Source organism: Coptis chinensis, chromosome 4 (genome assembly GCF_015680905.1).
Source record: "Coptis chinensis isolate HL-2020 chromosome 4, ASM1568090v1, whole genome shotgun sequence".
Classification (NCBI taxonomy): Eukaryota; Viridiplantae; Streptophyta; class Magnoliopsida; order Ranunculales; family Ranunculaceae; genus Coptis; species Coptis chinensis.
This window is the reverse complement of record NC_141459.1, coordinates 94,042,530-94,113,650: the sequence shown is the minus strand read 5'-3', so window position 1 is coordinate 94,113,650 and position 71,121 is coordinate 94,042,530. Positions and strand designations below refer to the sequence as shown.

Sequence of the window (71,121 nt, the reverse complement as noted above, 5' to 3'; positions counted from 1 at the left end):
TCCAAGATAACTAGCACGTTTAGCTAACCATCAGCAGTCAGCCTCAAAAAGTTTTAATTTGGTTTTGCTTACCAGATAACACTAACATGCTCGGGTATCAGATCTGTCCCCCATGATATACCCAGGCCACCAACTTCAAGTGGGTTCAAGGCATTCATTACTGAACTATTGGAATTCACTCGTGTGTTTAAGTTGGATTCTCAAATTGGCCTATGGCCCCACGATTGAGTAAATTTTAACCGTAATGATGCTCAACAAAGGAAAGGAAGTGTGGACTGTGGACTGCTTTGCTAAAACAGCTTGGACTAGCACAAGTTTAAGAAAGAAGGTTAGTTTGGTACTTTCGTTTGTGAGATTTTCATACGGCTATTTGTAACAACAATTATAAATTATACTCTTTGGTAGAGCAATTTTGTATGCAATGGTAATCATCAATCTCCACGAATTTTCACCAAAGTTAGAATCATGTAAATAATCCATAGACTAATATTTGCAGTCGAATACAAGTGACTGAACTAATCTCTCCAAATAAAACAAGATTTCAACATTGGGCACAACAGAGATGGAGGAAAAAGGAAATGCATTCACAAAGTGTTTGGTTACAATTATTGTATAAACCTCAAACTACAACAACATTATCAGGAAACTCATCTTTAGTTTATGTCGAGTAACTTTATTAAGTATAATATGGCCCGGTATAAACCTCAAAGCGAAACTAGAAAGCAGATCATCTACTTCATAATTTGAAATGTTCGAGCGTAGGCTTCCCATAAGTAAAACGTTCAACAAAGTCCTTTACAAGAATTTCTCTGTATATAGGAGGATTTTCGTCTGATAACAACTCCTTAATGGGACCATAGCGCTTCTCTGTTGCTTCAGATACTGTACTGAAAAAGAATGCTACAGATATTCTTGGTCCTCCAGTCTTATTTGCCAAGACCCTATGCTCAACGCTTCTGTACTTATCGTTCGAGATGAGCTGCCCAAGTAACAATAAAAATGAATTACTGTACACTAAATAGTTCAAATTTTTTGTTGCTGACCACTAAAAGTATCATTATAAATTCTTATTTCTCATAAAGTTTGGAACTTAATCTAGGCTTATTAACATAGCTATCTGCATCCAAAGCAGAAGTGCCTCATAATATGAAATGAATGTACCTGCAGAAGATCCCCAATGTTTATTACCAAAGCTCCTGGTATTGGTTGAACATCAACCCACTGATTTTTGTGAAAAACTTGGAGTCCACCAATGTTGTCTTGAAGCAAAACGGTGAGAAAAGCAGGGTCGGTATGGGACTCACTCCCCATAGTTAACTCTGGCTCAGGACATGTAGGGGAGTAGTGAGTAACAAGAGTAAATGATTTAGAGCAATCCAATTCCTTTAAATAGTTGGCTTTGAGCCCAAGCGCCTCAGAGAGCAACTGCAAGAGAGTTTCTCCTAATGTGGTAGCACACTTTGTATACTCTATTGTTACATCCCTGCAAAGTTTATGCGCGCAAAGTTTGTGAAGTATAATAAAAGAGGGGATCCCATAAAAGAGTGCTAAAAATTAAGTGTTAAAGCTGCGGTATTAAATCTAACTTTTTTTTTTTATGTAATTCCGCATCAAATGGTTCATTTTAGAAACAACAATACACTTCAGAAACATTACTAATTTGTACATGACAGGAACCAAAAACTTCGCAACGACAATAATGTAGACGGCAACAAGTAGGTCATTTTAGTCATAAAATTCTACACAAAATCAAATGAAATTTATACCTGCAAACTTGAGGCAACTCATCAGGTTGTGGTTGAGTAGGAGCCATAGAGCAAGACAGTGTATCCCTCCAACAAGCAAACCGTGATGTAAATAAGTCCAAATTACTATTAAACCTCACCTTTTTACTAGAATCACGTGTATAAAATTTTTTCTTCACTTCAGTATCTTGTTCATTGAACCTAAGAACCCCTTCAATGATTTCATCCAACGTAGTAGTTGGGATCCCATGGTTCACAATTTGAAAGAACCCCCAAGTCTCCGATGCACGTCCAACTTCATCAACAACCTTTTGACGTCGCTTTTCATCTTTATCGATACCTTCAAGGTCTATCAAAGGAATTTTAAGGTCAGTTAGATTAGTAGTAACAGAATTCTTGGCGAGTTCGCCGTTTGGCCTGATGAAGATGCGTGGGAGTTTAACCACCCCAGCATCTACTAGACCTTTCACACCAGCTTTTGTATCATCAAAAGCCTTTACTTCCTTTAATCTATCATAGTCTAAGGTCATTTTTTCTTCTTCACAAGCAAGAGTTAATAACTTAGACGATGAATGTGTCACAAGATATATATATATATATACATATAAGGGAGAGTGTTCCTTCTTTCTGTGGATGATAGTAGTTTGTTGACAAAAGCTTTTAGTGTTAGACTTAGACATGTAAAATATGGAGGAAGAACTGATGGCGGGTCCGTATGGACCAAAACTTTGTCTTCTTGTTTTGTTGATAAGGGAATACAGTTTAAAAATTCAACGCACGCGACGCAAGTTTCTTTGCCATGTTAAAAAGATAGAAATACATATTGGAAATCTAGATACAGGCTACAGCATACAGATACATTTTGTCATTTTGACAAATTTCTAGGTACCAGAAGTCAAGGTTAATCGCTTTTAAAGATTTGTTCAAAACTTCAACTCAACTTCAAATAGGTTTTTTTTTTTTTTTTACCTTTTGAAAATCGCAGTTTGTGCAAATAGCTTCTTTGTCCATTTATATTGGCACTCATCAAATTGGCAAAAAAAAGAAATATTACAAATTTTCTATATTACAAGTTTGTCATCAAAGTCCAGGACCAACAACTAATCCAACCGGTCTCTCCATAACAAACCCTTCGGATCATTCTACACTCAAACGATCTCACCACGTAGTTTGAGTGTACACTCAAGTGGTCTGCGCTTGTCATTTGAGACAAATGAGACAGAACTTTTGGTTTTTTGCTAAAATACATGGCGGGTCGTTTGGGGACTCTCTTAGGTGACATGGCGAGGTCGTTTGGGCACTCCTTTGGACGACATGGCGGGGTTGTTTAGGGACTCTCTTGGGCGACATAGTTGGGTCATTTGGACTTAAAAAATTCGGTTTGTTTGTCACGATGTTCATTTTAAAAATAAACTTCCATTTAATCAACCCAAACTTAAACTCAAACTCGAAAATGATTTCATTAAGCTTGGGTAAACTCAAACTCAAGTTTAATCAACCCAATATTCCACCCAAACTCTAAAAAAACATTAAGTTTGAAATCATCAAGTTTAATCAAACCAATCTTCCACCCAAATCAAATTTAATAAACTCAATCTTCCACCCAATCAAATTTGAGTACATACTCAAACGGGACACAACTTGAATTGGGTGAAGTCACCAACTTCAATTCTCATTGTTGATTCACAACTCAATACTCAAGTATGAACACGATAGAAAACTCAAAGTTTTTTTTTGTTGGTTTGGGGTGCAATCTCGCGAGAGAGATGATACCGACTACAAAATGTTTGAAAAAAAGAGTAGCTAGTATGCATTAGGGTAGGGAAGGAGGGGTTGTATTGGGCTATTGTTGTTGGACTTAGTTGTCGGGCTTGGGCCGGAAACTGCCTAATACAATTTGATGAGTGCCCGATTAAATCATTTTTATATTTCTTCTTTAATCATCCATGTAGGCAGCCGAATCTTCATTTACCGGTATATAGTCTTAATAAAGATGAGGCCTGATTCTCTAAGTTATGTCCCTTCAATATGTTACAGTGTCAGAATATATGAATCAAGCTATCATTTCTGAAAACTCATTCTAGATATACTAAATCCATTCTGCCCACAACTGAAAAAACCCTAGATTGGGGTTAATTTAAAGAGCATGTCTTCAAATTCTAAACAGGGATGTTTTTTTTTTTTTTGAACTAGATTTGATAGCATACCATACGACCTGCACCATAGATTTAGCCTAATTTAAAAGGAGCACACGCACATTCATCCTGTTGTACTTAACAGAAGCACACTCAAATCACTTGATTATTTAGGCCATCAATTCTCTGTGTTTGGCTTTGGCATATTAGTGAATATGCATATAAGAACATATTAAAAAGAAACACTATTCTTTTTTTTTTCCCACAAACCGGTGGACGATCATATACTTCTGAGATAAGAGTGTATGACAAGTTTAAAGGAGTAAACACATACAGTCATATTCCATAGGCTAACAACTTTTCACCACAATTTACTAAATGAGGGGGTTCATGGAGTACCTATCAGTAACAAAATTACCCCCTCAAAGGATGTCGATTAATAGAATACAGAAGCACGGTTCCAAAACCACCATGTTGTGAAGATCCCGGCTGATCAACAACAAGTGAAATCTCAAACAATGTACTTGAAAGACTTGGAATCAAAGATGATCTCCAACACTTCCTTTTCTCCTAGATTGTTTTCGTCTTGGGAGTCTTCTTTTTTACTTGTCTCTTTGGGATAGAATTCTTCATCCCAATGAAGAAGAGCAATGCCCCAAAAAGTGCCATACCCTGCAACAATGTAAAATGAGTCAATTTAGACCAGCCCATAGAGATTGTACTCCAAAAGAGATGGATGGAAAAGAACCAAGAACTATAAACAAAACTTGCCCAACTCTAACCTGCACAAACTTGACGAAAACTTGAACAAACTCCTTCGTCTCTAAGTCATAATTATAGAAGTCGTAGACAATTGGAGTGATGATTGCTTGGTGCAGGAGCTGCAAAATAGTAATCCATATTAAGAATTCCTGGGGTTTAAGAGTGTTTGAATAAACAGAGGAACTAGGGGCAGCTTCCAATGCAAACTAAGCAAATATGTAAAAAGATCTAAGAGCACAAACCAGTAGATAAGCTCCAAGAGAGCTGCCAAAGATGAAGAGAAGCCCTCCAACCCCCTTAAGAGCTATAGCAGCAGCAACTAGTTGTTTAATCTGTAACAAACATGAGTCCAAGTTACAAAAAATGATAGACTGTACTACCTAATCACACACACACAAGTTGAGGTAAAAATTGGAAGCAAATTTCTTACTTCAATATCTGGTACTTGGAGCCCAAGCTGAGAAGTCACGTGACCAGTAAGAACATCAAATTTAGGTCTCAATGCCTTTGCTGCTGGTCCACCATCAACCCCATAATCATTGAACCTATACAAAGTAGAAAATGTAGAGTATTGAATTACAAAAGCTTACCAAGTACCAACTGAAAAGGATTGTTTCTATTCCAACTATTAAACATTGGGTGAATAATATAGGCAGAAAAAAAAATAACATAAAAACAAATACAGACAATAAACAAAGGCATTAAACTGCACTGTGAAAGGAATACTATTAGCAGGGTACTGCTGCTGGAGTTGTATTTCAGAAAGAGCACAAACAAATCAGAGTTTTGAATGCATGCAATGAAACCAAATATAAGATTGACCACCGAGGCACAAACCTTGACCAAGAATCTTTCAGCTGTTTGGTTGCTGTGCAGTTAAATCACTACTTGGTCACTACTCGTTTGAAGAGCGAGTAGCGAGTAGGTGTAATCGTCGGGGATTAATCGGACGATTTTTCATAACACTATATTTCTTTACAAATAATTATTAAATATATTTAACGTTGAAATACCAACATAATGAAGCCAATTAAGAACCCAATCAATCAAATAAACAATTAAAACACTCAATCAACTAAAATAAATATGATTAAAGTGTAGAACTTTACAGAATCGAGGGTTGGTTGAATCGGCGAAATGTCGAGTTCAATGTTTAACATTGAAATAGTGAACACAATTACTCGGCTAATCGGGCCTAATCGGCCGAGTACTCGGGAAGTTTTTGAGCCCCATTGTGATCGGAGATTAAATTGTTAATCGGGTCGGCTAAGCAGCAAGTAGCGAGTACTCACTGATTACTCGGGGAGTACTCAACGATTTAATAGCCCAGTTTGGTTGTGCTCTTTGAGGATAAAAATAGTTGCAAAAGTTCAAGCAAGATACATAATTACATTGTTTTGTTGACCCTACTCACTGCCATACCAGGCCACCAGCTAAACCATTTTGATATATTAAATAAATATTTCCTTCAAACTATAATCACTTAAAACTGTGAGTTTTGGAAAATCAATTTTCAGACAGGCAAGATGCAGTACTAAAACATAAATATCTCTTCGTCTATGTAAAGAAAGAGTTGGATAGGTTAAAAAAGTGTTAACTTACAATGTGGTAACAAAACATGGTTTGAAAAATTTGTCTTTGAACGCATCAGAGAGCTTTCATGGGAAAATCTTATTTTTTATAACAGAATTTTCTTGAGATAAGAATATCTCTTCTGGGGCTCAACTTGTCCTTTGAGAATTCTACCTTAAAATTTATTCAGCAATCAGCATATAAAAGTATTTAACAATTTTTTTTTTTAAATCGGTGAAAGTATTTTACAAGATGCCTCGAAAGTCCCATATCACGAAAACTCTCCAGAAGATTTTAGCCATTACCATAAAACAAGTTCCAGTTCTGTAAAAATCGCAGTTTGCCCTGTCTGATAAAGATACATTATGTAACAGCATTATTGCCTCACAACATACAAGGAAACAAAACAGGATGGTCTACCATTCTGATTCAAAACCAACACACACCAAAAAACCAAAATAGCACATATCATCAAACAATATCACAAAATAAAAAAGGTGGTAACAATAAATCACACAATCAAACAAAAATTCACACAACACGGACCCAGCAACCGCTTACGCCATTGTAATGAACACAAACCCAGCAGGCCACCAACCACTACAAGTTGTAAAAAGTATAAACCCACCAACCACTACAAGTCGTAAAAAGTATAAACCCACCTTCACTAAATGGGCCCATAAACCAAAAAGTAACAAGTTTTAGTAGCAGTTGTTTGATAATCAATCTGGTCAATGTTAATGTACATACTAATTATCAGTTTAAATAAAGTTTAAAACTAAAAATTATCATCATGTAATTAATTATCCTGTATACAAGAAAGAAGAGATTTTTAAACAGATCTATGAAGAAATAACAAAGTCTTGGTTGAAACTTACTCTTGCCAAGCTGATAGAATGAACACTGAAGCAAAAAGAACTCTCCCTGCAAAAGAAAAGAAGCCCATTGTTGTGTGGAGTTTCCCACTCAGTGGCTCGGCCAAGATTCAAGAACGAGGAATGAAGAGCAAAATAAAGACTCTGGTCTACTTAAAAACATGGGCGCGTAGAACAAATTTATTGTCCACGTCTCTTGCTTAATTTACACTACTGCCCTTTTATTGTTTACATGATTTTGTTGTCCCAAAACAATTACAACAGTTGATGTTGTGCTTCCAGATTATTCCCTTTTTTTTTTTTTTTTTTTTTTTTTTTAAGTTTTGAACGCAAAACTGTTGATATTAACAATGTGAGATGGTGACATATATCAATATATGGTATGATGGATAAGTTGGTTGTTGCTACCATGGAACCTGTTCTTGCCGACTTGGTACGCCTAGCACATATCCAAACTTAAACATTACAAATATATATAAAATGGAAAAGGGAAATAAAAGAAAATAAAGCAAAAGAAAGGAACATTTATTTATGAGTGAGATCTGAGATCCAATCTGATAGAATGGTAGAATTAGATAATTAGTTACAAAAAGCAAGTTGACAAAAATTGGATGCTTTGTCAGTACTGAGTACTGACATTGATCTGGTTCATTTTTAAATAATTAGTTGGAATGTAATTAAAGAATTAGATGGGATGGAGTGGTGATATGCCCCCACCAAGAATGGAGCTTTGATCTTTCTTGTTGAGCAGCCTGACTTTTTAATGCTGTTTAGGCCAGCCGACACACAAATATCCTTTATCGTTTTGCATATTTTATTACTTCTCCTTGTGTAGCCGAATTCTAAATCAGTTCAGAATAAAATGTTCCATTTTCTTGTTTCATATGGCTGCATTGTTGAAGTGTCAATGTGTGATACACATCATACACGCGTTACAGCCGACTTAGGTCATTACTCATTAGATCAGAGTTGTGGAATCAAAAACAGAATCTCAATCAAATAAGTTTTGAACTAAAGCATTTGTTAAGACATAATTCAATACTGAAGTCAAATCTGTTATAATTAACAAGCACGTATACAAAGCACATAGAAATGCATTTCATTCAAGAATCTCACTCCCAGTTTCTAACAAATGCTGCTTTAATTGTACACATATCCATGAGAACATCTGTTATGTCCATTCTCTCAACTATTTGCTCTGATGAACATGCAACTCCAATTTTCAGTATGGAAATCAAGCATTCATGCATTTGATCACGAATTGTACGAGTGTGATCTTCAATACAGTCGATAGTGTCATTAGGAATTTCTGAAAGTAAACGCGTATCTATGATATCCAATACACGTTTAGTTAGAGCCAATTTAGAAAAACTGTGAAGGCTTAGGCCATTCGTAAACATTTCATCACTTGGTCTTTTTCCTGTAACCATTTCCAAAACGAAAATTCCATAGCTGTAGATATCGCCTTGTGTTGATACCTCAGCACCCATGCCATACTCTACAATTCAATAGTGGTGAAATGTTAATCTTCAGAATTTATAGACACAAGAAATGAAGTACATGGATGGAAACCATAAAAGTTGTCCAAATTCATACCTGGAGGAATATATCCAATAGTTCCTCTGAAAGCAATCGAGTCTGTTTCGCTTCTATCAAACTTGTTAGTAGTCTTATTAGATAGAATTTTTGCTGATCCGAAATCACCCACGTGAGCGACCATGTCATCATCCAGAAGAAGATTGCTAGGCTTTAGATCACAATGAACAATTGGCGTCTGACAGTGATTGTGAAGATAGTCTAATGCTGAAGCTACATCGATTGCTATGTCTAACCTCTGTAGAAGATTCAGATTTCTAGATTTGTTTTGTATATTTGAACTTGGATGCAACCAACTTTCAACACTTCCATTAGGCATGAATTCAAATACTAGAGCTTTGAAATCATCTCCTTTAAAATCCACACTTGAGCATACTGTTATTATCTTGAGTAGATTCCGTTGCCGTACTAGTCTTGAGACTTCACATTCGGCCACAAAACTCTTAAAAGCACCTCGCTGCGTGAGGTTGAATACCTTTACTGCAATTAGACTTTGGTCTTGATGAAGCATTCCTTTGAAAACAGATCCATAACTTCCCATACCAATCAAATTTGTCGAAGAAAATCCATCTGTTGCTTTATGAATCTCATTATAAGAAACCCTTTGCAGTAGTAGTTTTCGATCAGCCAAAAACTGTGTGGTGGAAGGATTAATTATAGGCTGTTTCCTTGAATAGAGTGCGAAAAAGGATACAATAATGATTAGCAGAAGAAGAACTAAGCCAAATGTGACCTTTAGAACAAGTGACATCCCTCGCTTCTTGGTTTCTGGGTTCTTGCACTTAGGTAAGCCAAGTTCAGGAATGCCACCGCATAATTCATCATTTCCAACAATTGAAAATGCACTCACATTCTGAAAGATGCCTTTTGTTGGCACCTCACCTTTCAAGTTATTGAAAGATAAATTCAAACTTCTCAGATAGGGTAGGTCTTCTAGAATTCTAGGAACTTTTCCTGATAAGTTGTTTTGTGAAATATCTAAAACTTGGATAACTTTGGAGAAACCAAGATAATGAGGAAATTGTAAGAAGTTGGCTTGCATATAAACGTATTCCAAACTCAAACAGCTACCAAGTGCAGTAGGAATTTCACCAGATATTTTGTTGTGGGAAACATCTAGCGTTTGAAGATTCATCAAGTTGCCTACTTCAAAAGGCAGAATCCCAGTCAAGGAGTTATGAGATAGATTTAACTTAGTTAAATAGGATACTCCAAGTAATTCTTTTGGTATGGTGCCAACAAGATGATTATGAGATAATACCAATATTTTTAAAGATTGGCACTTATCAAATCTCGAAGAAATATTTCCTTCTAACAAGTTCGTAGATAAATCGATGCCATATAACTGAGAGATGTTTCCAATGGAATAAGGAAGTTGTCCTGAAAATTTGTTTGCCCTTAAAATCAAGATTTGTAACTTTTGAAGCATCCCAATGCTCTCAGGGATAACACCACTGAGAAAGTTAGAGTCAACTGCGAATATTATTAAGTCCATGAGTTTCCCAATATCAGAAGGAAGGCTTCCTGATATTTGGTTTCCTCCAAGATATAGTTCATTTAAGTTGGTTGAGAGATTGGCTAAAGAGATTGGTAGTGTACCTCCAAAGTGATTGTTGTCAATATCCAGTGCTTGCAATTTGCTACAATTGCTCAAAGAAGTAATAAAGTCCAAGTCATCGTAGTCTTCCCCGCGACTGCCAAGATAATTACTACCAACATTTAGCAACTCAAGGTTTTTTAGACTTCCCACCTCAGTAGGGACCTTCCCAACGAAATTGTTACCAGCTAAAGTCAACTTCTGCAGTGCTGAAGCTTCTACAATCAATGAAACTGGAATATATCCAGAAAAATAGTTGAGCCCAACCAAAAAAGTGCGAAGATTAGAAAAATTGAAGCCTATTTGAGAAAGACTCCCTTCGAGTTGATTTTCTACTAAAGAAAATCTTTGTAAAGACGAGATATTGAAAAGCGATGGAGGAACCGTTCCGGACAGTCTATTCACAGCAAGTGATAGAAAGGCCAGCCTTTTCATATGACCAAGGGAATCGGGAATCCTTTCTTCCAAATTATTCTGTGATAGATATAGTGTCTCAAGAGATGAAAGGTTACCAAAGGAAGTTGGAATTGCTCCTGTTAGATTGTTTACATTTAAATACAATGTAACCAGCTTTGGAAAGGCGCCAAACTCCACAGGAATCTCCCCTGTAAGCTCATTGTAACGTAGACTGAGATTCATGAGGTTTGTGCAGTTGGAAATATTTACAGGAATTTTTCCAGAGAAGGTGTTGTTGCTCATCAGTAGTTCTTGTAGCCTGAACAAAAGACCGACTTCACGAGGAATTTCACCTTGGAAGCTGTTGTTTTGGATGTTTAATCTCCTCAAGAAAGAGAAGTTTCCAATATAAGGAGTTAAGGACCCTATCAGTCCTTGAGATTCAAGATTCAATTCTATCACCCTTTGATGTTGATGGTTGCATGTAACTCCTTCCCACTGGCAAAAATGTAAAGAATCATTCCACGAGTTCATAACCATTAGAGGATCACTTACTCCATCTTTGAAAGCGAGCAAAGCAAGTCGATCAGTTTCATTTCCAAGGGTATTAGCAGTTGACAATCTCATTATCGTCGAGGCAATACAAAAGAAAAAAGTTGGTTGTAAGAGAAAAAGACCAACTGATCCCACCATCATTGAAGATGTTATTGATGAACTAAGGAGAACGGATTTAGGGGGGAAAAAAGAAAAAGAAGGAAGTCTTTATAAGCACCATATCTAAAGACAGAACTGTTTTTATAGGAAGTGATGCTTGAAAGATGACAAAACTCTATACTTCCGATGAATAAAAACCATATCAACTTCAGCAGAAGCATCTGTACTTTAAATAACTAAATAAATATGCGGATATGCATACTGCCTAGTGATATTATTTGGTTTAGAGTTGATAAACAATCAAAAGACGGCATTTAAAAGTTTGCAGATCCCTTAATTGAGATTAAGACACCATAGATCGATAGCTACAAGAAGACACTGTATTCAGTTCATTATAATAAGATCAAGATATAGGAAAAACAAATACCAAAATTCTATAGCAACCGAATCTTTTGAACCGAATTTGTGAACACACTGACGGCACTCATCAGGCAGGGGGTGCGTGTGTATTGGTCAAAGAAGTACTGAAAATCAAGGTCTCTCTGCTTGCCACGTCAGTGTGCTCACAAATTCGGTTCAAAAGTGTGAGTTGACGTAGAAACACACTCAAACAAATATAATGACAACTCGTGCTTGGACCAGTTGTGGAGTTTTCTCGGTTGGAAGTTACTATCCAATTTTTCAATCTGCCGATTGAAATTCCCAGTAACAATTTTACTGAGTAATCTCGATGAATACGATTGTTATCAATTAATTTTAACCAAGCACAAACAAACAATTAACTATGGCAATCAAACTGTCAATTTTAACCAGGTATGTTATGGCTTGAAACCTGACGATATTGCATCTTTGTGCGTCTCTTTTTAATGATCCAACTCTTAGTCTTAGGGATGCTGGTAAAGTTTTACCCATTCGCAATAAAAAATTAAAACCGGTACGGGTCTGTTTAACCCCGTAATCTAAAAAAAATAATAATAAAAAATAATTAAAAAATAATAAATAAAATGAGACGAGACAGGAGAATTTTTTTCTTGTAAACCTCAACCTAAATAGGGAACGTCCTAGTGATTACCTATCTCATCCATATCCATAGTAAAAAATATCGATTTCTAATTTATGGATATGTATCGGGAATATATCCCCCTATGTGGAGATATATTACATTGGGACATTTGCAAATATCGTGAATATATCGAGATATATCGACAAATATCGCACGACTCTGTGTGGGTATTGCTAACTGCAAATATCGTAGATATATCATGATATATCGTGATATATCAACAAATATCGACCACACACTTTGGTTCTTCCATATCAACTTCCAAGATAATCAACAAATACATTAAATAACATTACATATCCACTTCCATAACAAAATATATGAAATAAAATAAATGAAAGTTACACAAAATGAAATTACAGTACATGAGATACAACAAATTACTACTCTGGTAACATTCTAGACTCACATGTGGAAGAGCTTGAGTCTATGCCTTCATTATGGATTGCTAGCCTTTGTTGAATGTCTTTTACTTTATCTTCCACAATGTCATAGTTAACGCATATTTTCTCTATAGTATATTTAATCTAGAAATTGGGCTCTAGACACTTTCTTTAGTGTGTTTTTTGTCTACAGAAAGACTAATATTATCTTTTGATTCTACTCCAATTTTAGCAACACGTTACTTTTTGGGTGTATTAACTGTTTTTAAATTTCTTATTTCTCCTTTTTACCCTTTCATTTGTAACTGCCAATTTCTTCCACAAATAAATAATACTAAAATCTAATGTGCCCAGGCTGTAGGTGTGTGTGTCAATCGAGGCCACTCATCAGGCAAGAGTGCGTGTGTATTGTTCCAAGATGTACTGCAATCAAATAATACAATTGTCTTATAAAAAAAAAACCATTTGTCCTTTCACAATTTCACAATTTGAATTACATCAAACAAAGCTTAAACATGCTATTCAAAATTATCAGAGATGCATTTTAAATTGTTAAAGCTATATTGAAATTAGTTGTAATCAACATACATTTTTTCCGTTTTTGAAGTTGATGTTTTCTACATTGTTTTGGTCTCTCTAGAAATTCATCTCACTTTTAATTGGAATTTTGTAGATTTCGAATAAATTTTAGTTATTTTGATTAACCCACTACTCTTTTGGTAACTGATTTAGTTCGTAGTTTTTTTTTTTGTTGGTAGTTGGCTTCTTTAGTTGGGACTAATAAAAGAGGTCAAAATTTTAAAAGTCAGTCTGAAATTTGAGACAGATGTCAAATTTCAGTTTTTATGGAGGAAAAACCAAAAAAAAGTTTGCTATTTCCTCTAAACTTAAGAAATTTGTGTATGTGTACCTATACCCAATTTTATGTATCCTTAATACGTTGTAAGATATTGTTTCCTTCATTTCGTAAAACATTACCATCATTTGTTGTATTTATCTTCATAGTTGTGAATAACACCGCGATCTGTACCTTTAACACGTTCGTTTCAGAATGTAAACTATTCAAACTCCTATTGATTTCTATGAAATCATTATCAAGGCGAGTTAGGAATGATCCATTGCTGTTTGTTAACAAATTCAAAAATACAATAATTAGAAGTCAATTTATGTACGTATAAAAATGGCAATTGAATAAAGACAAATCTTTATTAATTAAACCATTAAAACAAAAACCCTGACATGATAAAATACCAAGAACCAATACAAAGACACTCAAACTTTATTTAAACCCAACAGAGAGGCTGACACTCCAAACCATTAAACATGATAAAAAACCGACATCCAATATAAAGACACTTAACTTTATTCTAAACCAACAGAGGCTGACACTCCAAACCATTACAAAGAAGACTACTGCCAGAATGATTTGCGACCTTCTTGAATGCCTCCGACACCTTGTAATGCAAATTCAAAAAGAAAATCATTACAATACTGGTTCCAAGTGAGGGTTTGGCCGAACCAATTCTTAACGTTTTCCACGTACAAGTCGTACGATGACTGATCCAAGTTCTTGCCACACAATTTAAGATAACCAATAATCAGATACCCAGTTTCCTCAACAATGGGTCGACTCTTAGGTTCCCATACAGTTCCCCATGCAGGTGGAGGCATGTCCACACTATGGTCCGAGAATGGCTGAACATCTTCCATACTTTGGTCCCTTTCATTCCATCCTCCATAAGAATGATTAGGAGGTGCATATTGTTCTGAAGGTAGCACAAATGTAGATTCAGTAGAATACTCGCGAGATGGAGCATTCCAATCTCCATAAGATTGAGGGGACGCATATTGTTCCGAAGGAGTAGCATAGGTGGAAGCAGTAGAGTATGCTTGAGGATCATTCCAATTTCCATAATATTGAGAACGTGAATATTCTTCTGGAGGATTCGCATATGAAGAGTCTGTAGAATATTCAACCATATTTGAACTAGTAGAAGAATATCCATAAGGTTGATCGTAAGAAAACAATCCTCCAAATTGGCCCGCCAACGAGTACACAGACATCTCGACCCCAGTAGACGACCCTTGCCCATAAAAACAATTGCTAGACTCCATGCTCTGTGTAGGATATGCTCTTCTTTGTTGACCTTTTTTGACGAGATCCTCATTGGGTGGAAGCACCATGGTCAGAGTCTTGAGTTGCATGGTCAAACCCATCCTCTTCAGTAAAGTATACTCCTCTATTATCACGGCATTGTGAGGAACCACTAGTTGCTTGTTGAGACCCAACAACAGTGCATCCACCCCTACCACTTGGTGGGCGCTGTGAGGACCCACCCCTTGATTGCTGTGAGGATCCACCCCTTGACTGCTACATTGAGGACCCACCCCTTGACTGCTGTGACCTTGGTGCTGTCACCCGTTGTCACCCAACACCACCACCAATGGAAACTCTACGTTGTTGTGACTGAACCCCATCATTACCATCAGAACCTGGAGGACCACCACCACCTACTCGACTCGGACCACTGCCATCTCCACGACTACCACCACCTCCTCGACTTGGACCACTGGCATGAACCTGAACATGATCATCATCAAAACCAGGAGGACCACCACCACCTACTCGACTCGGACCACTACTATCTCCACGACCACCACCATCTCCTCGAGTTGGACCACTGGCACGAACTTAAGCATGATGATCATCATCAATAACGTTATCGTCATCAACAACATTGTAAGCATGATCGTGCTCCCCATCACTAGGCATTTTCCATGCATCGGGATCATAATATGTTTCACCATTAAGTTGAGTGTCATTAGGAGATTGAGTTGCTTCAAAGTTATCCTCAGGATTGGGATTCGGAACAGGTTCCCAATTTCCATCTATTAGCACACCAGATTGCTCTGCAATGTATGAATTAAGACGGCCGCTTTCATCAAATAATGCATCAGGGGTTCTCTCTCTGTCATCGATCCAATAAAAAATAGGACAGTCTGAGTCATTATCGACTGGGTATAATGATGTGAGGTCCAAGATCTTCTTCTCTTCTTTGAATTGGTTCTTTAGTTGGACATGCTTGCTTTTCAGTCGAAGGTTGTAGTGGACAAAGACTCGATCCTCCAGTGACTCGGTTCTCGAGTTACAACGTTTCGCCAAGTGTATGAATCCAAACGTGCTCCAATTCCTCTCACATCCAGATGATGAGGTAGTTTGTGAGAGGATCCGTATAGCTAACATTTTCAAGTGGTCCACATAACCGTCTTCAACATTCATCCACCAATCAGCTGCGTCAATGACAAATAATGTAGACCATATTATATAATTTTGTATGGACTAAAACTAAAATAGGTCAGTTACAAGTTCGTAGTGGGTTAACAATGAAACTAACCTGGCATGACTTTGGTTCTTCCATATACAAGAATTGGCGCAGAGAATACCCCAGAAGCCTCTCGATAAGCTTTACATCTATTGCTGAGAGGAACTCCCCATTGTATGAACATTTTCACTATCAGGGCCGTAAATTACGGCAGGATTAAGGTAGTGTGTTACAAGCATATTTGTAGCATATTAGCTTACAACAGTTATGGTACAATTAAATAAACCTCGAGTTAACAAAAATATTATCAGCTTTGTGTAATGGGTGCCCCAATTGGCTATTCCACCTCCTCTTAATGATTCCAACAATCCATTCAGGCGAGCGAATCTTCCTCTGAACTTGCTCAATTGTTATTTCTACCCATCTGTGTAAAAATGGCATAGTCGGTTTATCATCCTTATCCACCTTCCTCAATAAAACCACAATGGGTTCTAATACAGCTACAATCCCCTTCACATTCTGCCAAAATTCTCAGTCGTTTATAATATCCTCGACCATCATCGTCTGGACAGTAGGATTATCATTCTTGATTTCAAGATATCCTTCGGAAGTAAACATTGACTGGAGCTTGTTCTTTTTCTTCAGCAAACTTTTCAATGCCATGTAATTACTAGCAAATCTAGTTGGACCAGCTCGAACTAAGTCTCCACCACACACTTCCCTCATAAGGGAAACAACTCGAGAGTGGTTATAAATGAAAGACGTGATATATTTCGCCTTATCAAGGATTGCTTTCGTCGACGGGGCTCGAGAAAATTCTTTCAAGATAAGGTCTATAGAATGAGCCGCACATGGGGTCCAAAAAAGGTTATACCCTGTTGTACATGAAGTAGTTTAGTAGACATCTCATATAAAAAACCTATTTGCAAAAGGAATCTAAACTGGGAGAATAAAACTTATTTGTAAGCATACCATTTTCTCTTGCAAGCACCTCTCCAGCTTTCTTAAAATTCGCCCCGTTGTCCATTACAATCTGAACAACATTCTCCTTGCCAACCTTGTCAACAACACATCTCATGTGTTTCAGTAAGTGGCGGTGATCTTTCTTGTGTTTCGATAGATCAACAGACGAATCAAAAGTCATGAGCCCATCACAATACACCATGAAGTTCATCAAGACATGCGTTGGACCAGACCGATCCGGAATCACACATAACAGTGACACCATATGTAGACCATTTTATTTTCATATGGTCAATATACAATTTGCACTTTGCCTTAAGCCTCTGCAACTCTGAATTTAGTAGTTGATAGGCTGAAAGAGGGGTCACTCCAAGACCGGTGCGACATGCCTCATCGAACATCGGCTTGTAATACGGGTTGTTGGCCACTGCATTTGCAGACAAGTTTCCCTAAAATACAAATCTAGCCACAGCTGTTCTAAACACCCCAGCTTTTGACTTACCGGCTGACGTCATCTGGTGGATAGATGGTTGATTAACTTCAGGCCTTCTCGGCGAATCGACATCAATAAGCTCGGGATGCCTAGTGCTCTTTGAACGGGAAAAGAAAGACATAACACCTTTGCCTTTGTGAGAGCTTGTACTTGCAACATTGGTGTTCTCTCTGGTTGGAGCCCTCTTATCCCACGAGCCCGTCTCGCAGAACCTCTGGTACTCATCTCTAGATTGTTGCCAAGCAATCTCGAACTCGTTGTCATCCTCGTCTGAGTCTTCTCCAGGAGGGTGTGCATGCATGGCAGCTCTATAATGTTCTTCAGCTATCTTTTTTCCATTTCTTTTCTCAATTCCGGACTCAATTATTTGTCGGAACATGTCTCGAATTTCCTTTCCACACTTCAAGCATTTCTCAACATTTTTGTCCCCTCCGCCAAGATGTACTTTAAGCCTTATAATGCCACCTCCAACTAAAGTCTTATCATAGTATTTGCACTGTGCCCCGTTTTCATTTCCAGGGAGACGGATAGCGTGGTCCCACCCGATATCAAATCCCTTTGGCATTTCTATCCTCATTTATCACAAACGAAAATAATTTAATATATACATCAAACCAAAACATAATTAAATTTGATGATTCCTATTTAAAAATACATGGATCAAGTACGTGGTCTTATAACTTAAATTCCAATGTTGCCTTAAGTGTGTTTGGCGCTTTTTCTACATTTAATTCTAATAGTCAAGCATCCAAATATTAACAATATCAAACAATTCTGATCAAGTTCAAACCAAGATCCGGGCTTGTGATCGAATTAACCAATCTTTAAACAAGTAGGAACTCTCAGATCACTCGTAGGTGCACCGTGTTCTGGAACCAAACTGTACTTTGAGTGATATCAAGAATATTCCAATGCTAACTATGTACTTTTATTGATATTCCAATGTTGCCTTAAACGTGTGGGTAAACTTTTCCTACATCTAATTCTAATATTCATGCCTCTACCAATGCTAATCATATCTTTCCTGTACTTAGAAATAACGGTATAAATCATTTAGACAATTTTACCATTACATTATATTTTTAACAGTAACTTGCTTGTTTATAAAACAAAAGAATTAAAAATATTTTGACAGAATTTCCCTTGTTTATTCAACTTTTTGACCACCTGTATTATGCCTAAAATACTCATATAGTAAAATAAAAAGAAAAAAAAACAACAAAAAGACAAACATAAATTCTATAACTATCAGTCCATCCATAGAATTTGAATACCAAGTTAAATTACATTAGTCATTCAAATTAATTTAAAGTCATGCACAAATAAAATATAAAAAATATATAACATGCACACTTAATAATTAAACCAATAATAAATTCTAACACTACCTAATATACAAACCAAATGACTTTACCATGGCACACAACCAAAACATATCCCTTATATGCATACAAACACCCACAATTTCAGTTGTTACAAAAAACAACAAGCAACAAATAAAACAAGTATATGAAATGGGTAGAAGTTTTACCTCAGGAGAATTAGAAGCCAACTCCACTACTACAAATCAAACTCCATTACTGCACTAACAATGAACAGGTTATTTAAATTATTCTTACTAATAAATGCTCGACTTTCTTACTCAAAATACTAGATAAATTGATATTTGCTGGAAAAAAAAACACGACGTACCTAGTGCGCAACAACCAAAAGTGGGAGAAGAACAAACCACTAAGACAACACGACGTACCTAGAGCGCAACAACTAAGTTTTCAGCTGTGTTTATGAAGCAAAATAGAAAAACAAGCAACCACTGAGAACATACTTGTACAAAAGACAAGGAAGAGTTCATGGAAGAGTTTGCTCTACCCTAAAAAACAAAGACCAAAGATGGGTACAATCCTCCTCTAGATGACTTCAAGAATACAAAATATTTTATGATATACATAACTCAAATATAAAACCACCACTTAACATCACATTCTAAAAAAAAATCGGCAGAGTTTCCTTTGTATTTTCAACATTTCATAAATTTAAAACCTATCATAACCTACACACTTGATAATTAAACCAAGAATAAATCCTAACACTACCTAAATATACAAACCAAATGACTTTACCATGGAAAACAACCAAAATATATCCATTATATGCATGTTACCTTATAAAAACATTTATTAAGTACCTATGTTATTGCTTCTCTGACTGAATAGTATTTGGGTGCGCCTAGGAGAATCTTTGACTAAATAAGTAAATATCATTGAATAAGTAAATACCATTTAATGTTGTAACAAACAACTAGGAGTAAATAAAACTAGTATACGAAATAGGTAGAAGTTTTACCTCAAGAGAATCAGAAGCCAACTCCACTACTACAAATCAATGTATGAAATGGTAACCTGAAATGGATAAATGTACAAAGTGTTACTCAATTTCTATTTTCATTATAAACAAAAACAAAGATAGGCTCATATATTAACTGTGAATTGATCTAGGACCAAAGGGATAACAGAATCTTGACAAGCTCCTCAAGAACCTGTGCTCTTGTTATTGAACTTATTATTAGAGAAATGAATATTAAACTGGCAGGTCTATCCACAAAGTTTGAAGACAATGCACGTAACATGATAGTAACAATTAAAATTGGTAGAATCCTGTACATAGTAGCTCCTTAAAACAAGATTGTGACATCATTGGGAGCACCGAATGAGGAGTAAATAACTCTTAAAAAGGAAGGATCTCTGACTTCAAGATCTATAGGCCATGAGGGTGTTATAAAAGTTATGTTGGTAATGTTTTGGCTGCGTAGCTGGGTCCTTCACTAGCTTGTTTTTGACAGAGTTGAGATGTTAGCCATTCTTAAAGGCTCAAAACAGTAACCATGATGCAAACAAATTATCTGGTGGTGCAGTCGTGTAGACCACCTTGTTGCAAGCTAAATGGTGTAATGGCACACAAATTAATCAGGTGATCAACACACTTGAAGGTTTTGAAATCACGCATATTTACAGACAAGCTAACAACCTAACATGGTGGCTGATGCACTAACATATATACATGCTCAAGCGAGGACAACCTAATGGTGTTTGCATCTCCTTTCTCAAATGAAATTGTAATTCGTCTTAGAAATTATGCCTAAGGCATGATGTATATTTTAGATAAACTTAATAAACCAAACTTGCATTTTGCAAAAAAATAAATAAAGAAACAAGCAGCAGACCGGAAAATAGTGCTCAAACTCAATATATCACAACTCAAAATAAGGTTGTTTAGAAAATAGCATTACTTGAAATTTGTAGGGGAAAAGACTCCAACTCAGTCCTCATTAGATGCATTACGGTATTCAAGTTCCACATTTACCCACCCTGTATTTTCACCCTGCAAGCAATATATACAAGCAAAACCAAATACCAGTTTAACAATTTTGCATAATCCAATGGTGAAAAGAAAACAGAATAACTATCTTTACCTTGGAGCCAAGAACAAGCGGTGATGCTTTAATAGAAGCAGAGTCCTGAAGCGAGAAAGTTGCTTTATGGATTGCTATTTTAGACAAAGGTTGTTCTCCACCACCTTCATTGCGATCATGAGAAGTAGCAACTTGAAATAGAACATAATAAGAATCAAGAATCAAAAACAGTATTATTAGTAACTTAAACTTGATTAAATACAAGCTCTCCATCTCTTTGTAATAAACTGAACAAGAGACGAGCAATAATAAGTGGGAGAAGTTCTGTCACAGAGAAGCTGGCACCGCTTTATCCTTCTTACCTTCTTAATAAAAGAAAGCATAAATCCTTCCCCTTTTTTCTTCTGTCTGTGGGTCGAAGCTCTGTCAAAGAACCTATTTTGATTCAATCAACAACCGATTCACTTCCTGATGCTCGAGACTCTCAGCTTGTTCCTACGAGTTAATATACTGAGAGGTGTGCGAGAGTGGAAAATTAGCCATCAAAATTCGTGGGTTGGCAAACTCGCGTGGGAGAGTGTAGATTAGCTCACGTGGGAGAGTGTAGGAGTAGCCTTTTTTTATTTTCTTCGTCGGTTTGCAATCATCAGCACCAATTATCTCCGACAATATCGTGTACAACACATATCGTCGAAATATCACGATATATTAACAAATGTCGCCTATATTTGTATTGGTATTTATCCAAATTAGTATCGCGGCATTTATTTATCCTTCTCTGAAATCTCGATATATATCACGATATTTTGTACTATGAGCTCACCTACCTTAGGTGGTGCAATCCACTATATCAATGAAAGTTACAAGAGTTAGATAAGCTTAGAGCATTTGCAATGCAGGTGGTTTTGGGGGGTTTGTGACTATAGTCACCGGTTTTGTTGAAAAAGGGGTGTGCAATGCAAAGGTGAAAAACTGGTGATTATTTTCCCCAGTTGAAATCAAGGTGAAACCTTCCACCGAGATAGTGGCTGACTTGTTAACTTCAGACGGGGTGTTGGATTCCGTCTGGATTACAAAACTTACTAAACGGAATCCAACATCCTGTCTCGCTATATTTCTTTTTTTTTTCAGATGGAATCAAACATCCCATCCGGAGTCCTAACGGCTAGTTCACCAACGGTCAGAAAGTCAGAACGGTAAAAAACGGTCAAAAATAAAAACTATGGTATATGTACAACATTTGTTCCATTTCATTTTACACTTCCAACAATCATATATCATATTTCTTCTTCTTTAAAATCAGTTCTTCAAAAAAATAAAATATCAAATGGCATAATCTCAAGCATCTCAAACAACTTAAGCAAGTGGTAGCACTCAAGCAAAAGCAAAAACTCACTTTAGCATGTCCGAAGATCAAGCTCTATGTCTTGCTTGGATAAAAAGTAGTGAATACTCCATTGTTGGTGCTTTCCAAAATGCAAAAGGATTTTGGAATCGTGTAACAAACAAGTTCAATCAAGCATGTGGGTCGGATAGGTCGTCCGATTCAATTAGCGGTAGATGGAAATATATTTAAAAAATGATGAACAAGTTTGTTGCAATTATGAATACGGTGGGGGTTCGACATGCAAGTGGTACAACAATACAAAGCCGGGTAATTACAACTTCGTCAATTTGTCAATTATTGATTATCTTAGTCTTAATCTAATTATTTCCATCTTAGTCTAATTATCATTTCCATCTTAGTCTTAGTCTAATCATTATCTTAGTCTAATTATTTCTATTTTATTTTTTAGTTGTCCGAGGCAAGGATGACGTACCAACTATAAGAAAAAACGTCTTTTTCACTTGATCATTGTTACGTTATACTCAAAGATAATCCAAAGTGGAGTAACGTATTTGAGGCAAGGTCAAGCTGCCCCACAAAGGAAAAGGTCGCAAAAATGATGGTGAAAATTCAACTTCTAATTCACCAAGTGTTGGTGGAGTTGAATTGGAGGGTTCTTAAGAAATAGAGCGTCCTTAAGAAATGGAGCGTCCTCTTGGATCGAAGAAAGCCAAGTCCAAGAGGAACCAAGAAAAATCAGTTGGTATGTTGGAGAGTTACTTTACACATTTAGAGGATACATTTGTAAATGATGCAAATGAAACACAAAAATGCTTAGAACTTAGGGAAAGGGAACTTGCATATGGTCAAAGAACTGTGATAGCAAGAGAAGAAAAAAATCGGATTCAAATCGAAAAAAATCAAGTTCAATTGGAAAAAAATCGGCTTCAAAAGATGCAATATGAAGCTAAGATTTTAGCAACCGATACAAGTATCCTCCATCCCGATACCGCTTTTATAATCGAGCAACAACAAGCTGAAATACGTGCTGAATAGGCAAGGGCTAGAGGTGGTTCTAGCTCTAACTAAGCTTATGTAATATCTAGTATTTTATTTTAATTAAAGCACTATGTATTTTAATTAATGCACTATGTATTTTAATTTCACTGTCTTTTTAATTAATGCACTATGTATTTTAATTTCACTGTATTTCTAATTAATGAACTATGTATTTTAATTTCACTGTTTTTTTTTTAATTAATGCACTATGTATGTTCTTTCCAATATAATTATTTTCATAGAAATACAATTACCAATAAAATTAAAATACATTGTAATATAGTTCATTAAAACACAATTCATTAAACACAACTCATTAAACACATAAGAACTTCTTGGAATTACATAGGAAATACATTAGGAAATTCATAGGGAATTCATTAGGAAATATATAGGAAATACTTTGGAACTTCATAGTTCACGTTAGGAAATACATAGGAAATACATTTTCATTTCCATTTTAATTTTTCCCTCCTTCTCCCTCCTCTGGATCCGACCAATTTGGATCATAAATTGGTACCAGATATGTTGTTTCTTCAATACTAGTCCAATTAAAAACATGCTCATCTAAGTCCTTTTGAAGATTATGTGTAACTTCATTTCTGATCTTATTTCTTGCTTCAATCATCTGATAGACAAAATGAAAACCATTATCTTCCTGAAAGAGCGCAGGTATTGTTTCTTTTCTCTGACCTTTCCAATTTCAAACTCCACTTTCACGTTCATTCTCAACAATCATATTATGCATTATAATGCATGCCTTCATTATGTCTCCAAGAACAACAACACTATGACAACGCGCAGAAGCCTTAACAATATACCATCGTGCCTGCAAAACTCCAAACGTCCTTTCAACATCTTTTCTTGCAGCTTCTTGATGTTGAGTAAAGATCTTTTCATGCTTATTTCTTGGGTAACGAATGGCTTGAACAAATGTGCCCCATTTTGGGTAAATACCATCAGCAAGATAATATCCCATATCGTATTCATTACCATTCACATTAAATGCAACAGCAGGAGCCTTATCTTGCTCTAATGATTCAAAAATATGAGAACGATGAAGCACGTTAATGTCATTATGCGAACTTGGTAAGCCAAAGAAGCAATGCCAGATCCAACATTGTTTGTCTGCAACGGCTTCAAGTACCAAAGTTGGTTCCTTCTTGTACACTACATGTGTTCTATCCCATCCAGTTGGACAATTCTTCCACACCCAATGCATACAGTCGATTGATTCAGGCATTCCTGGAAAACCCCTTACCACATTTTCAGCTAATATCCTAGCAGTGTCTATCTCAGTTGGTCATCTCAAGTACTCTTCCTCAAACGCCATAATTATTGCTTTGCACCAACGCTTCATAGATACATTTGTTGTAGAATCTCCAATTGTAAATACTTATCCGTTGAATCAGAAGAACAACCAGTTGCTAATTGTGCAACTGCAGCTAGTCCCTTCTGTAACCCAAAAGTTGCTTGCCGACCCAATCCATCCACCTTGTCTTTGAAGTAATCATCGAATGCTGCAACAGTTTTCAACATATACATAAAAAGCTCTCTTGTCATCTTGTACCTTCGCCTAAACTTATGAGGAGGCCACCTATAAGGTGTTATGAAGTAATCCCTCATTATCTTTTGTTTACTGAAATCACCACCATCTTTAAACGTGTAATATCTGCCCTTCACAGATCCACCACGTTTATCTGTATCCATATCTTCAATTTCAATGGCTGCTTGAGTCATTAATGCCCCAGCAGTAGATAATAACTGCAACCTCCTCCTCCTCTTTTGCCTCATCATATCATTATGCTTATCTCTTACTCTTTCCATGTAGTCATCTTCAGCGGAAGTACCAGAAGACGACCTGGTAAAACCAGAAGACAAACTATTACTACTAGATTCTCCCCATAACCTTTGGTTAAATATAATTCTTTCTTCTCTAGACATTTTTTCTATTTTTAGTTTGGTTGTGGGGAAGAAGATGGTTGTTTGTTTGTTTGATCTAAAAGAAAGAAGAGTAAAACGAAATATGAAAGGTCACATGTGATAATTAGATTTTGGTCCACTCTCCAATTGACAACATATTTTATCAGATTTTTGTTCACTCTCCAAGTGACAACACATTTTATCCAAATGTCAATCCAAATATGTACCCTCAATAATTCCAATTTATGGGCCACCATCAATAATTCCAATGTATGGAATAGTAAAAGGCGCAGAGGCATGTATTTTTAGTTACCAGACGGGATGTTACATTCTGTCTCGGTCTAAAAAGCCCAGACGGGATGTTACATTCCGTCTCGGTCTACACCACACACTATTCCTGTCAGAACCAAACCTGAAAAAATGAGTGAAATTTCTGAAAAATTTCCTGCCAGAACTAAGACATAGGAAATGAGTGAAAATGCAACTTATAATTCCTAAAATAATTTATGTCAGAACCAAGCCTGAAAAATGAGTGAAATGCAACTTATAATTCCTGAAAAAATTATACAGTATACTTTGGAAACATACTAACTTATAATTTATGAAATTTTTTTGCCATAACCTCATTTGTTTTATTGACATATTCATATCCAAAACATGTTAATATACTTTGGAAATAATAAATAAGACAAACAACAATCCTGAAAACACCCAAGTCTAACAAAGAAACTCGGTAAAAAAACTAACTTATAATTCCTGAATTTTTTTTGCTATAACCTCTTTTGTTTAATGACATTTATATCCAAAACTCATCAAAGAAAAACCTGCTAATAAAAATAAGTCGTTACAAACAACAATCCCAAACGCCATATTACAAGTAATGGCGCATAGTTATTACAAACTAGAAAAAAAATATCTACTGAGACCTCCTCCCCCTACGAGAAGGCTCGGTCGAAAAGCTCTCCCCCCTACGTTGTTGTCGCCTCTCTAGTTCAGGTTGAGCTTGAGGTGTGGCACTTGCAACATTCTCCAACTCTTGCACACGTCTCTGAAGCTACAAAGTTCGATTTCGCTCTTCTTGTAAGTACTCAAAACTGCGACGAGAGGACTCCATGAATGACACACGCATGGCATAACTGAGAGAGCTGTAGTTAAGGACCTCCGACCTTACTTCATCTTGTTTAACAAAACAAATGCATGTTACATGTTATAGTGAATAATAATAACAAATCATGAATAAATTTAAATCATACTAACCACGGCTAACTGCTCAAACTGTTCTGATAAATCTGTGGCCAATGCGGCATTTGCTGGTGGAATAGGTATGCTAATCTCTTGCCCCTGAGAAGTAATCATGCTCCAGTGCCAAATGTTAGACTCATCAAATATCTGTGGAGTTCTTTGTGGCATCTCAATATCATGAAACACTCTGGGCTGTGACTGTGGCAACTCCACTCCTTCTGGGAAATGAATGTCATGCATCAATGCTTCGGAAGTAACCCCTTCAAAATTGGTGTCCCGGTATAACGCACCAATACAAGTCATAGTCTCCCGTAAAAATGAAAGCTGATGTGTCTGGCCAATCATTTGGGTTTGCTCTATAGTGTGAAAAAGTTACAGAAAAAAATATCAGAGGCTGTCATATCTATGGGTGGTAAGTAAGGTATAACAATCTCTCCAGATACTTGACGCCAACATCTGTCCCCAAGGTACCATGCAGTTACTGACCCTACAAGTATCATTCGCCACTGAGAAAGAAACCTTGCTCTATGACACATATAGGATAGTCTACGATACTCAGTGTTCTCTGGAACATCTGGAATATCCGCATAAAAGGTCTGGAATATGAAGGACTCGGCCCAGGGTTACCACTCAATTCGGATAGCTCCTAAAACCTCAATCTGTTGACGAGTGTTATGAATATTATGTGATAGATCCCCATACCCCCTCTGCCTACGATGAAGCCCCCATGCTTGAATACGTGGAATCAGGTCATGAGTGTCATTCTCTTCCAACATCTTCAACATAGGATGCATCACACGAAAATGTTCGTACCACCAATACTAAATCAATAGATAACATACAATATCAATATATATATAAACATGTCAACATTAATAATTAGATAAATAAATGAAATGAAACAATAACTTAATAAATAAAACTTACAGGTATAATCCAAACAAAGCCGCACAAATTGCCTTTAGCGGCTTTCGTCTCAACTCTGAGGTCTAGCCCGGTAAAAGGTATGCCAAGATGGATTGGATTGACCCGGTCATAATCCCACATCCTCTCTACGCCTGAAAGCGGTGGCCATCCACCCGATACGTAAAAAACTATCAGCGTATCCAAATAATACCGCACCAACAAAGTAGAAGAGGAAGGCACGTACATATTCTTGGATTGCCTCCTCACCAATATGATAGTCTTTTGGATTCTCCTTTAGCCTATTCAAGTATCTCGAAGTAAACCAACTCATATTTATAGCTCCTCCCTTAAAGTACTCAGCCGATAATCTCAAGAACCCGTCTTCCTCATCATCTTCTACCAAATCAAAACCCTCAAAGAAACTCATTGTCATAGTAAAAACCTCCAAATTTTCATCAAAAGGAACGACATCTCCATAACCAATTGGGATACCCGTGAGCATTGTGAAATCAAGAGGGGTAATCCTAAGTACACCCCATGGGAAATGGAATGTGTGGGTAAATGTCTACCACCGCTCAATTATCCCAAACAACAATGTTTGATCATTTTGTACCAAATTAGAATTCAAAAAGTTTCCAAATGGCGTGGCGGCTATAATATTGGTAACCGTGACAAAATTAGGACCCGTTTTTTTATTTCAAACAATGCCACCACGACACAACATTTGAAAGTGCACAACGCACTTTCCATAGATGTACTTCCTACATTCATATTACACGCAATACAACAAACTATTCAATACGATATAATTTCAACTCAATTTTTTTTTAACACAATGCAACAAATTCAAACTAATTACACAACAACAAACTTGATATAAACTAACATAAATAATAATAATTAACATAAAAAAAAAAACTAAAACTTACTTGAGACTCCGCCACTCGATTTGCTACGTATCGGACTGATGTTAACGCTAATGGTGGGTGTTCCTCGATTTCACAACGCGGTAGAAAATTAAACCCGAGTTCAATTTCGTCCTCCTCACCCACATTTTGTGTTCACGATGACGATCCTTTTTGCCCCTTTTTTGGATATTTTAAAACTTCCAAACCATCTACTATGCTCTTCATGTGGTGAGGTTGGTGAAGAATCATTGGGGGGTGGAGAAGTCATTATGAATTGAAAAAATTGAAAAAAAGTTGGTAATGGCGGCAAGAAAATAACAATGGAGACTGGGAAGAAAGTGAAAATGGAGCCTGTTCACGTCTGTGTTATTAGACTCACCAGACGGAATGTTACATTCCATCTTGTTATAAAATACCAGACGGGATGTTACATTCTGTCTCAATCAAAAAGGCTTCAGACGGAATCCAACATCCCGTCTGAGATTTTTTTTTCACCTTTGCATTGCACAACTTTACCTTGCTTTTCACCGTTTTGGTGAAATGAGGGGGAATAAGTGCCTACGTGGAGGTGAATAGGGGGTTATTTTGACTTTCATTGCAAATGCTCTTACAACCAATAACCATTCACAGGCTATTAATACCTTTCAATCAACGCCTCGCACGTTGATTCACCACACCATTGACGCCTCACACGCCAACTTTGTTGATGCCTTGCACACCAACTCTCTCCTTGCAGTCGCAGCTAAATTGAGATGGTTGTAGGAAACACTGATATATCTCACCACGTCAAAGCAAAATGAAGATATGGAGAGGAAATAACAATATCTCACTTGGTTATCTCTTCCTCTTAAAAAACCAAACAATATTCGCCCAAACTCTTTTGAAAAAACCTCTCATTAAGTTTCAATCCCTTGCCGAAGGAAAACCAAACCCTTTGTTGAAGAAAAGTTCCTGGAATTCATGTTAAACTGCTTCGGCCTTGTACTGGACTTGTGCTTGGGCGATGCGGCTACACCAACCATGGGACATGCAAAGTAACAATAGGGAGGTTGGGCACAAAATAAGGACCAACAAAAATTGGGTGTTTCACCGATGACATTGAATCTTCTGAGCGAAGGACGAGCCACCAAATGTCACTCTCAGTGTGTGAGCTCAATTCATTCCTCAAGGCAATGTTAGAGTGAACACCATAGGCTACTAACCAACATAACAGCATTCCTAATGCAAATCACTATGAGGGGAAATTGAGAGTTTTCACCTTTGTGGACCAAAAAACACTTGCCCAATGCAAGGGTGACAATGACGGTGACTTGTAACTAAGTCACAACGATGGTAGCACTATGGGATTGTCACTGAGTTGTGAGCTTCGGACGAAATCTTTTATTCTGACTCATGTTTTTTTTTTCCCGGACGGAATGTTTTATTCCTTCTGGCCGTTTTTTCGGGGTTTTTTTTTTCAATTTCTATATTCAGACGGAATCAAACATTCCGTCCAAAGTTTAAAGTCACTTCTGCATTGGGCAACCTTTTATTGTTTTTCACCACAGATAGCAAAGAGGGAAAATAATCGTGGAGGTGAAAAAAAGTGACTTGCATTAGAAATGCTCTAAGGCCCGTTTGCTATTGGCAACAGTGAAGTCATGTATGACTAAGACAATTTTCATCTAAGTTATCCTCGAAACAGTTGTTGTTTAAGCATTTTATATCCAAATAGATAGATCAAGAAAGGATAATCACAGTAAATTCTGAATTACAGAAAATAAATTCTAGTGGCATATATATACCTGTATTGTTATCTCACACTAGGGGTGGGAATTTGGCCCTAACGACCCTAACCTGGCTCTGACCGACCCGACCCTAAGCCCTATAAAGTCCTCACAACTAATGCCCTCACAGAGTTTAGGGCAGGGCCGGGCCGGCCTTAATGCCTTCTAAGACAAGGCTAAGGCTAAGGTTCTGAAACATAGGCCCGACCCTAATTCGGCCCTCATTAGCCCTAGTTATAGTTTGACACTTTCAATATAAATATACATACTAAATTGTCCAACTCTTTGTTAAATATTTCCAATTAAAATAACATTGCCTTTTGTAATTTATCACTTACAGGAGTACTTCCAATAACTTGTCTTATATAACAAAAACTTGTCAACCTAATTGTTTCTATCTCACAACTTCGAAACTCCCATTCTAACATAGCAGCCAAGAAGAACAATGAGCACTAGCCTAATAAAAAAATAAGACTTTATTCCTTTGATCATCAAATCTCCTGATCCCTTCTACTCTACTCTCTCACCCTCTCTAAAAGGTATCTCTCTCACTTATTATTCTCAATTTCTTTTCCCACTTACTTCTTATAAATTATATCTTTATTCACATGGCTATCTCTTTCCACTCAATTAATGTGAAAACAAGTTCACATCCAAGCCAAGTTCTCTCATGTATTTGTTTGTACTTTGTTATAACTATGGAAATCATATTTATTCATCAAAACTAATTACTCGAAAATAAATAAATAATTGTTTAAAAGACTGGTTTCAAGCTAAGGAATGGTTACAAGATGAAGATTTGGAAGACTTCGAGGCACACATGTTAATGGATGATCAGGACATGTAATTTTGTATGTGCAGCAATCTTTTTACGTAGGAGAATCTTTTGGACTTGAAACTTATTTATTTTGTAGCTACCTCGTAAGGTTCTCCCACTTTTTTTGACTCTGTTTTGTAAATGGATATAGATTGTAACATTTTATATTGTGGATGTGCATTTTAAATTGTTGAACTTATCCGGGATTGGGACTTTGAGTTTGTACATTTTTGTAATATAAATGAGTTTTAAAACTGGTGCAGAAAATATATAGGTCCGACCCTAAAACCTTTAAAGAGGGATTAAAGTAGGGTCAAGGCTTAAGATTTAGACTTCCGGCCCGACCCGACTCTATGCTGACTTTAAGACTGGGCTGGGCCAGCCTTAATATCCGAAGGGTTTTAAATGTTTAGGGCCGGGCCATTGCCCACCCCTATCTCACACCACTAGAGCCTCTACTTATTGTTTTTTGTGGGGGCTCTTATCCTTCTGTGGGTGTACATATAAAACATTCACCAGAACAAAAAATCTTGTTTGGAAATTATTTCAGGATAGTGCCATCCATAGTACAAAATATCAGGATATGGGTATTTATCGATATTCGTTTTCTGGATATGTATCGTGGATATATCCCCCTCTTTGGGGATATTTGACATTGTTTCACATGCAAATATCGTGGATATATCCAAAATATCGACAAATATCGTAGATATTGTGGATATTTCTTGATATATCATGATACATTATTTATATTTATTTGAAATATAATGGTAAATATTAAATAAAATTGTTATATATACAAAATATCACAAAATATTGCAAAATATCACAAATATCGCAAATATTATCGAAATATAATTGATATTTGCAGTCGTATATATCTCTAAACATATCGTGATATTTAAATATCTTTTTCTGAAATATGGATAGATATCTCCAAATATCGCGATATATCGGGATATTTTGTACTATGGCATCCGCTATCTTCTTCCAACTTACAAAGATCATACAGTTAAGTAGATAAGGTCTCGTTCTTCACTCAAAACTCTTCAAACTCCCACCATGCTTAAACTAAACCCACCAAAATCTTTCTCACTCTCCCACCACAACCAATCCAACTCCTCTCCATTCCTCAGTCCACACCCTCTCACTTTCCTACCCTTTATACGCACCTCAAAACACCACTTCACTATCAAACCAATCTCAGCTACAATAACACCTTCAACACCACCTCCTTCTTCACCCAACCAACAAGTCTACCAACCTTTCCACCCACCTCCATCTCCTCTCCCTTCACAATTCCGTTCTCTAGATACTGAACGTCGCCTCGAGATACTTACCAACCGTTTAGGCTCTTGGTATGAATATGCCCCACTCATTACTTCACTTATCCAACAAGGTTTCTCTCATTCTTCCCTTGAAGAAGCTACTGGTATCTCTGGGGTTGAACAGAATCGTCTTGTTGTCGCGACCCAAGTTAGAGAATCACTTATTCAATCTAAAGTTGAACCTGAAACACTTTCGTTTTTCGACAATGGTGGAGCTGAAATGCTTTACGAGATTCGCTTACTTAACGCTGTACAACGAGCTGCTGCTGCCCGTTACATGGTTAAGAACAATTTTGATGCGAGGAAAGCTCAAGAACTTGCCAAGGCAATGAAGGATTTTCCTAGGAGACGAGGTGATGCTGGTTGGGAGAGCTTTAGTTATCCATTTCCAGGTGATTGTCTTGCTTTTATGTATTTTAGGCAAAGTAGAGAGCATAAGAATCCTTCGGAAGGGAGGACAATGTCGTTAGAAAAGGCATTAGAGGTTGTAGAGACCGAGAAGGCCAATGCAAGGATTTCTAATGAGTTGAGAGCGAAAAGTCGTGGGGAGGATAAAGAGGCTATAGTTGGGGTGAAAGTTCCAGTAGTGAGAATGAAGTATGGGGAAGTAGCTGATGCAACTACAGTAGTGGTATTACCCGTTTGCGAAGATAGGGAAGGCGAAAAAGGGGTTATAGAAGCTCCTGTGGAGTGTAAAAGCGCAGGGGAGTTTGGGGTGGTTGTGGCAGAGAAAGGGTGGAATAGGTGGGTGGTGTTACCAAGTTGGGTACCAGTTGTGGGGTTAAAGAAAGGAGTTGTGGTATCATTTGGTGATGCCAGAGTTTTGCCTTGGAAAGTAAATAGATGGTACAAAGAGGAGTCTATATTGGTTGTTGCTGATAGAGAGAATCAAAAGGTTGGAGCTGATGAAGGGTTTTTTCTTGTGTCAACAACTAAAGAAGGGAAGAGGGAGTTTAAGGTGGAAAGAGGTTCAAGATTGAAGGAGTTGGGAGTGAATGAGTGTTTGGGTACTGTGGTTTTGGTAGTTAGGCCTCCTAAGGAAGACGTTGATGATCAGTTGGCTGATGAAGACTGGGAATGAGAGAGTGAAATTTAAGTGTACGGAGCACTTCCCTGCCTTGCATTCTTCTTAATGGAAGACCACCTGTTTGTGGAGTTGAAGTTAGAAAGCTCGAAGTAAATTGGAAAACAGAAGACTATTTTAAAGAAATGGAAGGAAGGACTCGGTGTTTCTATCCTTCCAAGTGAAAGCTTGCAATCCAAAATTTTGTTGTTTATTGTAATTTTTTCTTTCAGATATAAATTTATGCCTCAGATTGATGTAATAAGTGTTAAATAGGCTTTATTAGCAGCATTAAAATGTGAGACATATGGTTGCAAACTTGCAATTGCATCATGAATCTATCAAGTTTTTCCCAATTTTAATGTGTACTTTGTCGTTCTTAATTGAATTTCCAAACATCTGGGCTTATCAGTGTTTATGATTATGTAACTTCCGTACCTGAAGCAATAGTGGTATCCAGTGCAGAAGATTGAATGGAAGACAATGGTGTAGTGTGGTGTCCACTGTCCAGTGCAGAAGATTGAATGAAAAACAATGGCGTAGTGTCTATTGAATGGAAGACCATGGTGAAATGTATATGCTGTGTATCCCGCATGTAATCAGAAGAATTATTTTCAAAACTCTTTGAGCACGCAGCTTGGCCTCCTGATTCAGTACCAAAATTAATGCCAATACGAACACGGGTTTTGGCTTTAGAGCATTAAATTTTTTTTTTCGTAATAACCATTTGTCAGATTCGAGATCAACGAGGCTATCTAGATGAGTAACAACGTGCTGGGAGAAGGGCATCTCAGCAGTAGAAATAGTTATAACAAAACATGAAGCAGTATTAATAAAATGGCTCCCCATTCTAAACTTCAATTACTCCTGCATTCTGATTTACAGTCCGTCTTGCTCATAGATAAAAAGTTTAGAGCTCTTCAAGGACATCCATGATTTACAACTTATTTAGCATATCTCCCTGACAAAACAAAATAAGAAATAAATACAGATAACCTGATTCTAAGCTCCCTGGTCTTTTGCGACTTTAACTATCTATCTTTTATAATCAGCTTTCTGTAACTTCACCAGAATCTTCAATAACCACAGTTGATGAAGTTTCCCCAGCAGGAGATCCAACTTTCTCCATTTGCTCAACCACACTGTAACCATCTACAACCTTACCAAATACTACATGCTTTCCGTCAAGCCACGACGTCTTCTCTGTACATATAAAGAACTGTGAACCATTAGTATTGGCTCCCGCATTTGCCATGGACAAGATTCCAGGACCGGTGTGCTTGAGCTTGAAGTTCTCATCAGCAAACTTCTCTCCATATATAGATTCCCCACCTGTCCCATTACCCTTGGTGAAATCCCCACCTTGACACATGAAACTCGGGATAATACGGTGAAACTTAGATCCCTTATAGTGCATTGGCTTCCCAGATATCCCAATCCCTTTCTCCCCAGTGCAAAGAGCCCTAAAATTTTCAGCAGTTTTTGGAGTAACGTCTTTGAAAAGTTCCATAACAATTCGTCCAGCCTTCGTCTTTCCAATTGCTATATCAAAGAAGACCTTTGGATTTGCCATTTTTTTCCCGCTGTCCGAACAAAAGAAAAATCAAAATTAGCCCACACACAATGAATGAAATCTACAATACAATGAATGAAATAATTGAAATGTTAGTCTTTCTTTGAGGAATCCTCAAGTGGGAGAATAACAACAGACAAGAGGATATTTTAGAGAAGGACTAATTTAGATATCGCACATCTTTTGAGCTCAGCAGGTTTGGATTTTAATCACCTGAAAACCTTCGAATGCGCTTTTTTAATTTTTAATAATTTACAAGAAACTGAATCACTGTTACTGGAATGAAATTAGATAAGATATAAAAATGGTACAAGCTTGAATACCTTGAGTTTTTTAGAGGTGCTGAGAATGGATACTAGGGTTTAAGGAATGTTGGGGGTTATATAAAGATGTAGCTGAAGCTAGGGTTAGGGTTTAACGATGGGCTTTTTTAAGATCAAGCCCTGTCCAGAGGCCCACTGTAAGTCGGCCCGTGAGAGCGGAACACACCTTGTTGTGTGTGCCAAGTGCCAACTCTACAAAGAAAACAATTCCTTCCACAGACTATTATTATTCAGATGAGTTTCATTTAGAATTATTTTGGTTTTGTTACTTGGCATCTCTTTGCTAGAGCCTTGTTAAGGAACTCCACCAAACTTGGTGGTCTCTGGATTTGATGATCTACCATAAGCCTCTAAAGCTAGGAGAAAAAACGATTACAAGGGTTCTATTTCATTTGAACAAACAAAAGTACGAAGCTAAACAGTGGAAACCACATGTAATCCCATTGGTCTCAATAGGTTGTGGGGATACTTGTGCAGTTGTGTGAATTTTCTGGAATTTATATGCATAGGCAATTACGAATTTACGATAGTCATACTTTCGGAAGCTGGCCGCCATTCCATAGATATCAATGCAAGAAATAAATTAAAGATCCCAGGATTTCCACATAACAGTTTCTGTAGTTTCAAGGTGCTTTCATAAACACAATTTGTCACAGATTTGACTCCAAAGGGTCAAGAGTTCACTGAACTTTTCATTCTTTGAAAACTAAAAGCAGCAAGTAATGATTGATAAAATCGTCAAAACAACCACTTCACTGTCTTCTTGGTACATTTCTTTCTTCCTAAAATTGCCATCAGAACAGATATCAGTCTTTTCGCAGTTCAGCATACTCCCGTCGAATTCCAGCTGCATTAACGATGGTAATCTCTACCCTGTCTCCCTGTATACCATCCATAAAAGTTGTGAAGCACAGAATAAGCACCACAATATTAATAAAATAGAAAACTATAAACTGCCCGACAAAATGCTTTTCTCCTATAATGCATCTTTCTTATAGGTCTTACATATATACCATCCATAAATAATAAGATGCGCAGAGTAAGGACCATATATAATAATAATAACATGGGCCTAAAAACATAGAAAATTAAAAATTGACCGACTGCTTTTCTCCTATAATGCCTCTATCTTATAGGTCAGTAGAAACTAAATATCATTCTTTTCGAACTAAAAGTTTAGAGAACTGAGTTCCATAACATTTATTTCCCCATATGCGTTAATGCTAAACAGCAAATTCATGCACCAGAGGAAAATCAACAGTAAATCACATACGTGAAAATGAAACAAATACTCAAATCAGGATTCCCTTATAATCCTTATATGATAGGAGAAAACATCCATAAGCACCCCTAATGTAGATCTTAACTCAATGATGCTATTGCAGGATGTTGTGAAAACGGAAAATAATCAACACAATAAAATAAAATAACCATTCTTCAAGCAATCAAGCCCAACATATTTTCAAATATGTTTAAGAGAAAAAGGAGTGACTTGTTAATGGTGTTAGAGAAAAAGATGATAATACAGTCACTGAAAGGTAATGAGCTCTTTTCCATGAGTGGGCAAATCATAGAAATTGCACTCAATACCAAACAAAGAAAGAAAATATTGAAAGGAAGATATTCCATAGTCTGAATCACAACTAGCAACAATTTCTACTGCCTGTGCACAACTATATGCATTAGTTGATTGATCTAAAAGTTATACTGTATTGTTATAAACGCTTATTTCAAAATCTTACCAGTCTACCGAAATTTGAACAATTTACAAAAATATGTAAAACAAAACAAACGCACTTCGCTCAAAGTCCGTATCAAAGTTTCAGGTCTATTTCGAACTAAGCCATGCTTTCAACCAAAAAAATTCTCACAATCAAGTAACATTTCTACTTTAGCATGTCTCAGTTGCTGATCATGGTCTTATACATTCATTTCCATGCCAGTACTTATGATAGAAACATTATGAGATAAGGTAATTTTAGTTCCCAGTATAGATAAAACACAAAATAAAAAAAAAAAAACAAACAAACTGTAACAGGCCCCTGCCATTAAACCACAGATAACATTTTCTTGTGCTAGTCTCACAATTGTTTGTCTGTCCCACCTATGACTCTGCAATAAAAAATTATTTCTCCAATCTTTGATGCCTAAAATAGCTGACATGACAATCAATTTGGTTATGACTTAACTATAATAATATGATAAAAAAAATTACAACCAACCTCACTCAAGTGGAGTATTACATCTGTAGGCTCTGAATTTAGCTCTTTCTAGAATAAAAACAATTGGAAGCAAGCAACTTACAGTGTATATATCTCTTTCAGCGGCAGATGCGAAAACATCTTTTACCAAATCAACAGCTTCTGTCTCTGACAATGGAGTAACAGCGTCCTGCATGATTAAGTGAAATTAAGTTAGTTTGGCAAAAAAAGATATAGCAAAGATCCAAAGAGAGGTTCTAGAAGCAAATTTAGACAGACCCTGGGGAATTAAGAGAGGACTAGGAGACTTCAATTGGTTGTCCAAGACAGGCGTAATGAGTGTAGAACCAGATCCCTGAGAACTGTATCCAACCCTCTCGTAGGATCCAACCGCATCATATGTAAACACACAACCCTTTCCTGAAAATATCAAGGCACCAGCATAAACAACATAATAAAGAACAGCATAGATGTACTGAAATATGGCTTCGAGATGAAGCCTTGCCTTCAGTCAGAGCCTTACCTTCATTGTCAAGGCCACCCAGGACATTGAAAGCATAGTAAGGAAAGAAACGCTTATAGTAAAGGGTATTGGAGAGAAGTTGAGCCATTGCAGGGCAGCTCATCTGCTTGTTGTGTTGATGTTGATAGATCTGCACCACCAAGAAAATCACAAATCAAGTTTCAGCACAACTTGGCAAAACACGGTAAAAAAAAAAAAGGTTTTTCCAGGGTACCAGAATCACAAATTTCAATTTAAAGCTCTTACAGAATACAGGTGTTAATAAATTGCATAAAATCATTTTTTAGAAAATTTGTATTCTAAAAAGTTCTTCCATGGTACAAGAATCACACCAAAAAAAAAAAAAAAAAATAGTATAAAAGATTTTCATTTGGATAACTTCACCACATCTTATTCCTTAGATCATACCGACTCAGATTTCAGTATAATCATTTTGATAAATATGGTGTTTCCATGTAACATAGAAATTTCATGGTAAAAATCAGAGGTTATCAACTTTACTCAAGCTAAACGGAGGACAAATTGAATATGATCTTACAAGTAATCAGATCACTACAGATACACTGTTTAATACCTGTTCAAATATAGATAGAAATTGGGATATTAACTTATTTGATTTTATCAATATCTAATTACGCCCATGTTTCAAAATGTGATCTCAAACTGTTTTCACTAATACTGTTATAACTAGTATGACGCCTGGGCCTCCAGCCCACGATAAGGTGGATTTTGCCCCATACACCTTGGTCATAAATGTTCATTTTGCAGCAGCTTTTATTGACTTCCTATTTTGTCTACTCAAAGAGATAACAGGAATTATACTCTGTGCGGGGTACTTCAGAAATTATGAAAATGGAAGTGGAAGAATAAGCCTTACATGCTTTATAAGAGTAGAAAGAGTATACACAATGAAAGCTGAAGTTGAACGGTGATACTTGAGTCTAAGTTCAAGAACTCAAGCTGGGTTTAACTGCCAAGAGTTATTGTCCAGGCAGAAACCATTACTGAAATATGTCAACTAATTTTTTCTAATGAATTTTATGGTTAAAGAGACCCCTACGTATATTATAACCTTGGGAGGACTTTCACCAACAAATTAGTACTATCTTTGAACTTCCAAATCTCGTGTCCTTCACCAACAAGAAGAAGATTCATGGTATTAATAGACGTTAGAGTAATTATAGGCAATCTATAAGGGAGAATGAACTACTATCCATGTCTCAAAATATTAAAGATAGACATAATTGAGCTAACTGTAGGATTGGAAATTCTTTATTTATCTTTTCATCCGGGTTTTAGTTACATCGAACTCCTCTCAGCAAGAATTCTGATTCCTCTCGATCTACTACTTGAATTACCCTCAAGTTTCCTCCTACACTATTAACAACCCAAATTCCATCTCATGACTTTCTTCAAGGTGAAGAAAAAAATTTGTTCATTTAGGAATATAGGTCTGGGTAAAAATGTATAATGGTAATTCACAGATCCACTTCAATGCACTAGCTGTCTAGCTCCACTGGGATCCAGAAGGCTGTCCCTTCTCCAGATTCCCAACTTATCTGAACTCTGAAGTGGTATAGGGTATGGCATATAATGAACAAAACATTACAATTCTCGCTCCTTCCAAAGGTATAGCATTTATACATATGAAGCTCATCTCTAAAGTTCAAAAGAAAAAGGTTGATCACTTCTTTTTATAAACCTTAAGTACATGGATAGAAAGAATTTATGTTCTTTCAGATGTTACAAAACATAAGGAAAACAATGGATAAGAGTCCTCAGGAAGATATTTTAAGCGCATTGGGAAAGAAATTCTTCAACTTTTTTAAGATGGACCATCTGGCTTGAGGTGGACTATTCCCAAAACAAAAGAGGTAATTTCTATCACTTCAGGATTTATGTATGCCTTATGTGTACTTTCACTATTCTGATTCTAATAATATTATACCAAAAGCAATATAACATATAAAGAATACTGGTTGTTTAGTAAAAATTTAACAAATGGAATAGTAACAACCTTTTAATACTCATTTTTACAATTCAAACACATGCATCTCAACTGCAATCCAGAAGCCAGGAAAATAAATACAGACCTACTACAGCACATAATTTCAATAGATAACAACTCACCAAGTGCTTCGCAGACAAATGTTTCTGGAGAGCTTTTATATCAGCTTGAAATCCAGAGGAAGCCAGAATAGATTTATCAGCTCTGCAATATCATCCACCACAAACAACCACTGAATCCACAATTACTAACTATCAAACATGTCACCGGATTAAAAGATTTCATCAACCAAAATAATTTTGAGAACATATAGTTTACCATCTAAGTAACATGGCCACTTCATATTCTTAACAAGATCGGACATACAGACACTCACATTGGATACACGGACATGTTCTGCATAGTATTTCAAACTAGGGTTTCCTCTACACTCTAAGAAGCTAATAAAAATATATATTTAACATAGTTACCGCTCCATGATATCCCACTTTCATAGTTATTTATTCCTAAGGAGGGCGCTTTCTAAGTTCTTGAGCCCAAGAATTAGTTGTTAATGAATAGTACTAGCTTTTTGTTTTAATTAACTGTGTCCCTATGTCCCACTTCATATAGGTCGCCGTGCCGGACACTCAGTTTCAATTTTCAAAATAGATAACTTCTATTTTAATTTAATTGGTTGATCACGCCAAGCTGACTAGAAATCAAACAGCCCCTTAGTCCAATTACTAATTTTAGTACATCTAATAACCATTTGTTTTAATTTTTTGGCAATTAGTAGTGTTTTAACCTCAAGTCCTAAAATTTATTACAGATTTTCTACATTTAGTTATTTAAAAAGTCGGTAGGGTATTGGAAACCAATGAAATGCTTACAGCTGCTGAAGTTTAGAGTAATCACGAGTGAGAATACTATAACCAGTAGACAATCTCGTATCTGCTGCAATCACACAGTAATTTGATCCAGCAATTGCAACACACGTTCTGAAAAAACAAAAAGAAATAAAAAATTAGGTTACTGTTTTAGAATGAGATTTAAAGAGAGAGACAAAAAAAAATAACAACTGACCCGCCGTTGTTGTCGTAGGGAGACCAGTTAGCTTGTTGTTTTGAAGCCATTGATTGATCAGATCGATTTGAGACTTGTGTTGAAGTGGTGAAGAAGAAAATAAATAGTTTTCAGTGTTTCTTTTCTTTTGGGACAAGAAAATTTGAAGGAGTGATTTAGAGTTGGTCCCCTGTGTTTTGGGGCCCAACTATAACTATAAGCCCAAACTAACTAACTCTACCCCAAATTCCCCCTTAGCCCCCATCTAGGGGTGATAATTCGACACTCAGGTCCTCAACCCGCCCGACCTGGCTCGGCCCTCAAAAATACTTGCAAAAGTCTTCAAAAGCTAGCCCTCATGGATTTGAGGGGCGGGCTAGGGCTTAGGCTCTAAAACATGAGCCCGACCCTCATTAGGCCCTCACCAGCTCTCACTTAGCCCTCATAATTTTTGTTGTTGTTTTACATTGCATATATGTTTATTAATTTAATTATCTAGGTTATATTAACTTTTTTTCGCTACAATTAGTATTCAATAAGGAGTAGATTAGAACATAACATATACATTTTTTATAATTAAATGAAAGAGAGATATATACGTTATATAAAGACAAAGTTAATATGCAATTCTAACGTAGTAACATAGTTCAATATTAAAAGTGTAAGGCTCTCATCTCTTCCACCATCTCTATATCTAATTTTCTAAATATATAAAAATAAGTTTTATATCCTTAGTTGAAATTGATATACATATATAATCAAAAGTATAATAAAAAAAAAAAAACTACTAAAAAAAATTAAGTTAGTTAGTAGTGTATAATTTGATTGGGCCCAACCCGACCCTCATTTGGCCCTCAAAATTGAGGGCCGAGGGGCGGGGAAGGGGTTGCGTATTTATGTTCTGACCCTACTCGACCCGGCCCTCAACACACATTAGGGGCGGGCTGACCCGACCCTCAATCATGAGGACTTTTATGGTTTGAGGGTATGGCTAACCCGACCCGCCTTTTAACACCCCTACCCCATCCCCTTAGGCCCCAAAATAATTCCCTAGTTGAAATGGGTCTAAACTTTGACCTAAATCTTTTTAACTTGGTTCTGATTTCCCATAAAAAATCTCTTAAATCTGGTGGGTATTGAAGAAACCTTTATCAATGTTGTTCTTCATATTAGGAGAAATTATGATGTGATTTTTAAGAGAAATGGGGTTCTAGAAAGTCTGAATTTCACTAGAATTTAGATCAATTTGTAATGATTGGCCCACTGATTAACCTTAGCAACATCAATTTTAATATTTCTATGACAAATATCTTTAAGCATTTGGGAAACTATTTTGGAAACTTCATTGCCTTATATCCCATGAAGGTGGATGGGAATCCAACTCGAGACCTTGGTCCCGACCACCCAAGTCTTGACCAGTAGGCCACTGGACACCTTCACTGGAAAGTTTGAGTAATTGTAAATTGGAAGTCACATTCCTTCTTTGATCTCGTTTGATGATGTGTAGTCATCTGAAAACCTTGGAAGCTTAGCTTCTCCACCTATCGAAGGAAAACACCACTAAAGAATAGGAACAATTGGATATATAATCGGTATACCCAACCGGTTAGAAATTCCTAACCAAAACCCAACCCAAATATGTAATCTTACGTAATCGAATATGTGATTCAGTGTATATCTCGAGGTTAGTCTTAAGTAAGGTTGGGTCTCAGATAGAGGGCAAAGTTGTCACAATCAGAATGTTGATTGAGAGAGCTACACCACATCATTTGCTAACTAAACCGAGTTTCTAAATGCAAACTGAGTTGTTGTGGTTGGGGGTGGACTTATGTAGTAGAATAATAACCCAATGTGCTTGAAATGGTATAGGCCTTTCTTGAGGTCTACCCGTTTTAATCTTCATTCCAGTAATACAGTAGGGATTAGGGAGTGATTGATTTGATCAAGAAAAAAAAAAGGGAATACTTATAAATCAATTTTAACTGTAATTTGGCAACATCAATTTGACATATTTGGGGAGGATTTATCTCTTTCAAGTATTAATTCAAATCAAGGTGAGAATTTTAATGGTTTTTAATTTAATTTTTTCAAGAGCATTGGTCGAAACAAAAAGGTTTTCAATTTAATTTTATTCATCTCTTTATCTGTATGGCTAAGTTTGGTGCATTGGCCAAAACAGAAAGATTCCTGATGTATCTAACTATAACGATAAATCAATGTTTGTTGTATGAGTAAGTGTGCTTGTTGCATTGTTATCTAACTAAGTTTGGTGCATCGTTATCTAACTAGAACGAAGAAGTGTTTGTTGTAAGAGTAATTATCATTTTGTATACACAATGTTCTTTAGTTTATATATATAATTGTTTTAATAAGTGTTAGTTTTATTACTTGTTAAATCGTACCTTGATTAGTTCACCTTCAAAGTTTCTTTTTATAGTTATGGCAAGTCGTCATCAGCATACCCGTTGGTCTCCCACGAAGAATAAGATCCTAATTGAATTGTTGTTGGAGAAGACTCTAAATGTTAGTGGTAGAACGTCAAGGAATGGGTGGGAAACTGGGACCTTAATAGAGGTGGCTGCGATTTTGAATCGACGACTGAACTTGTCAATTGGGGTTGACCATGTACGTTATAGGATTAAAACTATGAAGATGGATTACTTAACTGTGAAGGAACTTCTCGATGCTACTGAGTTTGGTTTTGAATACAACCAAGAAACCAAATGTATTGTTGCTGATCGTCAAGCATGGGATGCGTATTTCAGAGTAATTTATTTGACTATCTTGTAACAAATGATTGATATGTTTTATAACCATAACGTGTTTGTAAGAAATTGTTTATTGTTATAGGCACATCCCAAAGCGAGGCACCTAAAAGGGAGGATGTTTCCTCATTTTCCTCAAGCTTGTGTCATTTTTGGCTATGACTATTCAGATCATACTATCAATGTTGGTGAAAACTTTGGCCCAGTTCTTGGTGAGACTTCACAAGCTGAGAGTGTACTTGGTGAAAGCTTCGGTGATACGGAAGTTGAGAGTGGTGAAAGCTTTGGTGGACATAGTGAAAGTTCTAGTGTCGTTGATGATACTACCCCCTCCCCCCCTTTAGTTGAGTATTTATTTCCTTCAGTGGAGTATTCATGGCAGTAGACTTCGTAGTTGTTAAAGTTACTTGTTATTTTGTGAATTTCATATGTGTTTTAGATATTTTATAATGAGATGCAATTCGTTAGTGGTGGTTGGTGGGGTTGTTGGGATGTGTGTGGTGCATCGTGTAGGTGTGTGTCGTGTTGGTGAAATGTAGGTTGTACTGTGTTGCTGATGTGTGATGTTGTTGTGTGTGTTATTGGTGTGTGCTGCTAGTGTGTGGACTGCTGTTGTGTCACTATGAGGGTTGACGTGTGCTTATGTGTGTGCTACGGTGTGTTGCTGTGTGTGAAGTATGTGCTACTAGCGTGTGGGCTGCTACTGTGTAACTGTGAGGGTTGACGTGTGCTTATGTGCGTGTTGTGGTGCGTTGCTGCTGTGTGAAGTGTAGGTGAGTGTGTACTACTGCTGTGTGCTACTAGTGTGTGAAGTGTGTAATGAAGTACATGTAATGAAGTTCATAAACTACATATATTTAAGTACATGTAATGAAGTGTGTGGGCTGCTGCTAGTGTGCCGAGTATGGATTCAAGTACATGTAATGAAGTTCTTTAACTCTCACTTATGCTTTGAAGGTTAATATGAGATTACACTCTTTTAATGTTCTTCCTAATCTTTTAGACCAATGGAGGTAATTAATGTTATTCCTAATGCTCTACTCAGTTTTTGTTCACACTTAATCCTGTTATTCCACAGGCTTGAGATATGATATGTTTGTAAATATTCTTTGGAATTGATGGAATGCCTAGTATTTTAAATTTTATGTAGTACTACATGATTCTTGCGAATTTGTTTATGTCTTTGCAGTGCCAAGGAGAGGAGTCCTTGGAGGGTGTATTGATAACGTCTGTGTAAACTTGTATTATTATTCAAGTTCGATATTGTTTGAAACACAAAATGCCAGCTATGAGACATAATATACTGGGTTATTTGGGAAGAATTCGCAGTCGTAAAGTCAAGTAATTATGTTGGGGTTTTGCAGTCGCGTCTGCAAATGACGCTCAATGAGTCAATGCGCTCGCCATGGTTCCACCATTTCGGGAAACCCATGTCAAACATAATACACCTTCATTAGATTTCTCATCACATGTGATTAAGTTGAAGCAATCCAAGAGAAATTTTCAACTGCTATAATTTATTTTAGTAAGAGTTATAACAAGTAAAGTCATATAGAAAGTATCCTTCAAGGCTTCAACACAGTTCAATTCCAATATATGTTCCTTGCGAAATAAAGGGATGATTGTTTATACAACACTGAGTCAGGACAAGTTAAGATATGCTTATTTGATATTTAGTTATGTCTATGAAGATATTTAAACAATGCGGGCAAACAACATAGACATGATCAAGAGCACCAATTATTTCTAATTTTGTGTACACTAAATCTAAAAAAAAAAACTAGACATTCAATTCTCAAATGAACAATGACAAAGGATAAACTTTTATTTTTTTTGCATTTGAACAACTATTGCTCCTATTGCATCCCTCTTATGTGTACATGTAAAAGTCATTAGTTTGTTTACGAAGGTTATGATGTTAACCTTATTAACAAAGTCTACATTTTGCTAGAAACAAAACATAGCTAGAAACAGGAACAGAAGAGATGTTTGTATGAAAAATGTAGTTAATAATCTCGTCCATTTCAGCCACTGTATAACAAAATCTTGCACAAAAAGCGATACTCAAATCTTTTTCCACAAAGTAGATGCTCTTTTGATGATTGGAACGCAACATGGCTAAATTCTTGCTTAATATAGCCTGATCAGCGCGCATTTGCTATTAATGCCTTTCTTATGCACTCTTCCTCAACTTGATCAACACACTGCAGCAAATTTTCAATAGTACCAAATTTTGTGATTAACTTCAGAGCATGTACATCTCCTATACCCTCAACTCCCTGGAATATTATCAGCTTTGTCGCCAGTAAGCGCAATCATATGGACAAACTGAGTAGGTTCCAAGGTTCCATATCTTCCAGCAAAGTCCTCCAATCCAAATGAAACCATATCAAATCCACGTGAAGCAATTCTCACAAGATGTAACGAAGGAGACAAAATTTGAAAGAAATCTTTGTCAGGAGAAACAACTCGGACCTTAAATCCGTCAGCAGCACTACTTGCTTCTGAAAGCTTCTTAAATCTGAATGCTTCAATTCATACTGAGCTAAATCAATCACCTTGTCTTGAAGTATTACCCCCTCAACTTTAGACCATATCCCTGTTGTGCACTGAGAAGTCGCACAGAGAACTTACCTACAAAACTGATGCAAACCATTCGAATACGACACAAATAACAAGACTAGTCTAGCATCACACACACACACACACACACAAACGCACACGCACACGCACACGCACATGCACACGCACCACACACACACACACACACACACACACACACACACACACACACACACACACACACACACACACACACACACGCACATACACACTAGCAGCACACACACACCACCTGAACACACACACACACACCACCTGAACACACACTAAGCACTCACCTACACTCACACAACCTGCACACACACAGAGACCACCACAGACACTCACACAGCCTGCACACACACACACAAAAGACACGAGTGAAAATAACCAACGTTAATCTATACCAAGTTCTACTATATAAAAGACATGCATTCATACATATAGTGAATTCTAATTCAAAATATCATTCTAATATCCAAAAGACACAAGTTCAAGTCCTACATTCTACTACTTGATCTAGTTCCCTTACTGCTGAAACTTTCTCATAAGCCATGCATACTGAAACTGAGGATTACTAATCCCCAAAAAGACCTTCAGCAACTTCAGCTCATTCTCCCCCTCAACAAATCAAAGGCCCTCAACATGATATCAGGTTCCATGTTAGGAAGTGCTTCTAAAGCATCAAGTAACAAGGTGGTAGGCTCAACAGGATTGAAGGCACTAGTTAGTTGACGCACTGCCTCCGTCAACTCCTTGAAATCTGGGGGTGGAGGCATGGCCTCAAGACCAAGACGAGACCTCTTGCACTTCACTAAAGGAGGGGTAGTAATGCGACGACTCCCAACTTGTGAGGTACAACCAGCTACAAAGCTTTCACCACCTTGTGAACTATCAACATCATTTGCATTAGGATGTGGACTTGGAGGCTGACTTGACTCTTCTTCTATATTATCTGACCGCTTCATCTCCAACTTCTTCATCTAGAATCACTACTTCCTCATTGTAAAGTCCAAAGATTGCCCCCCTTCCCCAGTTGCCATATCACTCCCAAATATGACACAAGCTTCCTCAAAATGAGGAAACATCTTCTTTCGTAGGGGCCTTGCTGTAGGATGGGCATATAACAATAAGCAATTGCTTACAAGATATAATAATAATACGTAGTAATTTAGAGTTACAAGATAGTAAAATATATTACCTTGCAATACTCTTCCCATGCCACAGGATCAGCATCTATACCTTTGGTTTGTTGGTTGTACGAAAAACCAAAACCACTAGCCTCGACAACCGCCTTGGCAGTGAGGTAATCTTTCTTCATTGTTTTCAGCCAAGAACATACATTCTCACTCTCGATTGACATATTCAATCGTTGATTCACAGCCTCAGCAACCTCTTTTAAAGTCTTGGGCTTCTACCCATTGTCCGACTTCTTACCTAAACCATTTAGAGTCTTTTCTAACAATACCTCAATTAAGATCTCATCCATCAAGGGATACCAGTGGACTTGCTTCTGCCTCGCAACAGGTGGTTTGGTCACCTTACACTCAGTCACCACACGTTTACCCTTGAATGAGTTATGACCTTGCCTATCCATAACTGTTGGAATTATCATTAAAATACAAACAAATAAATTAAAAAAAAAAGTAATATCATATTCATTAATAACTAACAACCTCTAATAAATATTCATTAAACAAAATCATAGATAACCATTCAATTTTATCTAGTACAAACCATAATTAATAAAAGCACCAATTCACTAATAAAAATTCACATTAAAAAGACAACGTGAACCATTATAAAATATAATTAAAACACTATCACATATTTAATGTGGTCCCATGGTGTCTTACCACATCATTAAAGCCAGAGCATCTCTCCAATTTGTCCAACCGTGGGCAGGTACCATATCAATTTGAACTCGTTGGTCTTCATTACCATTAGTGTCATCTTCATTAATGCCCGCATCCCCATTTTCCTCATCCGAGCTTGATTCTTCATCGATTAACGTACTATATGGGTTTTCCTCCCTCAAGAAGTTATGGATAGCACAACATGCAAGGATTACTTTCATGTGTACACTCGTATCATAATTAGGAGCATGCCTAAGACATGCAAAGCGTTTCTTCAACAATCCGATTGTTCTCTCAACAACCATACGCAATGACGAATGCCTAAAATTATACAACTCTTTGTAATCTTGAGCATCCTCTGTGCCTATTTCACGGAGATGATATCATGTGCCACGAAAGGGTGTGAGGAATCCCGGGACTAATGCGAAACCAGTATCCACATGATAGTACTTCAATCCTAGGACGGTGTCATGTTAAGTTTAGTATATGACATTTTCAGGTGCTAAGATAGATTATAATTATAAACCTTGACATACCAGTGGGTAGAGTAAGTTTGTGCCTGTCGTGAGATTTTTAACACTTGTCATACCTCGAATTTCGGCAATTGAAAAACATTATTTGTCCCGACTCTTTCGATCTCAGGGTGTGGCCTCTCCACTTCCAAAACCCATAAACGGTTTAAAATATGCGGATAATTAAAACCAATAAAAATTTCAACTTAAACAAAAGTCTTCTTCATGACAAAAATTCCCAATTAAGATTAGGTTACAAATCTCTTTTCAATAACTCTTTAATTAAAATATACAAATGAGAATACAAAAACATTGGCTAGATCGAAAAGCTATATCACCTCATGGAAAAACAAAGCGTATCCGATGATGTAATGCAAACCCATTGCAAGTGACCCGGAATTCATCATTTAACTAAACTGTCAAGACTTATCAACCGTGGTTCATTGAATGAACACAGTTGATAAGTCTTGGACAGTTTTAGCGATGAAGAAGATTGGTCTTCGCTTGGGCTCATAAGCAAGATTGCATCTCGGGGTTGTCAGGTTTTGTTTTCCTTGAGGTGATATAGATTTTCGCTAAGATAATATTATTGCATTTTCATTTGTAAATTGTTTTATAATGAAGAGGACTTTGTTTAAGTTAAAATTTTTATTGGTTTTAATTATCCCGCATATTTTAAACCGTTTATGGGCTTTTGGAAGTGGAGAAACGTCGGCCACACCCTGAGATCGTAAGAGTCGGGAACAAATATTTTTTTCCCAATCCGAATGAATTCAAACGATTTAATATCGAGCATTTGGTTAGCTTAGACTAGGGTGAGTCTAGGTGATTCTTGGATCGTGGTTTATGGGTAGTGTTTAAGAAGTAATATTTTCAAAACTATTTCCGCTAGTTGATTTATTTTTACAAATAAAATGAAAGAGATATAGAAACAAAGAGAGTCAATATTTTTTTCTGATTTGTTTGTACGTGTAATGTGTATATTTATATTAGTTACTCTTGTGGAGTGCATATGAAATGCTTTTATTTTTCCTTATCATATGAGGAGTGGTTATATGTGTAATATGTTAATTATTAATGGATTTGATCAAGATGATGTGTGCTGTTACAATGTTGTTTTATTGTTTGTGTTCATTTTCACATGGATTATGGATTAAGTGCGATAACATGTCTGTGAACGTTGTATTTGAGTGTTATGTTATTATTCAATAAATAATGAGATATTTTGATCTATATTGAATGAGTTGTATTATCTGATGGTTTTGTGACGTACTGAGTAAGGAACTAATTGCCTCAGTGTTGGAGGAACTATCTCGCCTCACTCGTACACTTTAATGGATGAATAGTATTTTAAAGTATAAGAGATTAATCTGTTAGAGGTGATTAGTTAGAAATAGATTGAATATAATAATAAAATATCGTGTTATTCTTTTTTGAGATGTGTATACCTGTGTATACACGTGTATTCTTTTGAGGCGTGTATACTTGCGATATACGTGTATTCTTTTGAGATGTGTATACGGTATACGTGTGTTCTTTTTGAGAAGTGTATACTTGCGTATACACGTGTATTCTTTTTGAGAGGTGTATACTTGCGTATACACATTTTTATATTATTGTATATAGGTGAACTATTACCGTGCGTATATGATTGATTAATATCGTTAAATTAGTTCCACATGATTTTTGCATATTCGAGTATTTATTCTGAATTGTTTTGCTTCAGTCTATATGATTTCGATAGAGGAATATGAAAAAAAAAATTATTTTTTTGAATACGTGCTATATTTGATCCAGTTGCAAGCATAAATTAGGATTCAAGGGTGGTTTTAAAATTTAATTTTTCTGAGAGCATGACTAAAGTAAATATAAAGTTTTATTGTAGTATCAATGACATGAGTGATTTTTGTTTTAAGTGTATTAGGACACTAATTTTCTTTTATGCATGATATGAAAGACTCCATAATGTTTTATGCATGGATGAACTTATCCTGTATTATTGATTAGTTACGTAGGATATTATTTTTTCGTAGAGTTTGCTACGTGTCAAGAAATTGCATGCTTATGAGTAATGATATATTTATCTTGTATTTAAGGGACAGATAATAATTTGTTTTAATATAGGCAGATTAAAACCAATAATAGGTTTTGTAATGGCATGAGGATATATATTGAATTATTATTTAAAATAATTAATATCAATGTTATCTTGCTTAAGTTTAATCAATGTGCATTCTTGTATAGGTTCTAAGTTAAGAACCAACGTTTTTGTTCAGATAGCTTTACTTCGAATCTCTGACGCGAGATTCTTTTGAGATGTATATAGGCTATAACGTACATTTTTTTAAATCGTGTTTTTTATCTATTTAATTAATTAATTTAATTATTTATTTTCAAAATTAATCCGGATTGGACTCGGGACATGTGGGCCTGATTTTTTGGGCCGAGTTTTGTTAGGCTTGGGTTTGACCAAGTATATAAACACTTTTTTCTAGAAAATAGGGTTCCTGGAGAATAGAATAATTAAAAATGGAGGCAGAGAGAGAAGCTGGTTTGCTGGAGCGTTGGAGCGCGACGAATCGGGCTAGGAGGATTCGTCGAGCTGTTCATACAAGTGAGTAGCTATATTTTGCTATATCACCGGATTTATCGTTTTCGATTATCGGTATACTGTCTAAGGTTTCTGTTTTTGTACTGTTCATTATATTGTTTTTATTCGACGTCGTGTTTCGTCGAGTTGTTAAAACTCTAGTTAAACTGTTAAACTGTCGAACTTTGTTAAAATTGGGGTAAACTGTCGAAGCTTCGACAGAGCTTCAATGGCGTCACATGGGCTGTTTTTCTATTGAACTCGTTGTGGGTTATAGTGTTGGGTTTTGTTGGGGATGAAAACCCAACTGTTTAGGAGTGGTGGTCGATGCTGCCAAAGCTTGGTTTGAGGTGTTAATGGCGGTGGACGAACCGGTGGTTGGGCTGTTTTTGGTTTGATTGGTTGTTGTGTTTTGTGGTGATGTGTTGTGAGGTTGGTTAGTGGTGTTTGAGTGTGTGTGAGGGCTGAAAATGGTGTCGATTAGAGCTTGGTGGAAACCATTAATGGTGGCCGAAATTCTTAGATCTAGTTTGAAGAAGAGGGTTAAATCACTGATATTAGAGTAATTGTATTTATTAAAGTTATAGGGTTTTTGATTTGGTGTAAAACCGATTTGATGGAAGAGGAGAATGGTGGCCGGCGATTTGGTGGTTCTTTGGAGTCGAGGAAGATGACGGTGAGGGGATCCAAAGTCTTCCACTCTCACATAGCCTAACTCTAATTAATGGGCTTGGGCCTCGACCAATTTGGATTTGTTCCTCCGGGCGAAATATTTAAGTTGTTGGGCCATATTCATTTCTATTTTTAGATAGGCGAAATTTCATTAGCTAGGCGAATTTTTGATGGTAGTTGGGCGAAATTTCAGTTTAATTTTAGGACCACATTAGTTCTTGGGGCGGTTCCCTTTGTTTCTTTGGGCGGACCAAATTAAAGTGTTGGGCGGTTCAAATTAATTTGTGGACCGGTTTATATTAAAGTTTTGGGCGAATCCACTTAACCGGGCGGGTTCGGTTATAAGTTTTGGGCCGTTTTATATTATTGAGGCGGCGGTCCTTGGGATTTAATATAGATCCCAATTGGGTCAGGTAGAATAAATAAGTTGGTTTTAGACTTTCGGGTTTTAAGGTTTGGGCTTGGCCAGTTGGGTCCGAACCATGACCTTAGCCATGAGCCCATGAACCATGCACTTTTGACTTTAGCCATGAACCATGGCTACGACTCTGAACCTGTCGAACACGGAAACGACAGTTTGACTTTGACAATGATGAATTGACTTTGACCAGGACAGTTTGACTTTGACCATGACATGTTGACTTTGACTTTGACCATGATGTGTTGACTTTGGCTTTGACCATGATGTGTTGACTTTGACCATGATGGGTTGACTTTGATTTTGACCATGATGTGTTGACTTTGACCATGATGTGTTGACTTTGACTTTGACCATGATGTGTTGACTTTGGCTTTGACCGTCGACCGTTGACTTTGACAATTGACCGTTTGACTTTGACCGTTGACTGTGAATGTTGACTTTTCTAGTTTTTCACATATTGGACTATATGGATAAATATAGAAATAAAATGTTGTCGATATTACATAACTTGGTTTGTCATTATCTAATTTAGATTTGGCGTGAGTAGTGTGTAAAAGCATATATATATATTGGGCTTTGATTGTGGACGGACCGTTTATTTGTGATACGTTTTTTTGTGTATATTATATGGACACATATAATAATAAAATCTTTGTGGAAGCTAGTATATATATATGTGGTTGTCAATATCTAAGAAAGATTTGACCTTGATGTTATGTATTTTTGACACGCGGACGATATTGAGATGTTAGGAGATATTATATTCCTAATACGTTATAATAAAAATGTATGCGATACGTTGAAGCATTGTGACATAATATAATATGTTGAGATAGTTATATTACTGCAATATCATGGAAAAATGTATATACACTCCATTATTTTTATATGTGAGATGCTAATATAGTATTGGTGAATATTTGGTTTCCGGGGAGTGTGGTGTAGTCTGATAATATATTGTACGTGAAAGAATGAAAATGGTTATGAGGTAACTGAGATATTTCTATGTATTGTGGCTTAGTGCAATAAGGTAATTGACACCTTGCGTGGTATAGTAGAAATGCTTATGAGTCATAAACGTATGACACCTGAATAAATTACGTAACGAAAATCCTAGAACCTGACTACCACAACTCATGAGATTTGCCTTGTGTGGGCTTATGTGATATGATTGACCCATGTGTTGGGTGTATATATAAGATGTGATTGACCCGTGTGTTGGGCAATCGTAGCGAATAGTGGCTTGATTATTCCGTTAAGCAAAATAGAGCGATGATCGCCTAATATTTTATGCTTTGATAGTGGCGGTGCTTACATAGATTTGGCTTCGGTGTGAGGATTTACGGTGTGTGGCATCCCGGCGGGGAGTGGTTCATGCGAGTGGCTCATTATGTAAGGGAGGCATGTGGATGTACATGTTCGGTGTTGGGTTGCGATTGTGGTAGCCAGGGAAACTAGGTAAGACATAGATACGACGTGATTTTAGGGACACGCAAAGAAAGCTTTAAATAATCTAATTATGGTAATATGTTTGGTTGGTTATTTGTTTAGTTATAATCTAAGGCGCCTCGATGGAGGAACTACATGCCTTATTTATTATTGTGTATAGTTTGTTGTGTGGTTAGTGGGAAGTTAAGGCGCCTCAGTGGAGGAACTACCTGCCTTAATTATTGTGCTTAAGGATAATATATTAGTCGTTGAAAGTTAAGGCGCCTCGGTGGAGGAACTAACTGCCTTGTGGATTGTGTATATATACGTATTATTATATGTTGTTTTTAGGGCTACTCACACCAGCATTGTTTATAATCTTGACCCGATTGCATGTTTGCTTATCGGGGTGTGTTCATTAAATGAACATAGTTGATAAGTCTTGACAGTTTAGTGATGAAGAAGATTGGTTCTTTGCTTGTGGTTTTGCGTTAGCATTCATCTCGAGTTGTGTTTTGTTTTCCTTGAGGTGATATAGATTTTCGATTAAGATAATATTATTTGCATTTTCATTTGTAAATTGTTTTATAATGAAGAGGACTTTGTTTAAGTTAAAATTTTTATTGGTTTTAATTATCCATATTTTAAAAGCTGTTTATGGGCTTTTGGAAGTGGAGAGTCGTCACACCCGGAGATCGAAGAGTCGGGGAACAAATAATGTTTTCAGTTACAGCCGAAATTGAGGTGTGACAACACTCCTCAAGACTCGACCATCATGGGCAGAACCCTCCCATCCAGCAAGTACATAAGTAAACTTCATGTCAAACTATGTGGACCCTCATAAATGGTCCACATGGCTTTACCTGATCCTCCTCATTTGTGGCCTCGTTGGATCGACTTGTGTAGTGAGACATCGGCTTCGATGGAATGCTTAGCGACCTGATGCCTCTATGGACCAGCTAGGCATGATCTCTGGACATGACACCCATCTTGGACCGCTTCATATCTGCGGCCTAGCCACGGTTCATAGCCAGTCACAACATGGCATGTGGGCGAAAAACCACTATAAGCCCGTGTCGGTACCAAAACTAGGGATAGATTTTGACTCTATCCAATGCAACTGAAAACTAGGGATAGATTTTGGCTCTATCCAATGTAACTGAAAACAAGGGATAAGGATCCATATCCAGATATTCCCTAGTTTTTTGGATGGTTACATATTGAAAAGTTTTGGGCAACAGAACTACATTGGAAAAACTCCACACTCTGGAGATTTTCAGAGACTTGATCTCTCAGGGGTATGTAGGCAGCCACTGAACTAAAAAGTGGTTCAGTCTCAACACCTAAAACATATTCTTTTATGCAACAAGTTCAACAAGGTGCGCAAGTTCTAAAATTATTTTGTAGTAGCAGTACTACTCTCGTAGGTGGTGATATTCAGAAGGTCAGTTTCTCAAGAGTGTTTTGGTAGATCTGTAGCTTACAGTTTTTGCCCCGACATCTTTTGGCGTCGTCTGTGGGGACAACCCACGACCATATTCTTCTCTTTTATTATATTGAATATCACGATCAATGGCTACTGGTAGACCCAAAAGAAATCAAAAGGTGGCTGACACTAGTCAGGCTCCAGAAATTGCAAAAAATGTTCCTCCTAATCTGAAACAGCACAGCATACAGTTGCTGACGAGGTTCATGCTCAACATTAGTATACGCGTCAGATTCCCCCACAGAATCTGGACACCCAGCATGAAGAAGAAGATTTGGTGGAAAACCTGCGAATTACTATTCCAGCAGGGGAACAAGATGCAACTAGGGATACTAGAGTCGTCACACACAGAGAAGGAGTTGCATCTTCTGGGGCAAGACCATCGATCTGCGTCAGCGTCTGCAGCTGCAACGCCTTGGGCCTAGGTCGGGTGCTATTTCCACCCAATCTGGACCATCCACATTGCCTAGGCGTTTGCAAGGCCGCCTTAGGCCTGGATCGGGCCCTCAGGATCTAAGCCACAATGTTCACCCATCTGATGAATAAACTTTAATGTCCATGTTGCTTAGGTTGACCAGAGAAAACAATCAACTTAGGAGAAATGACGACAAAATGCCTAGGGAAGAAAACTCTCAGCAGGAATCTTCCGTACCAAGGGAGAGCAGGTCTCAAAATAGGAGGCATCATCCAAGGAGCCATGTCTCCAGCCACACCCAAAACCCCAGAACTCCAATTGTGGAGCGTTTAGGTGGTGCTGACGCTGTAGTAGGACGGGTTCATAGCCCACAGCGTCACCGAAGCAGATAAGTGTCAAGACGTTCCCAGTACTCAAAGGAACGATCAATGTCAGTTTCCGGATATTCCTCTTCGGACCAAATCGATCTAGAGCGCGACATGCAATGCTCTCGTAGTCCGGTACTACAAAGAAGACAATACATACCAGCTCGAGGTAACAGAAGATTTGATCGTAGTCCTAGAGGTTCAGATTCCTCAAAATCCGGATACAATGGTTAGAAACACTCATCGGAGGACTAATGGAGGTTATCAGAGAGTTGGAGATAGAAGAGGTAGCCAACAGTGGGCTAGAAGCCACAGAACTGGAGGCCTCCACAATTCTGTGGGTGGTTACGCTCGAACCAGAGAGCTAAACCCACGCAAGGCTGAAGCAAATTTCAGGCAACATAGGCAAGACTCTGTTGAGCCAGGCTGGAACCCTGAAAGGAGAAACTATACCCACAGAGTCGGCACGAACAATGTCGCTTTGTAGGAAACTAGTGACAACTTGAATGAGCAGCGAGTCCAAGAACTCATTAGAACTGCCATGGATTCCAAAGCTACTCGAGAAGATAAACGACATAAACTGGCAATCAAAGGACTTGAAGAATCTCCTTTTAAAGATGAAATTAGAGATTACATTTCCCCTGGTTCTTTCAAACAACCTTCAGTCCCAACCTACGATGATGTAGATGGTTGTCTAGATGAGCACTTAATGAAGTACAGATCGTCTATGGCTCTTTTTAATAACAATGATGGGTTGATGTGCATAATGTTCCAAGCTACCCTTAGCGGAGAAGATTTAACATGGTTTAACGAGCTCCGTCCTCGTTCAATCCATACATTTCTGCAACTCGTCGACAAGTTTTCAAAACATTATTGCTACAACAGGAAGACCATAAAAGGTTCTGGAACTCTTTTCTACCTCCACATGGAGAAAAGAGAAAGCATTTGAGACCTTGTTAGAAAACTCAGGGTGCTGCTCAAGGAGGTCAACAATGTCCCAGATGATGTTGTTGTGCAAGCTTTCAAAAATGCTATTCCTTTTGATAAGTTTGGCCTGTACAACTCACTAACTCTGAAGCCTCCAGAAACAGTTCAGGATTTGTTGGTGCGAGCAGAAAGGTATGCTACTGTTCAGGAAGATTCAAAGTACAAGCAGCAAAATGATTTTTCAAGTGATAGAGGAAAGCAGGAACAACAACAGCGTGACAAAGACAGAAAGAAACATAACAAAGATGCCAAAACTAGCGTCTCACAGAGTCAGAAACAAGATGGCTGCTCGAGCAAAGATCTTACTCTTCCAGAGCTCAGCGTCAGTCTCTTAGAATTGTATGACAAACTCAAAGGAAAACTCTCCAAGCCGTTCCTTATGAAACTTGATATTGAGGGAAGGAGAGATAAGTCAAAGAAATGCAAGTATCCACCGATGATTTGACCATACTTTGAATGGATCATTATGCATTCAAGAAGGAGATCTCCATAATGGCAGAGGGGGGACAGCTGAAGGAGTATCTAGAGGGTAGTCAAAAGCTGGCTCATGTAAATTTGATTGAGCCGCGATGTGATAGGCATATATCATGCTTTCGGTGGCTTTGTTTTCATCATCAACCGTGAAAGAAAATGGAGCATGAAGCGCAAGATTCAAAAAATTGGTAGTTGGAATCACATAAACAGTATAAACTTTAAATCTGGGTTCTATGTTGAGACTATGGTAGAATGAGGACTAACTTTTACTGAAGAAGATGAGTGAGGAGTCTACTATCCTCACAATGATGCTGTGGTGATTACAACATGGGTTGGCATCCGCAGAGTCCAAAGAATTCTGATTGACACCGGCAGCTCTGCCTGTATTATATTCTCTGAATGCTATTCTGTCATGAATCTCGACGATGATCTTATTTAGGAAGATAATACTCCAATTATCGGCTTTAATGGTGCTCCAGCTAAAAAGGTTGGTAAAATTAATTTGTCAGTCACAATAGGTCCTAAGGTTGTAGGAGTTGACTTTGTTCTGGTAAACTGCCCATCCACATATAATGTCATTCTATGTAGAGATTGGCTTCATGCAATGCATGCAGTGGTGTCCACTACTCCACTTATCACCAAGTTGTTAAGTTTCCAACAGTAGAGGGAACTTGTAAGATCCGAAATGACCAAATTGCATCTCTGAAATGCCATGAGCATGCGATGGATGATTATAAAAAGTCTGAGGTCAGAGGGCCCCAACGAGGGTAGCCAAAGCACCTCGGGAGGCACCAACTAAAGGACCTCCAACAGTCGATAAATTGAAAGAAGTGCAGATAGGAGAAGAAGGAAATCATACCACCTTCATCTCTGAAGAACTTTCTGAAATAGAGAAAGAGGCTTTGGTGGCCTTATTGAAAAGCAACAGAGTTATCTTTGCTTGGAATCCAACAGATATGCCCGAAATTGACCCCAGCGTCGCTTGTCACAGATTAGACATCGACCCAAAAGTCAAACCGGTAAGGCAGAAACCACGGAGAATGGCCCCAGACAGGAAACTCTTAGTGAACAAGGAGATTGACAAGTTATTGGAGGCTGGATTTATTCGACCAGTTGAATACCCAACTTGGGTTTCCAACATTGTAGCAGTACCAAAGAAGAATGGGAAGCTTAGAATTTGTGTTGACTTCACATATATGAATGAAGCTTGCCCACTGCATCCTTATCCTATACCCAGAATTTCAGATATGGTGGATGCGACATATGGTTTCAATAAACTATCTTTTATGGATGCAAGCTCAGGATATTATTAGATTGTACTGCACTATGATGACCAAGAGTATACATCATTCATCACAGACAGAGGCCTATATTGCTATATTGTTATGCCATTCGGCCTAAGGAATGCTAGGGCCACATACCAAAAGCTTGTTAATACTATCTTTACTGATCTTATTGGGATTATTATGGAGGTTTATATTGACTACATGGTTGTGAAGTCAAGCGAAGAATGCGATCATCTTGCTGACCTGCAGAAAGTATTTGATCGACTAAAGAAATACAAAATGAGGCTTAACCCTGCCAAATGTTCATTTGGCCTATCTTTAGGCAAATTCTTAGGGTTCATGATGACCCACAGGGGAATTGAAGCTAACCCGGAGCAAATTCGAGCTATTCTCGACATGCCACCCTCTACCTGTAGAAATGAAGTACAGAGGCTCTTAGGTTGTCTTGCGGTTCTCGGTCGTTTCATATCTCGATACTCTGATAAATGTAAGTTGTTCTTTCAGATTTTGAAAGGTGCATCAACCTGGAATGAAGATTGTGAAAAGGCTTTCTCTGAAGTCAAAGCCTACCTTACCTTTCCCCCAATTTTGGTTAGTCCAAAGGCTAGAGAACCTGTAGGAATTTATCTTGTTGCAACTAACTCTGCAGCCAGTGCAGTCATTTTTGTTGATGATTTTGAAGAAAAGCCAATTCATTTTGTTAGCAAAACACTAACTGCAGCAGAAAGTCATTACTCCAAAATTGAGAAAGTCACATTGGCCTTAGTACATGCAACTCGACGGTTGAAACCATATTTTCAGGGGAGAACGGTGAGGGTTTATATTGAGTATCCTCTACGAAAGACCCTTAGCAAATAGGAGGAATCAAATAGGCTAATTGAATGGTCAAGTTACCTCAGGGAATATGATATTGTTTATGAGCCAAGGACTGCAGAAAAGGGGCATGCCCTAGCCTCTCTTATAGCAGATTTTCCTGTGGATGACATCCAATTGAGTCCAAAATTAGCATAAGTAGAACAACTTTCTGATCATTATGTTCAATTCCTTGCACAAACTGAGGAATTCTCACCCAGTACATCCGATTCTTGGGGCGAGCGCATTCTTGACAATAATCAAGCTCTCTAGGACCATCTTCACCGACGGTTCAAAAAATGCATCCAGATCTGGTCTAGGTTGTGTACTTATCAGCCCGGAAGGACAGAAAATTGAAAGGTCATTCAGACTAGTCTTTTCGGCCTCTAATAATTAAGCTAAATATGAAGCTTTTATCTATGGTATGAATGCCGCACTTAAGCTTGGAGCAAAGAACATTCAAATGCTAACAGATTCTTGCTTGGTGGCTAATCAATTTGGTGGTACTTTTCAAGCAAAAAAATGAAAGGATGGCAACATATTTGACAGTCATCCACCAATTGGCTATGCAATTTGACAAAATCTCCATCAGTCAAAGGCCAAGGAATGAAATCAGGCACGCTGATGCACTAGCTTACCTCTCTGCAGCTGTCCAGCTAGATGAACCAAGAGAAATCTAGATTGATTTCCAACGAGAGCCGAGCATCAATTTAAAACCAATGAGACTTCATGAGACATATGTTATAGAGTGTGTAACGATACAAGTCGTGTTTGTTAACACTTTCGGCGAAGAAAAAAGAACGGTAGGGATCGTGCATCTTTAGAATCTAAAGATCCAATTGATGCTGAGGATTGCTAGACTTTGGCATCCTTACACAAACAACTCAAAAGAAAGCATCCCACAGTCAATAATTTAGATCAAGGAATGAACCCTGGTAACCTTAGCAGTATTGGAGCCGACCATGAAAATACTGGGGGCGACATCATCCCCACTGAAAACGAAAAGTCTGAATCTGAAGCAGAATCTAAAGAGGAAACTCTTGATGATTTAGAGATAAGGGACTTAGAAATCTTGGCACTAGAAAAATTTGATTGGAGGCTACCCTTCATCGAGTATCTGAACTTAGGGAATCTCCCCACAGAGAAAGCTTTATGTCAGAAGGTTAAGCGAGAGGCATGGAAATTCACAATATTGTTCACTAAAGAAAGAGTCGCTCGACTTTACAAAAGGCCAATGGGGTTCAGGCCCACGTTAAGATGTCTTACCCCAGAGCAAGGTGAAATGATACTTAAAGAAATTCATGCTGGTGTTTGTGGGAATCACTCAGGAGGTCGCAATCTTGCCCACAAGGCTTTAACGCAGGGTTATTGGTGGTCGTACATGCAAAGAGAAGCAAAATGAATCACTCAAATTTGTGTGTCATGCCAGAAACATGCTAAAGTTGGAAAACTACCAACCACAGAATTACACCCAATTCTCGGCCCTTGGCTTTTCTCAAAATAGGGGCTCGACATCGTGGGACCTTTGCCTAGGGCACCTGGGAGAGTTCGTTTTTTGTTAGTGGCTACTGAATACTTTACAAAGTGGGTCGAGGCCACAACTTTGGCTTCAATAACTACTGCAAATGTAAAGCGATTTGTAATGCCCGTATTTAAAATACGTATTTATTTATTTATTCATTTTTATTTATTTATTTTTAAAATTTGTTGGACTGGATTTGGGATATGTGGGCTTGATTTCTGGGCCCGAGTCTGTGTTGGGCTTAGGTTTCAAACCCAAGTATATATTCATATTTTTCTAGAGAATAGGGTTTTTAGATTAAAATAAAATAAAAATGGAGACGGAGATAAAAGCTCGCTTGCTAGAGTGTTGGAGCGCGACGATTCGAACTATGATGAATTCGTGGAGCTTTTAATACAGGTGAGTAGTTAGTTTTTTCTTTTTCACGAAATCCAGAGTTTTACGGCATCTGAGACAAAATTTTACTGTCTAAGGTTTCCGTTCATTTTTCTGTAGTTGTTCTGCTATAATGTCGAAGTGTTAAACGGGTTAAATGTTAGAATAGTGTTTGCTTAATTATTTAACTATCGAAGCTTTGAGAAGCTGTTAATGGCGGCGCAAGCCCCACAGCAAGGTTTCGGCCTGTGTTTCGTTTAAACTCTTTTTGTTTGTGGTTTTGAACTCTTATCTTGTTGTGGTTTTGGTGGAATGATGTTTGGTTGTAGTTGGGGATAGTGGAATGGGTGCTGGCGAAGCTTTGGAAAAGCATTAATGGCGTCGTCAAGCCAAAGGAACAAATCACCCTAATAGATTTGGTTGAACTCTATTTTTTTTATATTGCGATGTTAAATTGTTGGTTGTTGATGTATGATTGAATGCTGGATTGGATGGGAGGGGCTGTCGAAGCTCGTAGAAGCCATTAATGGAGGTCGAAAATTCTAGATCTAGTTTTGATGAAGAATATGAATTGAATGAATTGAGGATTTGGCTTTTATTAAATGTTGTTGGTTTTGGATGGGGATTAATTTCGGTTGGTTTTTGGATTGTGGTGTGTGGAGGTTTGCGGTGGCTGGACGCGAGCTGGTCTGGTGGAGGGGATGACCAAGATTTAGATCCGGTGCTCCCAGTCTTACCTATTCTAACTCTAATTCGGTTGGACCTTGGGCCGAAATCTGTTTGGTTTGGGCGGTTTTAGTTTTTGGGCTTTTGTCCAAAGTCTTTAGTTTTTGTTGGGGCTAGTTCTATTTTTTGTGTACATGGACTGATTTTCTTTTATTTTTGTGGGCTGGGCCATTATTGTTTTAAGTGGATATGTTTCTTTTATATATTTCTAGTTGGGCTAAAAATCTATTGTTAGGCCGATTTCTAGTTTGCCTTTTATGTTGGATCTGGCAAACATTATTTGAATCTTTGGTTGAGTCATAGGCTTGGCTAGTTGGGTCCGAACCATGACCTTAACCATGACTTTAGCCATGAGCCCATGAGCCATGCACTTTTACCTTAGCCATGACATGAACTATGACCTTAGCCATGAACCATGGCTATAACCATGAACTTGTTGAACATGGAAATGACGTGTTGACTTTGACTTTGACCATTGACCATTGACTATTGACCGTTGACTGTGGAATGTTGACTTTTTCTAGATTTTTACATATTTAAGAATATGGATAAATGTAGTAATAAAATATTATCAAAAATGGTATAATTTTGTTTGTCATTATCTAATTAAGATTTGACGTGAGTAGTGTGTAAAAAATATAAATATTGGTACGTAACGAGAGGGAAATTCTTATAAGATTTAGATATATACGTTTTTATGATAATTAAACTACACATGGACTCATATTCATGGACTTTAGTATTGGGCTTTTGACGGTTGATCAGTTTGACTTGACTTGTGATTTGAACTCGAATAATTATGCATGATGTTTGGACTTGAGTTGTTCTTTCTTTTTATAGTCGTTCCATTTTGACATTGGTAGAATGGACATATATTTTGATTATTTATATACTATTTATATTGTGCACAAATAGAAATAATGCATGCCTCTAACGGTGAATTGAGTTCATATAAATATATTGAACGAATACATTATATGATTGATTACTACTATGAGTTACTACTTAAATGAATTGTAGTATTTATGAAGGTTTGATATATTCCATACGGTGTAGTGCAATATATGATTGGCAAGTGAAATAATAAGTTTTGAGATTTGATATAGAGATGCTTGGATATCGTGCAATGAATAGTATTAGCACGTGATAATGTGGATTTTTATTCTAACGAGAAACGTTGAGCTTCAGTACAATTAAGTATACTGACATGAGATAGAACAATAATTATTATTAAGATTTTCCAAATATGATGGTTTAGTGTAATAATTTATTTGGCACGTGATAGAGTGAAATGGTTATAAGATACTAATGTATGACACTTGAATAAATTACGTAACAAAAATTCTAGAACCTAGCTACCACAACTCATGTGATTTGGCCCTTGTGATGGGCGTATGTGATATAATTGGCCCTCCTGGAATTTTAGTGAATCTGAATGGCCCTTCGGGCGTAAGTAATTTGATTGGCCCTTCTAGCGTTTCAATGAACCTGAATTGCCCTTCTGGCGTAGCCGAATAGTGGCTTAATTATTCTGTTCGCAAAATTAGAACGAGACGCGCGATATTTTATGCCGAATAGTGCCAGTACTCACATAATGGTTTCCGTGTGATGGTTACCTAGTATGCGATATCCCCGCTTAGGGTAGCTACGCACGGAGTAGTTCATTATGTGAGGGGAGGCATGTGGATGTACATGTTCGGCGTTGGGTAGCGATTGTGGTAGCTAGGAAAAACTAAGTAAGACATAGATACGACGTGATTTTAGGGACATGCAAAGAAAACCTTAAATAATATAATTATGGTAATATGTTGATTAATGATATATCTTTAAAGATATGATTGTATATGGTTTTGCATAAGGGTGGGTCAAATTAATTACTTGTGTAGAGACGACCCACTCTGCAATTGAGCATGAAATGCGGTAAGTATAGAATATGCTTGGTTGGTTAGTAGTTTAGTTAGAACCTAAAGCGTCTCGGTGGAGGAACTAAATGTCTTTATATTATTGTTGGGAAGCTAAGGTGCCTTAATGGAGGAACTACCTGCCTTAATTATTATACTTAAGGATGTTGTATTATTCGTTGGATGTTAAGGCGCCTCGGTGGAGGAACTAACTGTCTTATTTAGTATGTAAATATATGTATAAGTATATATTGTATTATAGGGCTACTCACATCAGCATTGTTTATAATGTTGACCCGATTTGCATGTTTGCTTATCGGGTGTGTTCATTAAATGAACATAGTTGATAAGTCTTGACAGGTTTAGTGTTGAAGAAGGTTAGTTGTTGGTGGTGGTTTGCGTTAGCTTCGCATTTTAGGATAGGTTTTGTTTTCCCTTGAGGTGAAATAGTTTTCAGTTTAGACAATGTTTTTGTATTTTTATTTGTAATTTTAATTAAAGAGGTTATTGAAAGGAGATTTGTAACCTAATCTTATTTGTGAATTTTTGGTAATGAAGAGGACTTTTGTTATCTTAAATTTTTATTGGTTTTTAATTATCCGCGTATTTAAACTGATTATGGGTTTTTGGGAGTTGAGAGTGCATCACACCTCGAAAATTGAAAAGTTAAGAACAAATATTATTTTTCCGAATTATGTCGAAATTCGGGGTGTGACACAATTTCTATGGCGTGATATTATCTGCAGGTTCGGAGTACCTTCAGAATTAGTATCGGATAATGGTTCCCAGTTTGGTTCCACAGAGATGCAACAATTCTATGGGTCTATGAGCATAAAGCACAACTTTTATGCTCCTTACCATCCTGAAGTAAACGGCCAAGCGGAGGCTACTAATAGGGTAATCTTAGATACCCTTAAGAAAAGGCTTACTGAAGCTAAAGGCAACTGGATTCGTCAGCTACCTGCTGTCCTATGGGCATGTAGGACTACCCCTAAAAGGTCCACAGGTTTTTCACCATACTCTTTAGCATATGGTGCAGAAGCAGTACTCCCAACATAAATCATGGCGCCAATAGCCAGAACTGAAGCAGTAAAATCCGGAGTTGAAAATGAAGTCTTAGCTTATGACAAAGCTCTTATTGATGAACGTCGAGATACAGCTCTTCAACATTTAGTCAAATATCAAGAAAACATGAAGCCTTTCATGACAGAAGCTCGAGAACGTGTCTTCAAACACGGTGATTGGGTCCTCAGAAAAGCTAGGAATTTTGATAACCCGAGCGCGGGTAAGTTTTCTGAAAATTGGGAGGGGCCGTTCATTGTGGATAGGTTGGCATCTAAGGGTTCTTATTACTTAAAATCTTTAACCAGCGTTGTCATGAGTAAAGCATGGAATGCTTCTCATCTTAGGAAGTTTTTTAAATTAATGATGCACTGAAGTTATTTAATAATGCCATGAAAATCTTTAGCCGGCGATGTCACGAATAGCATAACTTATCATCTTAGCAAGCTTTTCTTTATATCATGTACAGAGTCATTGAATAACCACTGAGTCAAATGATCATTTGTTGTCCTTCATTATTTGCCTCATCAGAAGTTATTGTAATACTCTTATTAACATTGCTATGAATTTTGAGCACAACAACACTACAGAAATCCAGGTTCAAGCGCACAGCGCCTGGTCAAGTTCGGACTGGTAGTTAACCCTTCCAACTAGACACTCTGCAGGTTCCAACCTAAGAGAATCAAGCTTGTATAGAAGATTTTGTGATCAAATCTCTACCATCTTTACAAAATCAAGTTCAAATGCTCAGCAAGCCTAGTCAAGTGAAAAAGACTCATTTTTACTTGCAAAAATTTAAAGCTACAACATGTTTGCACTTAGAAGTGCAATAAATATTAAATGCACACTCTGAAGCCCAGCTGAATGGCATCAATGATCTAGCTTGGTACAGACTAGAGTGTCCCTCTTGCCTATTCAAATCCTTATAATTGACTGAGGCCGATGATAAGGCAAGTGCTGCGAGCGCGTCAGGCTTGAAATTAAAATGTCCCATATGACTAAAGTATCGGGTCCAGGTATATGGCTTTGACCCTCTTGCCTGGCTTTAGCATGAAACACAAATCCCCGAAGTTTAAAAAGCCAACATACAGAAGCGCACTGTGCGTTGGTCTGAGTGAATGGGATTGACCCTCTGGCTCGGTCCTATTTGTGAACTGGGTAACTCCAAACTTTTAGGACTTTAAAAACCCAAGTGCTGGATGCAATCTATCCCTTGGAGGTGCCGCCAAGTTTGGATAGAGAACATCGCTTGGTACGGTTGAATGACATTGATCCTCTAAACCGTAGCAAATATGCATAGAATCAGACTCTGCGCATTAACGTCATCTCTGAGCTTCATAGCAAAAGAAGTAGAAGCTCAGCCCAGCTACGCTTTAGGCTAGCTGGGATAATCTTTTTTTGAAACTGTCCGAGATAACACCTTCAAAGGTTCAACTATATGGACTTATTTATATCTGAGCGGTACTACAAAATTGCTCAGTCCGATTACCCTTCAATCGGGTTATTCTACAAAATTGTCATTCTATATGTATTTTGAGTATGCCAACATGCTCAGCCCGGTTGTATTTGTTCAACCGAGTTATTCTACAATGGAATTCTATTAGTGAATCGCCAAACATCAATTCCTTATCAATTCTATTTCTTTTCACATTATGCTGGTGAAAATACCCAATTTTATAGGTATACACAGTAACTTTCTTATTCAACACTACACGTGAATCGTATCCACATGTAGTGTTGGGGGGCGGTAGTATATAACTTTGCTAATATTCAAGCCAATACTTTTCAAGTTCTATTTTATTGCCAAGCCGCTATTGAAGATTTTTCATTTCAGAAAAGTCCATGGCTTCAAAATATCCTTATAGGCCACATCAGGGTAATTCAAGATAACTAAAGTGTAGGAGCTTTCAAAATATCCTTACAAGCCACATCACGGTAATTCAAGATAACTAAAGTGCATAAGCCTTCAAAATATCCGAACTACAAACGGAAGATACATAATAAGAAAAGCAAAATGTCAAGCTAGTTAGTCTGTAACACAATTCTTGAGCAGGCACAACTCCTCAACTAGATGCCAGTTTTCCTGCACCACACGACCTGTATTCTCCTCACTCAGACGACGATCACTTTCCATAGCTCGTACTACATTCTAGGAATCCCTGAGCTTATCAACTAAAGTAATTAGTTCTAAGTCTTTAGATGCAATCATCTCATCACGAGCAAACAGTGTTTCTCTAAGTCGACGACATTCCTCTAACAAAGTGGTAACATCATCTCGTGAACGTTAAGATTCTAGCTCAGCCTCGGCACAAGCCTCACGAAAAAGGGTGGAGGACTTAATCAAGACCTCCTCAACATGTTGAAAAGATAGTAAAAATGGTACCAAACCATAACAATCTTTTCTAACTCTTTTAGCAGAACAATTATCTGCAGAATTGTCTCTCACTCTGTGGTTCCCAGAGTGACTAGAGACATGGATAGAGTAAGCCGACTGTACATCATCTGCAGTATCAGGAATAACATAACGAGTACCCCCTCCATTCACATCGGCACTAACATGGTTACGCTTTCGGCGACACACGAGGGCGTGACCTCAACAACACCCTCAGCATGTGGATGTTCTCTAGAGCCTCGCATAACAACTGGAGAAGGCGGGATAAAAGTAGACTTGGAAATGGCGACTCGGGGAGAATGCAAACCCGAGCTGCAGGATCTCAAACTAGGATCAGGATGCCTTGTGGTAATCGGTGGAGCATCGTCTTCGTCAGAAGAATAATAGATGTAACACCGACGCCGTGCAGGATTCTCTACCCTATCACCTATGTCAGAATTTTGAGCACCATCACCCAATGAGCCAAGGAGGATGATATATGAAGGAGCAATACGAGGAAGCCTCCTTGATGCCATAGGTTTAACACATACTTTATTTCCCTTTTCTGAAGCTCCAACAATGTTGGGAATCATAGACTGAAAAGGATGAACAATGTATGCGGCAGCCCATGCAACGATTGTATCAGGGTAACTCAAGTCCCTAATAATCTCTGGGAGACCAAACAAGGTTTGAAGGTTATGCTGAACCGCATTCTCATCAACTTCACTCACCACAGCCTCAGAAATCCAGGTATCTGTTAAAGAAAGAACTAAATTGAGCTGCAGAACAAAGAAAATTGTAGACGAAGAAAATAATTTCTTAAGGAGCTCACTTGAGAAATTATGTGGAACATCCATTCCACGGCCTGCCCAGCCTTGAACTCTGTAGGCTGGTGTATGTCAGGTTAAGTAATGAGTAGGGGGATGGATGAACTTCCTATCCGAAGAGACAAAGTCGACTGTGAAGAAATTTGGAACTACGGGTATATCAGCATTGGAATGCTTGTTCGGGAAAAACGTTATCGGATTCTCTTTCTCTTCTCTGCCACGTGGCTGCTTCGCATGACAAAGAAGGGGCGATGTGTGGACCCTCATAAATGGTCCACATGGCTTTACCTTATCCTCCTCATTTGTGGCCTCGTTGGATCGACTTGTGTAGTAAGACATCCAACTCGATGGAATGCTCAGCAGCATAATGCCTCTATGGACCAATTGGGCATGATCTCTAGACATGACACCCAGACTGAACCCTTCATATCTACAGGCCTAGCCCTGGTTTGTAGCCAGGTCACAACATGGCATGTGGGACAAGCCTCACTATAAGCCCGTAATTAGCTACAAACTAGGGATATATTTTGACTCTATCCAATGCAACTGAAAACTAGGGATATATTTTGGCTCTATCCAATGTAACTGAAAACAAGGGATAAGGATCCATATCCAGATATTCTCTAGTTTTTTGGATGGTTACATATTGAAAAGTTTTGGGCAACAGAACTACATTGGAAAAACTCCACACTCCGGAGATTTTTAGAGACTTGATCCCTCAGGGGTATGTAGGCAGCCACTGAACTAAAAAGTGGTTCAGTCTCAACACCTCAAACATATTCTCTTATGCAACAAGTTCAACAAGGTGCGCAAGTTCTAAAATTGTTTTGTAGTAGCAGTACTACTCTCGCAAGTGGTGATATTCAGAAGGTCAGTTTCTCAAGAGTGTTTTGGTAGATCTGTAGCTTACAGTTTTTGCCCTGACACAAACGTACAAGCAACCAACACATTTTGGCTGACGACACCCTTCCTATTACGATACCTACCCTGGTCTTCCACATCTACTTTGGTAGCAATGTGAGTACCATCAATAACACCCACAACGTCCTAAAACCAAAAACGTTTGTTAACGACAATTTTATAAGTCAAAAGTTTAATAGGATGGACATCTCTCTAACCTGAAAATACTGATGCCATTCTTTTGTTTCCGAGCACTGCTGAGGAGAGTTTGCAGCGGTAGCATTATTGACCACTTCTCTATATAACCTCAAAACCACTTGCAATACCACATGGAAATAACGATGAACTGTTTCACATGAGCGAAGAATTACAACTCAATATTTTGTTGTCACATGTCATGCCCGATTATGTACAAGAAATACGCGACTTGCTCCTCGATTGACAGATACCGGCTGTCATTAAGACCAAGTCCGCGCAAACGGAGGCAGAAGCGAGGAAACATTTATCTATTCATGCTCAACATGTTATGACAATAGCCGTCACTGTCCATATAAAACCTCCTCAACACAACATTCCGTTACAGATCCATATTTCTACGCGGAGCTCTAGGTATGGGTGTAGGTATAGCTCTAACAACCCTATGCCTAGTCATATATATCCTATACCACCAATCGTAGTATGCTATCACAGTTTGAGCAATAATAACAACCACCAAAGTCGCGACTGCCCTACGCTCGCGTGTAGTTCTCCTCATTCTACACAAACTCATAAAGTGTAATAATAAGTAACAACTAAAATATCCACAAAGTCGAGATACAATTAATATATATATATATATATATATATATATATATATATATATATATATATATATATATATATATATATATGGTTCGTTTACAACACTTTTTATACAATATTTTATACAATACACCCCCACGGACCCTTCAAGATGTTTTAAGGGCTAATTTTTGCTGATAAGATGTTCTCACCATGGATATGACCTCCATAAAAATTGGGTCCTTTGAACATTTTAAGTTTACAAAAAAATGGTTACAAAATTGATATTTCTGGACCGTTGATAAAAATTAAAAGGTTGAGAGCAATTTTTTTCATGGTTAGGAGTTTTCAAATTAGCTGAATTTTTGTGGAGATGATCTCCATGGTGTGAAGATCATATCTACAAAGAATCAAGGCTTAATTTATATTTTCAAGGAATATTGTATAAAACGTTGTATAAAAAGTGTTGTAAACATAACCTACCCCTATATATATATATATTGACTAACAATTCTACATAACAAAAATATGTTCATAATCAATTTTACTTCCATTAATAACACTCTACAGTCCAAAAGAAGTCATAAGTTACCAAAATAACTCTCTACATAAAAGAAACATGTTCAGATTAATTATACTAATATGTTAATTAGTTACCAAAACAGCTATTCATAACAAATTTATTCACAAAATGTACAAATTGATCATACTTCACGATAGACAGACATGAGATATCTTTTTCATCCTTTTTCTTCTTGAAATTAACAAAAATATTTTTTGGGAAAAACTTACATATTTTTAGAGCATGTACATATAAAAGCTTAAAGTGAATATATGCACGCCTAGGTTCATTGCCTCATTGGCAACATGCAACTGATATCAGAACTTAACCACAATTGTTTATGATGTGATGTGAGGACACTGATTATAATTGTAAGACAATATTAAAAAATATTTACAATATATAAGT

General features: G+C 37.3%; 7 protein-coding genes across 9 annotated transcripts; 2 read left to right on the top strand and 5 right to left on the bottom strand.

Moving 5' to 3' along the window:
- Nucleotides 1-563: 563 nt before the first annotated feature.
- On the bottom strand, nucleotides 564-2,388 carry LOC147505792 (1-aminocyclopropane-1-carboxylate oxidase homolog 1-like). Its single transcript, XM_086558229.1, has 3 exons — nucleotides 1,767-2,388; nucleotides 1,162-1,483; nucleotides 564-979 (listed from the first exon to the last, which is right to left on the bottom strand). The coding sequence occupies exons 1-3, from the start codon at nucleotides 2,273-2,275 to the stop codon at nucleotides 737-739; spliced, it is 1,074 nt and encodes a 357-aa protein (XP_086414355.1). The 5' UTR covers nucleotides 2,276-2,388; the 3' UTR covers nucleotides 564-736.
- Nucleotides 2,389-4,112: 1,724 nt separating this feature from the next.
- Nucleotides 4,113-7,739, bottom strand: LOC147505791 (uncharacterized). Its single transcript, XM_086558238.1, has 5 exons — nucleotides 7,093-7,739; nucleotides 5,073-5,187; nucleotides 4,885-4,974; nucleotides 4,663-4,761; nucleotides 4,113-4,552 (listed from the first exon to the last, which is right to left on the bottom strand). Exons 1-5 carry the CDS (start codon nucleotides 7,158-7,160, stop codon nucleotides 4,451-4,453), a joined length of 474 nt encoding a protein of 157 aa, XP_086414364.1. The 5' UTR covers nucleotides 7,161-7,739; the 3' UTR covers nucleotides 4,113-4,450.
- A 384-nt stretch (nucleotides 7,740-8,123) lies between these two features.
- On the bottom strand, nucleotides 8,124-11,519 carry LOC147505790 (LRR receptor-like serine/threonine-protein kinase EFR). Its single transcript, XM_086558237.1, has 2 exons — nucleotides 8,686-11,519; nucleotides 8,124-8,587 (listed from the first exon to the last, which is right to left on the bottom strand). Exons 1-2 carry the CDS (start codon nucleotides 11,372-11,374, stop codon nucleotides 8,202-8,204), a joined length of 3,075 nt encoding a protein of 1,024 aa, XP_086414363.1. The 5' UTR covers nucleotides 11,375-11,519; the 3' UTR covers nucleotides 8,124-8,201.
- A 20,371-nt stretch (nucleotides 11,520-31,890) lies between these two features.
- LOC147505789 (rubisco accumulation factor 1.1, chloroplastic-like) lies at nucleotides 31,891-33,661 on the top strand. Its single transcript, XM_086558225.1, has one exon. It carries the CDS (start codon nucleotides 31,977-31,979, stop codon nucleotides 33,321-33,323), a length of 1,347 nt encoding a protein of 448 aa, XP_086414351.1. The 5' UTR covers nucleotides 31,891-31,976; the 3' UTR covers nucleotides 33,324-33,661.
- A 473-nt stretch (nucleotides 33,662-34,134) lies between these two features.
- LOC147505788 (peptidyl-prolyl cis-trans isomerase CYP19-3-like) lies at nucleotides 34,135-35,412 on the bottom strand. Of its 2 annotated transcripts, none has more exons than XM_086558227.1 (2): nucleotides 35,202-35,412; nucleotides 34,135-34,888 (listed from the first exon to the last, which is right to left on the bottom strand). In XM_086558227.1, the coding sequence occupies exon 2, from the start codon at nucleotides 34,876-34,878 to the stop codon at nucleotides 34,354-34,356; it is 525 nt and encodes a 174-aa protein (XP_086414353.1). In that variant the 5' UTR covers nucleotides 34,879-34,888; nucleotides 35,202-35,412; the 3' UTR covers nucleotides 34,135-34,353. The 2 variants fall into 2 exon arrangements, with proteins under 2 accessions (XP_086414353.1, XP_086414354.1); XM_086558228.1 differs by lacking the exon at nucleotides 35,202-35,412 and adding an exon at nucleotides 35,092-35,144.
- Nucleotides 35,413-35,737: 325 nt separating this feature from the next.
- LOC147505787 (proteasome subunit beta type-1-like) lies at nucleotides 35,738-41,273 on the bottom strand. 2 transcript variants are annotated; one of them, XM_086558226.1, is made up of 7 exons: nucleotides 40,999-41,273; nucleotides 40,806-40,913; nucleotides 40,056-40,137; nucleotides 37,926-38,055; nucleotides 37,682-37,822; nucleotides 37,506-37,592; nucleotides 35,738-36,082 (listed from the first exon to the last, which is right to left on the bottom strand). In XM_086558226.1, exons 1-6 carry the CDS (start codon nucleotides 41,046-41,048, stop codon nucleotides 37,555-37,557), a joined length of 549 nt encoding a protein of 182 aa, XP_086414352.1. In that variant the 5' UTR covers nucleotides 41,049-41,273; the 3' UTR covers nucleotides 35,738-36,082; nucleotides 37,506-37,554. The 2 variants fall into 2 exon arrangements, 1 of the variants encoding a protein (XP_086414352.1); XR_015193472.1 differs by having other exon boundaries at nucleotides 35,941-36,082; nucleotides 37,506-37,822; nucleotides 40,999-41,166.
- A 950-nt stretch (nucleotides 41,274-42,223) lies between these two features.
- Nucleotides 42,224-44,127, top strand: LOC147505786 (L10-interacting MYB domain-containing protein-like). The gene is made up of 2 exons (XM_086605629.1): nucleotides 42,224-43,743; nucleotides 43,828-44,127. Exons 1-2 carry the CDS (start codon nucleotides 43,417-43,419, stop codon nucleotides 44,125-44,127), a joined length of 627 nt encoding a protein of 208 aa, XP_086461755.1. The 5' UTR covers nucleotides 42,224-43,416.
- Nucleotides 44,128-71,121: the final 26,994 nt, after the last annotated feature.

Bases quoted from the DNA above. Each gene is read 5' to 3' on its own strand.
- LOC147505792 (XM_086558229.1), bottom strand. From the start codon at position 2,275: ATGACCTTAGACTATGATAGATTAAAGGAAGTAAAGGCTTTTGATGAT. The intron at 1,484-1,766 runs GTATAAATTTCA...TAAACTTTGCAG, and splicing joins GAGTTGCCTCAAGTTTGCAG to GGATGTAACAATAGAGTATA. The intron at 980-1,161 runs GTACATTCATTT...TTACTTGGGCAG, and splicing joins ACATTGGGGATCTTCTGCAG to CTCATCTCGAACGATAAGTA.
- LOC147505791 (XM_086558238.1), bottom strand. From the start codon at position 7,160: ATGGGCTTCTTTTCTTTTGCAGGGAGAGTTCTTTTTGCTTCAGTGTTC. The intron at 5,188-7,092 runs GTAAGTTTCAAC...TACTTTGTATAG, and splicing joins ATTCTATCAGCTTGGCAAGA to GTTCAATGATTATGGGGTTG. The intron at 4,762-4,884 runs GTTTGTGCTCTT...ACTATTTTGCAG, and splicing joins CTCTTGGAGCTTATCTACTG to CTCCTGCACCAAGCAATCAT.
- LOC147505790 (XM_086558237.1), bottom strand. From the start codon at position 11,374: ATGATGGTGGGATCAGTTGGTCTTTTTCTCTTACAACCAACTTTTTTC. The intron at 8,588-8,685 runs GTATGAATTTGG...ATTGAATTGTAG, and splicing joins TATTGGATATATTCCTCCAG to AGTATGGCATGGGTGCTGAG.
- LOC147505789 (XM_086558225.1), top strand. From the start codon at position 31,977: ATGCTTAAACTAAACCCACCAAAATCTTTCTCACTCTCCCACCACAAC.
- LOC147505788 (XM_086558227.1), bottom strand. From the start codon at position 34,878: ATGGCAAATCCAAAGGTCTTCTTTGATATAGCAATTGGAAAGACGAAG.
- LOC147505787 (XM_086558226.1), bottom strand. From the start codon at position 41,048: ATGGCTTCAAAACAACAAGCTAACTGGTCTCCCTACGACAACAACGGC. The intron at 40,914-40,998 runs GTCAGTTGTTAT...TTGTTTTTTCAG, and splicing joins CCCTACGACAACAACGGCGG to AACGTGTGTTGCAATTGCTG. The intron at 38,056-40,055 runs GTGAGTTGTTAT...TTGGTGGTGCAG, and splicing joins ATTTGTCTGCGAAGCACTTG to ATCTATCAACATCAACACAA.
- LOC147505786 (XM_086605629.1), top strand. From the start codon at position 43,417: ATGGCAAGTCGTCATCAGCATACCCGTTGGTCTCCCACGAAGAATAAG. The intron at 43,744-43,827 runs GTAATTTATTTG...TTATTGTTATAG, and splicing joins CATGGGATGCGTATTTCAGA to GCACATCCCAAAGCGAGGCA.